The sequence below is a fragment of the Physcomitrium patens genome, chromosome 9, assembly GCF_059467195.1.
Source record: "Physcomitrium patens ecotype Gransden chromosome 9, ASM5946719v1, whole genome shotgun sequence".
NCBI classification, from domain to species: domain Eukaryota; kingdom Viridiplantae; phylum Streptophyta; class Bryopsida; order Funariales; family Funariaceae; genus Physcomitrium; species Physcomitrium patens.
The window spans coordinates 1702533-1774621 of record NC_143418.1 but is presented as its reverse complement, the minus strand read 5'-3'; the positions used below and the strand labels follow the sequence as shown (position 1 = coordinate 1774621).

The 72089-nt window shown below is 34.6% G+C and overlaps 4 protein-coding genes and 1 long non-coding RNA gene across 12 annotated transcripts; 3 read left to right on the top strand and 2 right to left on the bottom strand.

The window, feature by feature from the left end:
- Positions 1-16856: 16856 nt before the first annotated feature.
- Positions 16857-20321, top strand: LOC112286325 (uncharacterized). Of its 5 annotated transcripts, XM_090252885.1 has the most exons (8): positions 17047-17188; positions 17426-17636; positions 17733-17991; positions 18200-18236; positions 18480-18585; positions 18763-18873; positions 19036-19231; positions 19408-19735. In XM_090252885.1, exons 2-7 carry the CDS (start codon positions 17490-17492, stop codon positions 19186-19188), a joined length of 813 nt encoding a protein of 270 aa, XP_090109011.1. In that variant the 5' UTR covers positions 17047-17188; positions 17426-17489; the 3' UTR covers positions 19189-19231; positions 19408-19735. The 5 variants fall into 5 exon arrangements, with proteins under 5 accessions (XP_024383867.1, XP_090109011.1, XP_024383864.1 ...); XM_024528099.3 differs by having other exon boundaries at positions 16857-17188; positions 19036-19735; XM_024528097.3 differs by lacking the exons at positions 17047-17188; positions 19408-19735 and adding an exon at positions 20044-20321 and having other exon boundaries at positions 17274-17636.
- A 17403-nt stretch (positions 20322-37724) lies between these two features.
- LOC112286523 (uncharacterized) lies at positions 37725-44290 on the top strand. The gene is made up of 12 exons (XM_024528472.3): positions 37725-38153; positions 38873-39597; positions 39757-39828; positions 40281-40381; positions 40558-40723; positions 40900-41086; positions 41197-41280; positions 41433-41618; positions 41844-42072; positions 42268-42615; positions 42736-42814; positions 43061-44290. The coding sequence occupies exons 2-12, from the start codon at positions 38979-38981 to the stop codon at positions 43861-43863; spliced, it is 2874 nt and encodes a 957-aa protein (XP_024384240.1). The 5' UTR covers positions 37725-38153; positions 38873-38978; the 3' UTR covers positions 43864-44290.
- On the bottom strand, positions 44262-47842 carry LOC112286524 (pyruvate dehydrogenase (acetyl-transferring) kinase, mitochondrial). Its single transcript, XM_024528473.3, has 6 exons — positions 47135-47842; positions 46355-46613; positions 45911-46091; positions 45438-45585; positions 44963-45173; positions 44262-44731 (listed from the first exon to the last, which is right to left on the bottom strand). Exons 1-6 carry the CDS (start codon positions 47393-47395, stop codon positions 44673-44675), a joined length of 1119 nt encoding a protein of 372 aa, XP_024384241.1. The 5' UTR covers positions 47396-47842; the 3' UTR covers positions 44262-44672.
- A 9910-nt stretch (positions 47843-57752) lies between these two features.
- LOC149988326 (uncharacterized) lies at positions 57753-58677 on the bottom strand. The gene is made up of 2 exons (XR_016504651.1): positions 58435-58677; positions 57753-58003 (listed from the first exon to the last, which is right to left on the bottom strand). It is a non-coding gene; the product is annotated as an uncharacterized LOC149988326 (long non-coding RNA).
- A 4-nt stretch (positions 58678-58681) lies between these two features.
- On the top strand, positions 58682-68359 carry LOC112286646 (chloride channel protein CLC-d). Of its 4 annotated transcripts, XM_090252881.1 has the most exons (26): positions 59006-59146; positions 59596-59670; positions 60450-60505; positions 60624-60808; positions 61036-61094; positions 61289-61341; positions 61567-61707; positions 61890-61964; positions 62137-62175; positions 62488-62649; positions 62904-62959; positions 63141-63219; positions 63470-63534; positions 63859-63907; positions 64061-64194; positions 64458-64550; positions 64822-64933; positions 65065-65214; positions 65389-65444; positions 65634-65715; positions 65901-66033; positions 66229-66323; positions 66562-66909; positions 67088-67258; positions 67375-67463; positions 67637-68359. In XM_090252881.1, exons 3-26 carry the CDS (start codon positions 60461-60463, stop codon positions 67791-67793), a joined length of 2628 nt encoding a protein of 875 aa, XP_090109007.1. In that variant the 5' UTR covers positions 59006-59146; positions 59596-59670; positions 60450-60460; the 3' UTR covers positions 67794-68359. The 4 variants fall into 4 exon arrangements, with proteins under 4 accessions (XP_090109008.1, XP_090109007.1, XP_090109009.1 ...); XM_090252883.1 differs by lacking the exon at positions 60450-60505; XM_024528729.3 differs by lacking the exon at positions 59006-59146 and having other exon boundaries at positions 59484-59670; positions 60425-60505.
- Positions 68360-72089: the final 3730 nt, after the last annotated feature.

The window sequence follows — 72089 nt, the reverse complement described above, 5'->3', positions numbered from 1 at the left end:
CTTTCTACTAGTCCTCTTATTTTTTACTAGCAAAATCAATATTTTTGTATTTTTGACTTCACCAAGGTATTTAAAAATATTCAATTAGCCTAGGATCCTTATGTGGCCTTAAAATCTTGTTCCATTTTTTCATAATGGCTCCTAAGGTGGTAAAACTCATTTTTATCAAAGTCTTAAAAATTGCTCTAAAAATTCCTAAAAAATTCCAAATAAATTCTAAATAAATTATAATTTTTTTTATAATTTTTCTTTAATATCAAAATTAATTTGAAGCTATAATTTCATAATTTAGTAATTTTTTATAATAATAAAATTAATTTAAATCAACTATAAATTCTATTTTTTATATAACTAATTAAAAAGATATGAGATTCTTTCTCATGCTTCTTCTAACTATTAACTAAAATTTATAATTTTTTTATAATTAATATATATAAATATAAGGCCAATGTAAATATTGATCTTAATAAATAATACTTGATATTAAATAATAAATAAAAATACTAAATCAACTAAGATAATTACCTTTAAGACTTATTAAGACTTCATTTGTACAAATATCATTCTAATTTATCTATTTATTTAAAGATTTCTACATTACTCACTATATATTGTAATTTTAAGCATTCTAAATGCATCTTTTTAAACTAAAACAACTAATGAATCAATTTGATGATTCACAATTTACTTTCCACAAGCGTTTGACTTAGACACATTGCCTAAATCTAAAACCACCAAAGATACATAATGGTTCATTGATATTAGAGCCACACACCACTTGACACATGATAAAAATTAATTTATTAATTTCAAACCATTCCTATATGGTGACAACAAGATCTATCTTGGCAATGATATAATATTATCCATCTATGGCAAGGAAAAAGTAGAAATTTTAATAATTAATGGATTTTTTTTTTCTTTCTAACACATTATATGTACCAAATTTAAATAAAAATTTATTCTCGATATGTAACTATGATCTTGAAGGAGAGATTATTTTAATCAAAAATCAAATGTATTTTTTTTTTGCACAAGATAACACAATCTTTGTTTTATGCTATCTTTGACCTAATATATATTTACATGGATCAAAAAATTACAATAGCAGAGAATAGAGGCTTATACTAATTCTTTATTAGGAGCTTTATTGTCTCTACCACAATTGCCTTCCATGCCCTTTCAAAGTTCCTTACTAAGAACTTACTACTTCTTATAGCTGAAATTACATGGGCTCAAATCACATCTTAATGTGACTACCACCTTTTTAATGGCATAGCCACAACATGTGGGCCATCACCAATATTGTTCTTTACTCAATCTAAGTTTTTGGCAATTATATGCAATGGTACAGGAGTAATCAAGCAACCTTCTATAGTAGCGCTTCCTACGACTATATGCAATAATGAGTGCCAAACAATTGACCTAATTCTTTCTTCTATACAAAACAATTCAAATCTTCATATATTCTTTCTTGTTTCAATACTTGTTATTCTTTCCTCTATTGCATATGAGCTACATCTTTAATTTAACATCTTGACTTATTTGCATTATATCAATCAATTTAGTCACCATGAACTTATTCCATGGCCGACCTTATTGATCGCTTTTTCAATCCTTTCCACCTAGCCTAAACTACCTCCATGTGATCATATATTGACTCCACTTTGATGCTATAACTTTATATAATTGTCATCTTTTTAAGCTAGTAATTATCCTTGTGGCATCCTCAGCTTAATTATCATAGCGATGATTGCTTTAAGTAGTTTGTCAATACATCAATCATCATTGGATTATATCTCAAAACAATATGGAATCATATTTGCTTAACATACCTCTATGACAAACATGTAGTGACAAAGTTCTCCAAACAAGCTACTACGTGAGTAACTTAGTCTCTTAAACTAATCCATTTTAATTTGAGCCACTATATAGCTACATCAATATTTTTGGCTATAAATACTATATTATATTTATAGATAATTTTTCAAGATATAGAATGCTTTGACTCCTAAGAAAAAAAGTGAATGCCTATATATGTTTCAAATCTTTTATACATGGGCTAAAAATCAAATAAGCTATAAGTTTACATCCTCCATTTTAATTAACAAAGAAGGCACTTTTTATTTGAATTTAATCAATACTTAAAAATATATAAAATCTACCATCAACTTACCATAATTTATACACTATGCCAAAATGGTATTGCTAAAAGAAAGAATAGAACTCTTTCCAATACAACCAAGTGCATGCTCCATAAGGTTCATCACTTCAAGCTGTATTGAGATGAAGCAATCACTCGTGTTGCTTATCTTCAAAATCAACTTCAAACAAAGATTATTTCTCCTCACACCACCCCATTTGAACTATGGTATAAGAAAAAATCTAATCTAGTACACATTCATGTATTTGAAAGTAGATGTTTTACAAAGATCTTTGATCTACTTTATGTCAAGTTTGATGTAAAAATTGAAGCTTACATTTTTCTTAGATATAGTTCAATTAGCAAGGGCTACAAGGTTCAACAAATTATAATCAAAGCCACCTTTGTATCTCTAGATGTTCTCTTTTAGAAAGAGCTTACTCTTTATTCAATTTATGTTTTGTTTAATCATCTATCTAATATAATCCTCAAAGCTAATCCTATATTTTATCACCTCAGTAAGTCTTTTTTAATTATTACTCAATACTAGAGTATTATGGTTGTTCAACATCCAATTACTCATGTAGTTGAATAGTTTTGGCCTACCTATTATATTTCTTTCATGTTATATTTCTTTTCACCAACTCTATGTCAAAATAGTAGCCTTATTTTAACCATAGTTGCTCCTACCTTTGATTTGGCCACCCTCTATATTGTACTTCCTCTCAATTTAGAGTCTATACTTGTGAATTCACATCATGAGCCAATGTCTCTTCCATTGGACATATTTTATACAGCCTCATCCAAAGCAAATACTCCATTACAGTTTCTACTCTTTCTATGACATATTATAATGTCCCTCATCAACCTAGCTTTCAAACCATACTTGATTTATCATATTTATGTTTATAATTTTGACCATAATACTTCTATATTTGATTCGTCATTGGCCAATTTTTCTCCAATTCCAATACGTCAATTCGTCCACATTAATAAGAGTGTACCACCTCTTTAAGACTCCTTCAAGAACCATGACATAAATTCTCTTCATTCATAGTGTCTTTTCACTTATCTTTCTTATAAAAAGCATGCCCTTCTCACTATTGCTCCTATATCCTTAGAACTTACATCTTATCCAAGGCAATGTAGTCTTTTGAGAGCCATTACTAGCAGTCTGCTATTGTATTACGTGAAGCCTTTCTTAAGAATGCATAGAGCACTTGGTTGTGAAAGATAGAAAAAAAATTGCAACAATAAGATTCTAAATTTTATAGAATCTTAAATAATTCTAATTAAACCTTAACAATTTTAATCAAGTTTTAATCAAATCCAAAGAAAACTCAAAGAAATTACAAAAGAAATATGAAGAAATTCTAAAAAAATTCAAAGAACATATTAGAATAAAATTCTAAATATATCTCAAATAAAAAAATCTTAATTTGATCCTAATTAAAATCCTTATAGCCCTTATTTAAATCCTAAGTCAAACCTTAATTAAATCCTAAAAAAACCCTAATTCCTAATTAATTTCTAAATCCTAAACCAAATCTTAATCAAATTAATCTAATCCTAGGGCAATTTAGAACCTCAATATCTATCAATTATACCATTGATTTTGCTTAAGATTTTACATAACTCTCAAAAACTAAGTTGGAAAAAATTACAAAAAATTTGAAGATCAAACTTACCAAATAGAAGATCAAATCTAAATTCTATTCAAGTGTTGGTTGGCCTCCTACTCCAATCTAAATGTTGAACTTCCAATGTCAATATTTCCTTCTTGAATCATTAAATTGTCTTTAAAATACATCTAAACTATTGAAAATCAAGTCTATTCTTTACATAAAAAAAATCACTTCAATCCAATCAATAAATTGCTAAAGATCTTAAAAATACTCATTGACTCTCAAATTCCAATTTTTGAGACTTTAGCCCACAAAAACCTTTACTTACTTCAATCTAACTATTTGATTGACTTCAAAATTTGCATACAGAGTAACAACTAGAATACCAAGACATTTTCCAAAATTCACTTATAAACACACCTCAAAACTCAAGAAACCTTCAATTTTGGAAACATAATTTTATTTTTTAGAATCTAATCCAACTAAGAATATTACTAATTTTGAAAATCTTCCAAAAACTGAATATTAATTCAATTGACATAAAATCAATGTTCAAAATTTTCTTTAGAAGTTTATTCTGAAATTCCACTCTCTGATCTATCAAAGAATCCTAGAATTGCTATAAGTACATGGTTTTGTACCTTGGAGTTTAATTTCAACTTAGATTGATGACCAATTCTCTTTGGGTATTAATATTTGATAATTTGAAGTAATTTTTGCTTGAATCTATTGATAACTCCCTTCTAAACATGTTTATATTAATTACTTATCTCATTTACTTTGATTTGAGGCATTTATATCCTTACAAAGAAAATAGAAGTTCATTTTCTAAAAGACAGTATTAAGACTAAATATTTTATTACCTTCCTATCATTTATCTTTCTTTTTGAATATATCTTTTTACTAGGCTCTTCTATAATAACATCTATGTTTTTATTTTTTACCATATAATTGTATTACTATATAATACTGCTATAGCCAAAGAATTGAATTCACATGCAATTAATAGAACCTAGACTTTTGTAGATCTTTTTGCATATTACAAATCAATCAAATGTAAGTGGATCTTTAAATTAAAACTAAATAGCTACAATGATGTCAATTGTTAGAATATGCATCTTATGGCCTATAGATTCAATGAAATCCTAAGCATGGATTACTACAAGACCTTTTTAATTGTGCGGATTCAATTGATCTGACTTATTTTTATTTCTACCATTCAATTGAATCTCCACATCCATCAAATAGATATGAAGATTATTTTTTTTAATGGAGTCTTGCATAAAAAAAAATCTATATGTAGATGCCAAAGGGTGTGTTTTCTTCTTGCCTCAATATGATGTGTAGACTCTGCAAAATAAATAGTTCAAAATTATTAATCAATTTCTACTTACTTTTGGCTTCACTAATTCGGCCATGGATAGAAATATTTTTTATTTACAATAAGATTCAACTTTTCTAGTGCTAAATCTTAATTTTGATGTTATCCTATTTACAGCTAGCAATTTTTCATTGCTTCATATAATCAAGGCTCAATTTCATGTGTAATTCATGCTTTTCAACCTTGGTGAGGTTTATCATCTCTTGAGCTTACAAGTTACTTATAATCTCAATTGTAGCTAGCTATGCAATAGTTAGATACTCTATATTGAAGAAAAATTATAAAATTTGGATTCTTAGATTCAAAATCCATCTCAATTCTAATGGCTCTCGAGACACATCACTCTTGTAAATTGCCTCTCTATTCCTACCAAAAAAATCTACATTATATTTTCTTATACAAATGTAATTGGCTTTCTAAACTAAGCAAGTTTGTATACTTGCTTGGACATCTCATTCTCAATCAATGTCCTAATTTAATACATACATAATTCTAAAAATATTCATATATATGCTTTTAAACATACATTTTATTACCTATTTAGTAGTATTGGATTATGCTTGGAATATTACAAGTCCTCTACTATTCTACATTCCTTTCGTGTATCAACAATGTCAACTAGGTAAACGAGACTAATGAATGCCAATCCACTTTTAGTTATGTGTTCCTACTATCCTATGGTGCTATCAAGTAGAACTTCACATGCCAAAATTCCACCATCTTGTATACATGCCAAAAATTTTATCTATTGTTTTGACCATTATGGATGAGTTGGTTATTTTGCTATAGTTGTAGCAGCATTTGAGTTTATGTGGCTTTGACTGTTGTTCTACAATCTTTATTGAATTGAAATCCTAAAACAACCTATTTTTGTTAACTATGATAATTAATAAGTGTTAAGATTAGTAGACATAACTAAGTTCTATTCTAAAATGAAACACATTTCAATTTGCTACTACTTCATACAACAATTCACATTTTATAGCAAGGTTGTATTTCAATATTGTCCAATTCACATTATGTGTATCTATATTCTTACAAAATCACTCTTTGGACCAAAGCTTACCTAGCACTTACCTTTATTTAGCATGCTTTGAAGAGAAACTTTACTTTTGCAATGATTTGGTTAAGCAGCCATATTAGAATTAAGATTAGAAATAACCAACTCATCCATAATGGTCAAAACAGAGTGAAACAATGCACCTTGTCAAGAAGTCATGACCTTTTCAAACACTCCTTTCTTGATATGATAAACAATATACATACAATATTATCATCAATTAATTTACATATTTTTTGTAACTCTCAGATTTGCCTAATTCTAATAGTATTTGTTTTTTAGAATATGAGAAACTATTCTCTGCTTTGTCCATGATTTTTTTAAAAGATTCATAAACCTTTTCAAAGGTGTTATGAGATTTGGCTAGCAAATGAGATTACATTAGTTGTAAATTTTTTGCAAGATCATAGTTAAGGCATAACATTAATATAAAAAATAAAAATAAAATCATTTGTAGTAAATATGGCCACTTGGTAGAAGCAAAGCAAATATACAACAAATCAAAAGTTTAAGTGTAGAGATGAGAAGATCCTTTCTCATTTTTAATAGAAATAATAGAATTGGGTTTATCATATGAAAGATGCACAAAAACATTAGATATTTCTTACATATTGTCAAGTCCTTAGTAGTAAGGGGACTTACCAACAAGTATTATTTAAATCACTTTATTCTAAGAATTAATTTATTTTGTAACATTACTTTTTTTTTAATTAAAAAATTATTTTGTCATATAATATAAAGTAACAATGGATCATTAATACCATTTGGATTTTTTAAATTAACACACATCATATTTTTTAGGTTTATTTGGAAAACAAATCAAGTATTCTCTTTTTAAATAAAAATCTTTCAAAGCACAAAAGAAATAAGAAGATTAAGATAATAATTTAGAGTAAAATTAGAATATTACTATTTTATAATATATTTAAGTACATATGGTAAAATATTAATAATAGATATTTTATTTATAAATAAAAGAATTCTAATAAATTACTTTATAAGTCTTTATAATCTTTGATTTTAAGACATAAAAATATAAGAATTAGTCTATTTACAAAGAAAAGCTTCTTCAAAAAATAGAAATAAAAAATTAAAAAAAAATCTATTTATTTATGCTTTGATTTAATTGATATATAAATATATATATATATATATATATATATATATATATATATTTAGCTTTTAATGATTTTAAAATATTTTTATATACACAATATTCTTACTTCTTGTGATTTAAATATATTATTATTAGATATTGACATTATTCTAATAAATAATTTTACCATATAAAATCATAAATTTTGTTACAAGTCCTTCATTTTAAATTTTTATTTCATTCATAAATTTTGTATAAAACTATTTAAAATAATAAAAAAATTTAGATAAACTTATTATTATAGTAGCATTGTAAAGTACTTAACAAAGTGAAAAACTTAATTTATTTTTATAAATAATTTTGTATTTAGATCAATATATTTTGATATTGATATTCAATCTAAAATTATTTTTAATATTATTTTAGTTTAATTAAACTTTAAAATAATTATAACATGTAAAAGAGTTTTATAATTTTCTTATTTAGTCTTCCATAGAGGCAAAAAAAACTTTTAAAATCTGTAAAATGCAAACTCTACATTCTTTTTCAAAACCAAAGTCACTCAAATCTGATAGTGACTTTGCATTGCTCTTCTAAAGTCATTGCAAATTCAAAACCTTCCAAAACAATGGTTATGTAAAGCTTTGGGATCTGGTTTTAACCATTATTTATAACAAGGCTTTTGCAAGTATTAAACTAAGGCTTTTTTAGATAATTTTTTCTAAGATCTATTCTTTACTTTTATCTAAAGATAATTCTAATATATATATATATATTTAAACTAATTTATTTTGCCTTTTTTATAATAATAAAAAAATAAGTAAAATTCTCTTTATCAAAAAAAAATAAATATATATATAATATAAATTAATTATAAATAATAAAATTTCTACTATCTTTTCATTTTTTAACTATAATTTCTTAAGTAATTTTATATTATATTTTTAATAAAATATATTTATATTAGTCTTTATAAATTCTTTTATTTGATAGTAATATTATACTACATTATTCATAATCTTCTAACCACATGTATCTTTTGATATGTACCAATTATTTTTCTTTAAATTAATATAAGATGTTCTTCATCTTGGTTAAATTCTTGGTGTTCACACTACTTATTTATAAACATATTCAAATCACTTACCAAACTTTGTTATTTATTAGAATAATTGTTTATAATTCTTTATCTAAACAACTTAATTTGTTGGCCTACTATTTATACCTTCAATATTGTACTATCAATAACTTGTAATAAGTATATTGCATTGTCATAGATTTTTTTTTTTAACATATGGTTTAAACTAATGTTAATTTTTATTTTTTTAAAAGTATTATATTGATTATATAAAATATTTTTATAAAAAAAGATTCAATTATTTATTTCAATTGCCTTAACTTGTAGTTAATGTTTTTTTATTAAACCTTTCTTTTACATTTTTTCTTGCTACTTTCAACTTCTCTATTGTTGCTTCAATATCAATAAGATTTTTTTTTTAATTATTGAATTTGTAATGCTAAAAACTATTCTTTATTAAAATCATTTTTTTAAGGTAGTATATTCCATGTAGGTATTATTTTTTTTATTAGCATGAGCTTTTCTCTATATATTAATTTAACATGTATATAACTTCTAATAATACTATAAATTATGTAGTTTATTATTAAAAATATATATATATATATATATATATATATTTAATTACCTAGTTAAGAAGTATAAGATAGTAGATAAATGCAAGTAGATTTGATAATATCTAGTGGCCAAGCTTCTTAAAAGCTTCATAGATACAGATTTGACTTTATATATATTTGTAGTTGATTGATAGGTTCAAAACTTGGCTAATAAGTTAGCCAAGTGTCACACATGTTGATAGCTTGTGGTATAAGCTAATCATGTAGCATACATATATGAAGCCTATCTTATAAGTTGAATATGAGTCTTATAAGTTGGACATATGTTGGAAGTCCTATAGAATGTCACCATGTAGTTCTTAATTATATAGAAAATCAAAGGAAGTATGAAGTCTTCTTCACTCTTGTCAAAGCATTTTTTATTCTTAGTCTTGTTTTAAGAGACTCTAATTTTATTGTCTTTCGCAATAGCTATTCTAGTTCAATATTATTCCATCTTTGACTATTTTTTTATTCTTTTTAAATGGGATAAGAGTATGTTGATTCTTTGGTTCTTTGAGATTCATATCCTTGACATCTATTTATAATACAAATGTTAGTATTCTAGGCTACCTATATACATTGTTATTGGAGATTTTTATTAATGTCTTAAAAATATGTAAATGCATATATTCATTCTTTCTATTTCTTTCTTGATTTTTTTTGAAAAGCTTAATTTTTTATTTTTTAAAAAAATTCTTGTGTTTTTTTTACATCTTAGTTACTCCTACATATGGTGATTTTTCCAATACAACATTAGCAAAAAAATAACATTTTCTTAGAAAATCAGCATATGTCTTTGGTACTTTTATTTTGAATGCTTGACTTTCAACCATATTTAATAAATCTTCTTGTACAAGTATCAAATCCTTTATTTTCTTAAGTCTTATAAATATTGTTATTAAATCCACCGTCTACTTGTAATATAGTGCTAAAAGATATGTTGGATGTCATTCATGTCAATGCCAAATATTAGTATAAAATTGATCAATTTTACATATTGCTACTAATTTAGCTACATCTTTATAAATAATTTATTATTAATATATATTTTTAATTTAATTAAATTTTCTTTAAAATTTTATATTTTATCTACCAATTTTCAAAGAATTTTTTTACTAATATTTTTTGAGCTTTTAAACCATATAATACCCATTATGATACTTCTTTCTTCTTCTTTGGATGCTTCCATAAATATCCATAAAGTAAAAAGTATCCATAATCTTTTTTACAAAAAAAATTGAATTCTTGATATATCCAATTATTTCATTGTTTCAATGTATTTAGGTACATTCTAATATCTATCTATTCAACTTAATATAAATGTCTTAAACATAATTCCAATTATGTGTTAAATTTTTCACCTTCACTTTTTAATAATATATTAGAATAAAAACATGCATCTACACCATCTTTTAGATCAATTATATCTTTTTTACCATACTATATTACTTTTAATAACATATTTATAATTAAATTATCTTTTCTTGCACTATGCTTAAACTCTAGAATCATCAATTTCGTATGTGATATCTACCTTGGCATAGTAATATTTGAAATAGAGCAACTTATTATCATATCCAATAGCTATTAGTGCATCAATTAAATATTCTTTTTTTATTCTCTATAGCTATTATTATATTCTAAATTTTTTTAAACTTATGCATGTATCTTTTTATAAGCATAATAAAAATTAATATTTATATTATAAATTTTAAAAATAATATTAATTAAATAAAAATACATAAAAAAAATTAATTTCATAATATCTTGGTGAAAAGATTCTTAGAAGCTATATTGATGTAGAGTTGACTTTACAAGTGTTTATTGGTAAATGATAGATTGAAAACTAGACCAACAAATTTGCCACACATTATGCATATCGACCACTTGTTTTACAAGTTTGTTACATGTTGAACATGTTGGCTACTTGTGGTATAAATTGGCTATGTCACCTACATGTTTAAAACTTCATTTATAAATTAGACTTATATTTGGCAAGTTGGACAAATATTGGATGCATTATAAAATATCAACACATGATTCTTTGGTCAAATAGTATATATAGAAGCAAGAATGAGATTTGTCTTTATTATTATCAAGTACTTTTCTTACTTCTAGTCTACTTTCAAGAATCTCTGATTTTTATTTCTTTAAGAATTAACATTCAAGTTCTTTCTTTAATATACATCTTTTTTATATTTATTTATTTTATCTTTATTTAATATACATCTTATTCTATTTATTTATATTCTTCAAATTCTTATCTTTGATACTAGCATTTAAAATCTTTGCTCCAAAGCTTACTACATATATGTTCTTATATTCACCAATATATATACATTCTTACTAAACTCAATAGAATTGTCATAGTGGTTAAATCTCTATTTTTTTAATACCAATTGAATTTGATGATATTATTAGTAAAGATTAAATATAAACTAGATTTTTCTTTCAATAATTATTTTTAAAAATTCATTCCTAATTAGACTTAAATCCGTATTTTTTATAGTTATCTTATTAATAAATTACATATCTTAATTAAATCTCATTGTTCTATTCTACTTTGATATTATGAATTGCTTATTATAATCAAAAGCTATTGATTAGTCTTTTTTAAAAATAGCTAACATTTTCATATTTTTATAGCTAATAAATCATTATTTAATTATTTATATGATTATTCAAGTATTTCAATCCAACACGCTACTCTTTATATATGCTCAAATGTATTAGGAATTATAATATATTAGTTTTATATCTTAAAATATATTTTGCATTGAAAAAGGCAACTAATTACTTATACTTGTAATATTAAAGACAACTACATAATCAAAAAGTGAATTTATCACATACATAAATTTCTATAAAACTTGCAATCTATTCATCTTTATGCTGACACAAGCATGAGATACCATTAACACCTAATTTATACAAAATAAAGACATTAGAAATATTAGCTTATTTTTTTCTAGTGATATGAAGCCTTGTACAATATCATATAAATAAAAAGTGATAATATTTAGAATATAAAAAAATTTGATTGCTAATATGAGCTATTGCTAAGAAGTTATTTTTCCAAGAAAAGATTAGGAATATTAAAAAGGAATTCAAAGAATTAAAAACATAAATCAATAAGTGGTTGAAGCATTATAAGAGCTGATCCATTAGAGGTGTGAAAAAGATCTAAACTTCTTAATACTTGGTCAAATCAATCAAGCATGGATTATTGGTCCTAAATACTAGATTAAATTAGCAAAATAATGTGTATAAAGATGTAGAAATTTACTAATAGATTTGGATTACAATATCTAATATGAAAAATTTAATAACACTTATAATATTATATTCTTTAAATAGCAATAATTCATCTTATTCTTCTCTCAATAGTAGATTTACTTTAAATTATAGAACATTCAATGCCTCTAAGTCTTTATAATCTGGCTTTTACAAAATAATTAGATGCATATAATTTAAAAACATTTATCCATATTATAGATTTTACCAATTAGTCACGATTTTTTAAAAGAATTTTACCAAAATCAACAAAATATATATATATATATATATATATATATAGTACAAAGAAAAAAATTGAATCCAACTTTATCTTACAAAATAAATATAATTATTCTAAAACCAAGATAATAATATATTTTGACAAAAATAAGAAAGAACCTAAAAACTCCATCTTGAAAGAGAAGTTCATCCAAGGAATTTTCTAAGTAAGAGTTTTGGTTAGTAAGAAATTTTTAGCAAAATGTGAATTAGATGTAGCTAGAACTTTGAATTTTGAAGTAGTATAAAGTGTTAGTCCTTCCAAGACACTTAATAATTGTAAAATCAAGATACAATAAGCAATCATTAGCAAATGATATAACTTGTTAGCGAATAGAAAAATGATTAGTAATAATGCAAACAGGGATACAATCATGTGCTCTAAACTATCTTCAAATTAAGCTATTTTTAATAGAAATTAAAAGAAAAAATTACTTCAAGAGTTATAACTAGAGAAGATTTATAAAAATAATAAATAAATAAATAAATATAAATAAATAAAAATAACAACAATAATACACATATACACACACACACAAATACTTTACATGCATGCATGCAAATTAAACAAGTAGAGACAAATGAAAAAGATGAACTATTACCTTTCAAAGAATATATCATTGATTATACAAAAGTTGATAAATAGAAGAATTTCTATATTTAAAAATATACTATCAAATATTATTATAAGATAAAATCAAGTAAATTAAAATGGTTAGATACAAAGGATTTAGTAACTCCGATAGTAGCAACAAATTTAAGAGTAGAGAGACAAGAAAATATATGTGCAACTTCCATTACAAAATAACTTCTAGAAGATCATGGATACAATAAATCCTAATTCCTAAATGCATGATTAATAATCTCTATTTTTATTATGGTTACATTCATCTACCTATTGCATGACAAATCAATCTTTCAATTATAAAATCTCGCCTTTTTTTTAATTACTAAGCAAAAAAACAAGATTATAAGTTTATAACCTAAAAATAATATCTATTCTAAAAAATTTTATTATATAATCAAGAAATATTAGTTTATTGATATAAATTAAGTAATTTAAATATACTTTGATAAGTTGTAAGAAGTGTTATTAATTTTAAATATTATATAAAATATATCTTTTAATACATATTAAAATTTTAAATATTTTTTATTATTTTAAATTATGATTTAGATATTTATTATAAAACCATAATAAGAAATGATAAATCTTGTATGTCCATAGTTATCAAATTTAGTTTTTTCTTGATTGTTAACAAGATTTGTTTTACTTATTTATGATATGCAATAAGTATTATTAATACAAAGAATTTTAAACTATATGAAAACTAATAAATTTATTATAGAATATTTTTGTAATTATTAAATCTAATCTTAAAGATTTATTTCTATACCACTTATTGTATTAGAAGTGCCAAAGGAAATTCTTTTAGATTCTTTTTTCAGAAAACTTTGTATTGATAATCCTATAAAGCATAGAAAGGATGTTATTTTAAAAATAGTATTGTATTTAACATAATTATTATTATTAAGAAACATTTGTAGTTGTGTAACAAAAATGATCAACAAATGTTGATGTATATATTTAGAGTTTATTTATTCAATTCAAATACCAACTTGCAATGATTCTTCATGATATTGTACAATCTAATTAAGAGTATATCTACCATACTTGAGTTGGTATGAATCTAATCACTATATCTAAGTCAATCATAACTATCGACATTTCTATTTTTTATCTAATTTTTTTTATTATAGTAATAAATAAGTTTAGTGGCATATTTTATAATACCAACTTAAATTTATTTTACGTCTTATAGTCTGAAACAAATCTCATTGCAAGAATTAATAACATGTTATAAGAAGTTTTTTCAATTTCTTAAATCTTTATGTATGAACTAATCATACTATTGTTAAAAAAATTCAAATCTAACAAAAAAAAAAAAAAAAAAAAACTTAGTTCTTGACATATAGATTGGTGTGTCTACACAAGTGATTTTTTCTCATTTTGCATCTATTTATATTTTTATATTAATTTAGATGATTATTTGAGAGTTAAATATCTATAGATTCTATTTGAAAATGGTCTTTTTAAGTTCAACCTTAACAAAAAAGAATTTATGGAAACACCAATACGTGAACTGGAATCAATCATGTGAATCTTCAACAACATTAAATTTGTAGTTTATTATCTGAATAATTTTAATATTTTTTATTTTATTTGATTTTATAAATAAATGATAAATTCTTTTTTGTTAAGGTTGTATGTTGCTGGTACTTTTTTTTATTATTTGAACTTACAAAAAAATAATAATATGTTGCTAAAGTTTTTTTTTTTTTAAATTATTTGTCAATATACATGTAAAAATCTAAAATTATGCATTATAATATCTATAAATATTTTTGTTAGAATCTTAGAAGCAATCAAAGTTATAATTTTTTTTTATTAAAATAATTTAACAAATACTCTCCAAAATAGATTGGTTAAAACTACTAAACATTAATATTCATATTTAGAATATTTTTATACTATTTATTATTTTATTTATTTTAAATTTAAAAAAATAGAATTTTAGTTGCAAATATATTTAGCTAATAGTAATGTTTTTATTTTTATCTTTTGCATAGACATAAAATGGTTCAGTTTTTTATTTTTATTTTTTAATTGTATAGTTTGTAAAAGAGTAAAAAATATTGAAAAGATAGAAAATGTTGTACTAATATTTTAAGACAGATATAATAATCATCCATGTTGTTTTGAGATTAGAGTAATTCTACTTCATGATTACTTGGCTTTAAAGTCATATTTGACAGTATTAAAAAAAATATAATTAACTAAAAACAAGTAATAATCAATATTTTCTATTTTTAATTTTTTTCTATAATAAATTAAAAATTAAAATGAATACAAGTTTACCAATATAATTACAAAAAAATTTAGACCTTGTCAAGTTTTATGGAACTTCATTTTTCATTTAGTATAAAAACTAAGATAAATAGACTTGAATTTAAATATTATTACTTAACAAGATCTCAAATCAATTTATTACCAACATGGCTAATTCTAAGTTATTTTTAACTTTACTCTATAAAAAAGGACATCAAATTGATAGGTTAAAATGATGTATAAAGAATTGGTTTTAAAATATATAGAAGAATAGGTCTAATTTATTTAAATCATATTTATTTATAATGAATATATATATATATATATATATATATATATATTATCATGTAAAATAACAACCCAAAACATGTATATTTTTAAAGAAGACAATTGATAAAAATATCTTAAGGTATGTCATTTATAATATTTATAATATTTGTAGTATTGTACTGTGAATTAAATTTTAAAATACTATTAAATTTATTTTTTATAATTATTCTATCTTACTGTTTTATAAAATTCTGTTATTTATTTAAAACCTCTATTATAGTAACAGAACCGGGATTTTTGTATGTATCATTGTATCTGTATGTTTCGTTTGTGAAGCAACTGAGAAATAATATTTATAAAGATTTCTTTTTTATTAGACACTAAATAGTGTTAGTTAAACCAAAATTTGTAAATTAACGTGTCTATAATTTGAACATTTATAAAACAACCATAAGAATCATGAACATATGTAAAATGACCTAAAACCTCTACATGACACGGAGTGAAATTTTAACAGATAACAACTAAGAATGCCAAAGGTACAAATCTGCACTCTGACTACAAAACTCCCACTTGCATGGGCCAAACTAGTAAATGGAGTAGTACTACCACCATAAATAAATAAATAAGTAAATAAATAAATAATATATATATATATATAATAAGTGAATAAAAAATAACGACATATCAGAAAATCCATAAACAGTGAAACAATCAAACCGCCAATAGCTCTCATTCTAATAAATATCTACCAGAACACCCAAACCACACCAAATAATCGTGCACTGAACATCAATGCCTTTCCTCACTATCTGTTTCAAAAAAAACAGAACAAAGTAAAAAGAAAAAAACAAAGCTTATCTAGAGGGGCATGGCGATAAGAGGGACACTGCAACAGTTCAATGACAAAACGTGCAATACATTTGCAAACAATACAGTAGCCCATGCATGGTTAAAAATTTACTAAGAAAAGCTTCTAAAGCGTCCCAACAGCTGCTCAGCCTCAGTCCTCGCTGAGCCACATGTGGCGCCGCCCCATTGATTGACGTCAGATAACAATTGATCAGAGGATCGAATCTCTTAATCATCCACCCTCACATGCTACAGATATATTGTCTAGCCAACGGATTGCGTACAAGAACGATGTGCGAATCGATTCCCCATTGACTCGCTTTGTCACATACGGAGCTGCGTAGTAAATTATCAAATCAAGTACGTCACATGCTGCGACACTATGTATGCGTCGCGAGTCCGAAGACTTTGATGCGATTGCTTGAAGTTTTGCTTGCCTGACGTCGGAGCATTCACATTTAGATTGCAAGATTCTTCGAGCATCCCCTGGAGAACCCAATTTTGGCAAGCGGCGGGAACGTGCATCGCTGCGGTTCGGATTCGTGCTCGGAAAGTCGCTCTGATCAAGTGGCAGTCGATGTCCGAGTTGGGCTAGAACTTGGGACCGATTAGGCCGCGTGGGTTTGAATTGTGGTGCAGGCAGGCGACGTCTACTTTTCTCTGTGGAGCTTCGATAGTGCTCGTTGTTTGGATACTTGACAGCATTTGTTTATTTGAATTTTTCTTTCTTTACTTTATTTTATTTTATTTTTTATATCGTTGTGTGTTCTGGGTCTGTGTATTGAGCTTCTTGAACATGGTCGTGAGTTTAGCTGTGGAGCGTGGTGGTTTGTGTTCGTGATGTCTTGTGGCGTGTTTATGGTGCTGGTTGTGCAGATTTTGTGTCGGAGGTGATGCATGCTTGTTAAGTAATTGGTCATGGTTGCAAAGGGATTAGGAGATGACTGGAGCTGAGAAGATGGAGGAAGGTGTTGGCCATGGCCAGAATGGAGGTCACGAAGTTGTAGGGGTGGGGCGAGATGGGATGGAAATTGAGGTGTTGAAGCAAATGCGGGCGATGCTAGCCAAAGTTGACCCTACATCCAAGGTTAGCACTACTCGGGGAAATATTTGAGTGCAATGAGTGTGGGTGTTGAGGTTTGAATTGGAACTCGGAGATTGACATTCCCGCTGATGTGATCAGGACACCGACGACGCAACTTTGCTTCGCTTCCTCCGGGCAAGGTCCATGTGCGTTCCGAAAGCTTGCAAAATGTTCGCCGAACACCAGAAATGGCGACGGGAATACTTCCCTCAGGGTCATGCTCAAGAAGACGAGATTAAGGATGAGCTCACTGCAGGGAAGTTTTTCATGCAAGGTCATGACAGAAAGGGTCGCCCCATAGCCCTGCTCCTAGGAGCGAAACACGTTAGTAGCAAAAAGACCATCGAAAGGCAGAAACGTAGGTTACCTGCTGTGAGCCGCTCCAATGAATCTAATGTTGCTTCCATTTCGTTGGTCAGTCATTCGATTTACGCCTGCTCAATGGATTGAATAAACCAAAATTACCAAGTCTAAGCTCTATTCTCAGTCTCCTGATTTGGTGTTCTCGTATCCTTAGTTTAACAGGCGTATATATGTAAGCTGGACGTTCTGTGTTGATCTTGCAGAGGCCCTCTCTTATTTAATGGACAAACTTATTTGCAGGTAAGTCAGCTGCCATATCCAGTTCATACAAAGTCAGTTTTGTTCATTTATTTATTCTTTACTTTTGGGATGAACATATAGTGAGAGGCTGAAACTCATGACTTCTCCAGTAGCTGCATTTCGATCCGTTTGTGTCCTAATCAGACAACTCAGAAACATGTCTTGTTTTCCAGTGTGCAAGTGATGTAACATTGTCAAAATATCAAGTGATGTTACAACATCGTTAATTGTTGTAACTTGCAGTATGCCACCTGGGGAGGAGAAATTCATTGTTATATCTGATCTCAAGGATCTGAAACTTAAGAATCTAGATTTTCGGGGATTCATCTCTGCATTCAATTTCATGCAGGTGAAGTGAATCAACTTCATCTTAACCCTTCCAATCCCATCTTAGGAAAAATAAAATCGGTTCTAGACTTCCCACTCTCTTCCCTGGTAACGTGTGATATTTGTAGTTCTTGCGAGAGAATCGGTATATGTGGCAGTTCTTATTTCCATGTTCCACTTAAGGGATCCCGACTTGCAGGCTTATTATCCAGAGCGATTGGGAAAGGTATATGCGTTGCACATCCCTCAATTATTTTGGGCCTTCTGGAAATTGGTTCACCCCTTCCTAGACGACGTCACAAAAGCCAAGGTAATGGTCTCTGACAAGTCTGCCCTATCCTTGTTTCAGTTCACCATGTTTACTTCAAACAAATAGAATGTGGACTTGCTGACGACCGTGGCAGCTAACTCGTCTGTTCCTTTCTCATGAACTTCGACAGTTCAAAGACTTATGTGGGTTAATGGTTTCCAGATTTCGTTTGTGGAAGATGATAAAATAGAAGAAACTTTGCTGAAAGACATCAGTTTGGAGGAGATTCCGACTTTGTATGGAGGTTCGAAGGAGTTGGTACCGCTTGAACTTGCGCAACCACCCGGTTGGCCTCAATTCAAGCCTGTCACCTGATCGATTTTGTGGAAGCCACTACGTTGTGTGGCATTATTTTTAGGTACATTGCCGTAACCGTAACCAGACAATTGATTCCTGAATCACTCGTCGAGTAAGACATTGTTATTCTTAATTCGGTCAATTTTTCTCCACATTCTGAAAGTACAATCAGAGAAAGACAGGCCCAGATCTCCAGCCACGCGGCTGAGTGACTAAGGTGGTTGTCAAATTGAACAGGTGTCTATGAAAATTAGATATGTTGATCGATCCCGTTATCTAACTACCTTAAACATTCAATGAAGACTTCCAGCAAGAGGCTTCCCGTTCAGCTGCACATCGCCCATTTACTATACCTTGTGCATTGTGAGTCATCCGTTAGTCATGATTCATGAGTCACAAATGGCGGCTGTATTTCAATACCTTAAAATTATAGGCATGTAGCCAAATTCCGCTGTGTCTGCTGCTCCAGATCACTAGGAAGCTTCAGAGACACCTATTTCATGAATTCCATGCTTGGAACCTTTCGAAGTATATTCAATCAGACGTTCAATTACAATAGCAAGAACTTGGGTACTGCCCAGAGTCTTCTCAGTCGAGCGTTTGAGATGGGTCCTTGACATTCTGCTGTTTCTTCGTTGAATATGTTTCGTCCTCCGCTTGACTGTCGGTTTTTCCAGAATAGGATTCTTCCAAAAGCTGACACTGGACTAATGGTAGTGTTTTTGGTCGTTGAATCAACATTCTTGGAGTCCTAAGACTGGATTCATTCAAAGGTTCCCTCTGTTGACGGATACCCCATTACTTCAACTGTTAGACTGTGAAAGACTTTGACGATGCATCATTCCTCATGACTTGCATCAATTGGGTTCACAGGGTCGTTGTGGAATAACGCTGGATTCAGGTGTGATCAGTCGGATTATGTGCGAAAACGGTTTTCAGGAATTCTTCACTTCGGGATTCTGTATAGAAGCATATTGTGTTATATGGAAGGGTGTGATCTGGAGCAGTAGACACAGCGGAATATGCTCGCATAAAAAAAAAAATGATATTAAAAAAATAAAAAAATAAATGATATTCATGAAGAGAAAGAGAGTAGTAGAAAAATTGCAACATCAATATTAGGTTAGGTTAGAAATACACCACACTTACACCTGAAATATCCTTTTTAAATTATAATAATTATTATAACGATAACAGTTTTATCCCTAACAACAAAGTCACAAACCTGTTCATTGTAATGACATGAATGAAGGAATCTATTCATACTGCAATGTTTGTACGTTCATAAATAGACTTCCTCTGACGTTTGAGTATTATTTGTATCAGCACATGGAACTTGATCAAGCTCATGAACAGGGACAATTTGTGGATGAACCTATTTTGTAATTAAATTTTGTTGAGACCTAAAACTTAGTTGATATACCAAGTAAAATTGTATTTTTATTTTACAAATATTTATAAAAAATATGTATATCATAAGAAAAAAAATTACTTAAAATCCCAATTTACGAAGACATTTTGAAAACCTTACAAAAACATCTTATAAAAGAAACATTGTCTTTCATAAGTCTTGATCTTTGAAGATAGTGTAAATAGAGAGAAGGTCATAAAATAGACCAAATTATAATTTTTATTTTAAGTATAAATTACACAATCTTATATTTTTAAAATAATTTTAAATAATTTTAAAAATAATTATAGTTTTTTAATAGTTGTTTTTGGTATATTTTCATACAACTTCTCTTGAATTTTGGTAAAAAACCATTTCTTTGAGATTGGGCTATTGCAAATCCCAAGAGACAATACTAGATATGTTATTTAAGAGAAGAGTTTTATGCCACCTTATCTTTTCATTAAATATACTTTGGGATAATTTTTTCAATGTATAAAGCTAATAAACTGTGGCTTTGTAATTTCAACCAATGAAAGAAATTAAAAGTTGTGACCTTTTACCTTGGTTTTTTTAATATAAAAAATTCTCCTAGAAATATTTGAATTCTCCAAAAATCACATTTAAAATTGATTTAACCAATCATTTGATTATTTATTTAAATAAATTTATTTTTGAAAGTAATTTTTAAAAAAATAAAAAAAATTATTAAATATCTTTTTTTAATCCAATAATATCAAAAAAAAATACCATACAATGTAAGAAATTTTTTATAAAAGACAATAAAATTTTAACTAATCTTGTCGAACATTTCAAAAAAATCTGATACTTCAATTATGGATAATTTTTTTTATACAAGTAGACATAAAAATTTACAACAAGAGATAAGTATATTAATGATTATGCCAAACAACAAGAAGCATGCAAACCACAAAAGAAACAAAATTTCAAAATTTGAAGATGGTTTTACTCTTATTTTTGTTTGTAGTATTTCTTAAGCTAAAACTTGTTATACAAGCTTGTAGTGTTTTTTTTTTTCCAAAAATATTAGAAGAAGTCCTTTAAAAAATAATATTTTTTAAAATGTAAATCTATTTTTTAAAAAATATTAAGATATTCTATCTACACATGCAAAATCAATCAAATAAAGTGAAAGAATTAAAAATAACACTCGCAAATGAGCATGGTTATCTTTGCAAAACTAGAGTGTTATTTTGTATCCAAGTAAAGGAAGACCATCCTCGATCATTGCCCATATTCATGGCATATTACACAACCCTTTTTGGACAGCTATATATATATATATATATATATATATATATATTTATTGTAATTTTTCATCCATCCACAATGCATAACTCATGGCCTCTCAACGCCAAGCTTAGCTTTGCTTTATTCAGTTTCTTAGCCCCATCAATTGAAATGTCAAATACATTGCTGGGTCCTCACAGTTCCACGTGGATCCTGGCATCCACCTGGCATCCACCTGGTGGCTCATGTCAGCTGTCCAAGCCTTAAAGAGCCTGAACCCTAATTGTAGCCAATGGAATCACGAGGATATCCACGTGGGCACATAGTCTCAAGTGTGGATACAAGAATATTAAAAATAAAAAATAAAAAAGTTTCAAGTCTTGAAAACATTATCAGATGATTTATTAATTTCTTTCTTTTTCTATTTTTATTTTTTGTCATTGGAACTCGAGTTAGGAGCAGATATGAGCAGATAAAGAATAATGTGATGTCTTTGTGTCATGCCTATTAAGGCTTTTTCTTAAGTTTTTATATTTGTCTTATTAGGATTTTCAAAATTCTATTCCAATGGATATAAGTGACATTATAAGATAAGATGTTCACAAGTATTCATGGCACATCATATTATGACGTTGATGTAGAGCGTGCAAAAGACACACATAGTTTAGTTCACCATAAAGAATAGATAGTATCAGAACTTAATAATAATAATTATTACTATTATTGTTATTTTTCTTATCAATTTATAACATTTATTTCTTTTGATTTTCCTCTTCTTTTAAATTAATTTACTTACACATTTTGAAGAAAATCCTTAATATATTGACATGATTATTGGTCTAAGTAATTTTATGCCAATGTAACCTATCCTTATTTTTTTACTTTCTGGGTTCTTTTAAGGCTTTCATACCATCAATAACATGTTACTCATAGTTTTAGCTTAGAACATCTTGTCCATACTAATATTGTTTCAATGTTGGTTTGTTTGTTTGTTCGTTTTGTTTTGTTCTTTTTGTTCTTTTGGAATTAATATAGGCATAACATTGCCTGTTTTTGCAATTGGTTTTAGGATTTATATATTTTGCAACCATCTAAATCATAGAGATGAAACTAACTGAATACTCAAACTTGGTGCCAAATATGCAATTTAATTTGCTTCTTAATTTTGTACACATCGCAAAATGTTTCAATTCTTTATTTTACTAAATTCAAATTTACAAGCCTACATATACAAAAATGTGAGTACATCACACACATTGTTGAACTGTGGTGAAAAAAATTAAGAAAAATACTAGCCAAGTTATTGATGTAAATTTCTGGAGCATTTGCTTACAAGAATATTTTTTATGTATTAAAAAAGAATCAAAATCATAATCAAACAAATAGTAAATTAAAAGATAAAAAGAAAGAGAACAAAAAAGAATGATGTATTCAAATGCATATAGAATGGATGTTTGACATGTAAAACATTTGTGCACATTTTTGTTGCTTTTTGTTTTTTGTGAAGCTTAATCATCTACAACTTTTGCAGTACATGGTTCACAGAAGTCATTGTTTTCAAATAAATTATCAGGACAAACATATTTTGAATTGAATCCTAAATAAAAAAATTTTCATCATCATCATCTTTACTATTTTTAATCATAAACTATAATATGCTCAAAATACACCTACAAATACTTAGACTATGTATGACACTTGTGAATCTTGCTCATATTCTTATTTTAATTCATGATTTTATAAATGTCTAAAATTGTATTATAACTGTGAAGTGTTTAATATACTTGTAGGATTCTTTCTTGAATAATAGAATATGTAAATATATATGTATGTATATCTATAGAAGAATGTTAAATATATCCATCCTTTTAATGAATCGATCCATCCTATTGTTACTATTATTAGAAAATAGATCATCTCCACAAACCATCCTTACAATCATGGCTCTCATCTCCACCTCCCTTGTTCCCAGCCTTTGCTCCCTCTATTCTCAAATTTCATCTCAACCATCCTTATTTCCAACTCTTACTCTATTTGTTCCCAGTTCTTATGTCAACCCCCCTTGCTCCTTGTTGAGAATGTTTTAGAAAGACACAAGAGTAATAGTAAGTCATATACATACATAAGAGTAGTAGTAAGTCATACACATACATAAGAGTAGTAGTAAGTCATACACATAAGAGGGTTTCTAAGGAGAGAGAGCTTCATACATAAAATTCTATTGATTTGGTTGTGTCTCATATACAAGAAGAGAAAAGGAGAGAGGATAAACAGTACTTCTCCACTAGACTCTAAATATTGTAGCTATGGTATTTACTATAGTCTACAATAAATATTATAGAGAGCGCCGACTATATTTAATGATCTCAACACTCCTCCTCGCTCATCATAATATTTACATAATATAAAATTTTTATAGAATTATGATCTATACTTTTCTGTGATCTTGGAAGATCAACAATTGTTGCCTCATTAAAACCTTATCTAGGAAAACCTTATTGTATTTAAGGATAAAACCATAGATGAAGGAAAAAGAGTACAACATCATTTTCTTTAATTATTTAAAGAGCTCATTAACTTTCTTATTCAAGAAAAGCAAGTCACCGCATACCAATGCCATAAGTAAGTCGACGATGGTTGCACAATGGGAGAGCTTTGGTGAAGAGATCAACAAGATTATTTATAGATTCAATTTTCTTAATTATAAGTACTTGATCAGTAATCAAGTCATGGATATAACTAAAATACTTTGGATCAATATGCTTTGTCCTGTCATCTTTAATGAAACCAACTTGTATCTGTGTAATACAAGTATTGTTATCTTCATGCAAGATAGTTGGAGAATCATCATATAAAAATTCACATGTTGTATGAATGAATTTATCAATTGATCACAACCAAATACATTCTCGAGATGCTTCATGTAAGGCAATAATTTCTACATGGTTGGATGAAGTTGCAGTTATTGTTTGTTTCACTGATTTCCATGATATTGCAGCTCCATGTCTTAAAAATACATATCCTGTTTGAGATTTAGCTGTTGCAGTATGAGATTTATATCCTGCATCACAATATCCAACTAATTTTGGATTTGCGGATTGTGTGTAGTATAATCCCAAGTCTTTAGTACATCTTAAATAACATAATAAATGTTTGATGCCATTCATATGTCATAGTATTGGACATGAACTATGTCTTGTAAGAACACTAACTGCAAATGCAATATCTGGTCTTGTAGATGTAGCTAAATACAAAAGTGCTCCAACCGTTGCGAGGTATGGATATTGATCTTCCAATATTTCTTCCTCCTCTATGCATGGATAGTATGGATCATGACCATCTTATATTCCATAGGGCGAGATGTAAGAGTGTCTACAATTGGACCAAAGATTTTTCTCTTACGCAAAGAGGCATACTCCTCCTCAATAACAATTTTTTATTTTGACCAATTAGAGCCACACATCACTTCTTCGATGGTTTGAGGTTCAAAATCGTCTTCCTCGTAAGAAAGGGCTTCTATAATCAAATATGCAAATGATTCATCTACTATAATAGATGATCTGTCCCAAATATCATCTGTAGCACAATACAAAATAGATAATTCTTTACTCAACTTATTCTTATTCCTTCCAAATCTAAGATTGTTTTTCATAAGAATTAAAGGTATAATATGGATGGATATATTATCATGAATTGGTAGTTCTGCAAGATGAGTGGCAATTTCTTGAGAAATAATACCAAGATTAGTCAATTTTATAGCTTTCTTCTTACATGGTTGCTTATGTGGTCCATGAATTCTTTTAGTTATTGTTGTTATAACTTGACGTATTATAGTCAATGGCACTAAAATTTGAGTAAGTGCATTCTGAGCCTCATTAATAGGAACTCTTATAATTCTAGGTGCATCATTGTGTCAAGGACAAAGACTCGATAAGGGAAAATATACACCAAAAGGCTATCTCGATATAATAAGTCAAAATATAAACAAGTAGGTATATTAAAAGGAAATTGGAATGGCTATTGCCACAAGACAAGAAACTAAAGACTCTTGAACCTGGACTAGAAGCAAGAAAGGAGTTGACAAGAGTGAAGAAGCCTTCACTCTTGTCTCTATATATACTATCTAACTAGGGGCTACGTGGCGACATTCTATAGGACCTCCAATATGTGTTGACTTTGTAGGACACATGCCTTGACTTACAAGGCAAGTTTTTCTACGTGTGGGCCACATAGTTAGCTTGATCTTCAAGCAAACAACATGTGTGGCACATGGCCAACTTGTTGACTACGTTTCTAATCCAAAAAGTCAATTAAAGACACCTATGAAGTCAAAGCAGCGTCTAAGAAGTTTCTAGGAAGCTTCTATATTAAATATTATAGAATTAACTTACTTTTATCTACTTTTACTTACTTCTACCTATTTCTATATGTAATTATTAGCTTACATGATTATGGCCGTGACATTACCCCCCCTTCTAGAGACGAGTTCCACGAGGAGCGCTCATCATATGTTGAGGAAATCTATGATGCGACGAATTGTATTCGCCACATACTCTGATCTCTGTTCTCTTTGAAGATGATTGATAGGGCCTCTTAACCATCGGTAGTGTCCCATACCAGGGCGGGAAGACCACCCAGTTATTTGATCATTATTGAGGCCTTCATAACTTCATTCGAATAGAATATTCGGAACACCATCAGGAGTTGTTCCTACCTCTAGCAAAATCACCAAACATCGGGAGTCCCTTCCCAAATCGTGATACCAAACGCGTTGTATCTCACCATATGTTCGAGGAAGAACATGTCGTTCTTGAAGATCTTCATCTCGATTACGTCGTCTTGAAGGTTGTGACAATCGTAATGTCTCGTTCGGCACGTCAGCAAACGAAGGTTCTTGAGTTGAATCCGCTGGTTGTTGGCTCTCCATCTAATTAGCGTCACAAATGTAAAGAAGTTACAAACAAGGATAGGAAATTGAATGTTATCTTGCCTCAATCTTGTCTCTTTTATAAGAGAGATTTTCATCTTGGTTTTGATGGATGACGTTGATGAAAAACTTTGACTTTAGCTGATGCATTTGCTAGATTCCTGGATGGCTCCCATGTGCGTTCACTAATATCATATCCGCGCCAATGAACAAGATATTCTAGCTTATTTCGGCGCCGCCTTGAGTCTAATATCTCTTCTACCTCAAATTCTTCATTATTATCTACTTCTATAGGAGGCGGTGGCATTTGTCTTCTTCCTTCTATATCCACTGTCTTATATGGTTCAAGAAGAGATACGTGGAATACAGGATGGATCTTCATTGACTCCGGTAGATGTAACCGATATGCAACTGGGTTGATCTGTTCAGAAACAGAAAAGGGGCCAAGCCTACGATAGTCCAACTTATCACAAGGTCGAGTAGTCTTGATATTGCGACAAAGTAGCCATACCTTATCACCCACGTTGATTTGTGGTTGCTCCTTACGATATAGATCTGCGTTTATCTTTTGTCGTTCTTGACCTTCCTTCAATTGTGTCTTCATTATTGCATGTAACTCTGACAACCGATTTGCCATATCTTCTGCTGCAGGATTATCAACTTTTGAAAAATCAAAAGTATCAAGTCGTGGATGATAGCCATAATTGGCAAAGAAAGGTGTTTGTTGCGTGGAAGAATGTACCGTATTATTATAAGCAAACTCTGCCAATGGTAGAAGGGTTGTCCAATCATCTTGTTGGTAGTTGATAGTACACCTTAAATATTGCTCCAAGTCTTGGTTTACGCGCTCTGTTTGTCCATCAGTTTGAGGATGGAAAGCCGAAGATAGCTTTATGTCCACTTTTAAAATCTTGAAAAGGGTCCTCCAAAATCTTGACACAAATTGAGTTCTCCTATCCGATATGATATCTTTAGGTAATCCATGATAGCGATAGATATTATCAATGAAAAGCTTAGCTGTTTCTTCACCTGTGATAGATTTTGTACATGGCACAAAATGTGCCATCTTGGTGAAACAATCTACTATCACAAATATAGAATCATAAGATCTTGAGCTTGGAAGATCTGTGATGAAATCCATAGAAACAGAAGACCATGGTTGTTCTGGTATAGGTAATGGCTAAAGAAGTCCGTAAGGTCGATGACGAGGAATTTTTGATCTTGAACAAATATCACATGATTGTACAAAGTCTTTGACTGACTTCCACATTTGTGGCCACCAAAAATCTCTTGATATGAGTTCCAAAGTCTTATTATATCCAAAGTGCCTTGCTGCTGGAAAGTCATGACGTGCTTGAAGAACACGTAAACGTGCTTCTCCTTTGGACTGGATTTGCTTGAGAAAAGTTGAATCAACAGTCAATGTTGATTTCATTGCTCGGAGATGAAATTGCTCCGGTTTCAAGAGGACCGTTCTTTGTTGCTCAAAAGCTGCATCTCCTTCTTTTGGTGCAAAATAAGAACGTCTAGATAGGGCATCGGATAAACCTTGTTGTTTTCCTGGCCGATAAGTGATAATGAACTCGAATCTTGACAAAGACATACTCCAACGAGCTTGACGACGATTCAACACGCGTGCTGACATGAAATACTCGAGGTTCTTGTGATCTGTATACACAGTGACTGGACTAGAAGCGCCTTCTAGATAATGATGCCATTCTTGAAAGGAATCCACGATCGCAAGAAGTTCTTTATCGTGGATCTCATAATTGATCTCGGCTGCTGAGAATTTTCTTGAATGAAAAGCTATCGGATGAAGTTTGTCATTTGTTCCCATTTGTGATAAAACTGCACCCAAGGCAAAATCTGATGCATCTGTTTCCATAAAAAATGCCTTGGAAAAGTCAACACGATATAAGACTGGTGCAGAGACAAACGATGTCTTCAAGGCTTCAAATGCTGCTTCCGCTTCTTGATTCCATTGAAATTTATCTTTACTAGTCAAGCGTGTAAGTGGAGCTGCAACTCGTGAGAAATCTTTGATGAAGATCCGATAGTAATTGGCAAATCCCAAGAAACATTGGACATCTCTTACCGTCCTTGGAATCTTCCAATCCATGATTGTTTGGACTTTCTTAGAATCCATCATGAGACCATCATTTGAAATGATGTATCCTAAAAAGTCAACTTGAGTAGTGTGAAATACACACTTTTCCATCTTGGCATACAATCCTGCATCTCTAAGTTTTTGTAATACTTGACGAACATGTATTTCATGTTCTTCGACGTTCTTAGAATAGATCAGGATATCGTCTAGATAGCAGACGACAAAATTGTCTAAGAATTCACGAAATACATCATTCATGAGATGTTAAAAAGCAGCTGGTGCATTCGTGAGTCCAAAGGGCATGACATTATATTCGAAATGTCCATACCTGGTTCGAAACGCAGTCTTCCATTCATCTCCTTCTTTGATCCGTACTAGATTATATGCTCCTCTTAGATCTATTTTTGTATAGATCTTAGCTTGATTCAACTGGTCAAGGAGTCCTGATATCAAAGGTAATGGATACCTGTTCTTGATTGTGATCTTGTTGAGTCCTCGATAATCAACACACATTCGTAAAGATCCATCTTTTTTCTTTATGAATAGAATTGGAGCTCCTGCTGGAGATTTTGAATGGCGTATGAAATTCTTCGCTAAATTCTCGTCAATATATGTCTTGAGTTCAGCCATCTCATCTTGCGATAAACTGTAAATTGGTCCAAATGGTGGCTGAGTTCCTTCCTTGAGGTCGATTGAATAATCATATGGACGATGCTCAGGAAGAATATCTACATTCTTTTTCTCAAAAACGTCTTGATACTCCTGATATTGACTTGGAATGCCACTTGAAGTCTTTACGTTTTCAGAAATAGGTGCAGCATAAATAGCAAAAGTTGATCCTTCTTTTGCTGCGTGTATAAATGCTTTTGCACCTATCAGTACGGGTTTTACTGTACTAGACTTATAATTTTTTACTTGGTTCGTAGAACTATTAATAACGCTTTTGGAAAAGTCAAGTTTACGTGAATTCCAATCTATTCGAGGGTTATATTTTTCTAGCCAGGATAAACCTAAAATAACTGGATTTGACGGGGATTTAATTATGTTAAAAGCTATGTAGCTATCATGACCGTCTATTGTTACTTTTATAGGATGAGTTTCATGAGTGACATCTCCAGAAGATAAGGGACGACCATCTATGACTTCTACATGTACTGGTTTAGGTTTCTGTACAAAGGGTATTTTACGACTTTTAACAAATTGTTCATCTAAAAAACATGCTGAGGCTCCCGAATCTAATAAAGCAAAGGCTTTGTAATTCTTAGGTCCTAAATATAAGTCTATTATAAAACAAGGAGAGGGTTCTAAGGAAAGGATAGGACCTTCATTAGGAATTGTACAAGGTTCCAGCTGCACGGTCCCTATTGTAGCTGGACGAATCCGTTTTCCGACATGTTGTCTTCTTTGACCGTCGTACCCCTCATTTTATAGTTGCGTCGTTTCTTTGGACAATGTTGAGCAGTGTGCTTAGGTTCTCCGCAATATAAACATAATCCTTCTTGACGACGACGAATCTTTTCTTGCTCAGTTAGAGGTTTAAAACGTACCGCGTCAATTTGCATGTCTTCTACTTCCGAATGTACGTTTGGCAAAGATGTTGATGTTGCCATTGAGTAATAACGTTGAGGTTCCCGTGAATGATTCTCAGATCAAAATTCAAAAAGTCGATTATCACATTTTACCGCAAAATCGATTGCTTGACTCAAAGTTTGAGGATCAGGTAAGTTGAGCATCAATTTCTTTACTTCGTATTGCAATCCATAAAGAAATTGACTGATGAGTGCAGCATCATCCCACTTGATGTCAATTGCAAGTTGTCGAAATTGTGAAGCATATACTGTTATTGAGCGATTTCTTTGTCGCAGAATTCGGATCTTATTTGTTGCAACACGAGTTGCATCGTGTTCACCATACATAGATCGAAACTCCGCCAAAAAAGCTTCCAAATTGTCCAATATTAGATTTCGTTGTTCAAGAAAGGACGAAAACCACGATAATGCAGAACCAGAAAGTAGAGTGCCAATAAACCTGACTTGTGATCCTGGAGTTGGATAGCTTTGCGGTTGAAGTTCAATTGCCAATTGTACTTGATTGATGAACCCTCGAAACTTTGATCTCGTACCATCAAATTTCTCGGGTAAGGCAATTCTTGGTTCTCTAGTGCTTACACGATGTTGTACAATTGGAGAAGGAACGTGATTTGTTGTAGATGTTGAAGCAGCTCCGATCATCTCTATATCCCCACTTTCTGCCATTCTTGTTCTTTCCTGTGTTGGTGAATTGAGTTGATGCATCGCAAGCATTAACTCCCTCATTTGCTCTTGCATTTGTGCCATTTCATTCTTCATTTCAACAAGCTCTGCCATAATAACACTAAGAAGAAAAATTTGTTTGATACTGCTCAAGACAAAAGAAAAGAAAGACTTGATAACAAAGAAGATACTAAGAACAATATCAGTTTAGAAGTGGGTAATCCGTAAACTTCCAATACGCTTATGTCTTGTCAAGAGAAAGGGGTAATCCACTCTTACTCAAGAAAAAACAAAGCTCTGATATTGTAAGTGTACTCTTGTCAATCTGTCAAGGACAAAGACTCGATAAGGGAAAATATACACCAAAAGGCTATCTCGATATAATAAGTCAAAATATAAACAAGTAGGTATATTAAAAGGAAACTGGAATGGCTATTGCCACAAGACAAGAAACTAAAGACTCTTGAACCTGGACTAGAAGCAAGAAAGGAGTTGACAAGAGTGAAGAAGCCTTCACTCTTGTCTCTATATATACTATCTAACTAGGGGCTACGTGGCGACGTTCTATAGGACCTCCAATATGTTTTGACTTTGTAGGACACATGCCTTGACTTACAAGGTAAGTTTTTCTACGTGTGGGCCACATAGTTAGCTTGATCTTCAAGCAAACAACATGTGTGGCACATGGCCAACTTGTTGACTACGTTTCTAATCCAAAAAGTCAATTAAAGACACCTATGAAGTCAAAGCAGCGTCTAAGAAGTTTCTAGGAAGCTTCTATATTAAATATTATAGAATTAACTTACTTTTATCTACTTTTACTTACTTCTACCTATTTCTATATGTAATTATTAGCTTACATGATTATGGCCGTGACACATTGAAGCCATCAGGTGTTTCATCCGCGATCCGTTTTAGATGCAAAATCTTAGCAACTTCAGTTTCTGCCAAAAATGTTCTAGGATCAGGATTCATTGTAAACGTTTCTGGTACTTCAAATATGAGTACTTTATTTCTTTGTTGATTGGATACTCCTCCTTGAAGAGATGAGAATATATTTTCTTCAAAATGACAATTTTGCAAATGTGCATGTAATAATGTGCCAGTTGATGGATCAACAATACGAATAATGTTGAGTGAATCAAAACCAACATATATGCCTTCTTATCGATGAGCTCCAATCGTATGTCCTTGAGGTTCTGGTACTGGAATCCAAGCACGGCAACCAAATATTCGTAAGTAAGATACATTTGGAACATGGCCTGAAATGAGTTCATGTAGTGAAACAATTTCAAGAGAAGAAGGGCAGAGGCATATTAATAGTGCAGCATGTAAAACTGCATGACCCCACATAGATGCAGGTAAATTTGCGTGAAGGAGGAGTGGCTGGGTAATGAGTTGTATATGCTTTATAAATGACTCTGCAAGTCCATTTTGAGCATGTTTATATGGAACACAACATATCAACTCAATTCTTGTTACAGTACAATAGTCTTTAAAAGACTTTGATGCAAATTCTTTTACATTATTTATACGCAATATTTTTATGGAATAATCATGAAAATGTGCCAAAAAATGAATAAGCATAGATATAAGATTGGCAAATACCATGTTTCGAATTGATAATAATGAAACATGTGTTTGTTTACCTAATGCATCAACAACGACCAAAAAATAACGAAATGGTCTTGATATTGGATTAATAGGACCACAAATATCACCATGCAATCTTTCAAGCATTGGTGGTAATTCTTATAGAAGTTTTCAAATTGAAAGCCGAGTAATCATTTTACCTTGCATGTATGCACGACATAATTCCATAGAATCTACATCCGCATGCTTTAAATTATGTCTAGCTATACATGGAATGAACTTTCTAAATAATGTGGATCTTGGATGTTCCAATCGTCCATGCCAGAGAGAAACATGACTCTCTGTGATAGATGATGCAAAATTAAATATAATGGGAGACCGAATCATAATTCGATATAAACCATTTCTTATAGCAAAAGCTTTTTCAACAATTTTATGGTTCTTTGCAAGAACCAAAATCTCTTTTCTATTTAAAATGGTGGTCGAGAGGTGATAACCATTAATACGCATATCTCGGTAGCTGATCAGACTCCAAGGTGCTGAAGGTGCAAACATCACATGTTTACATTTTATGATGGAATCCGTAGGTAATTTTACCATCACTATGCCCTCTTGGAAACAAAACGCATTTGTTCCAACCATAGTCATCATATTTTTAGTTTGCTAAGTTGAAGGTTTTTCAATAAAAAATCGTCTATCTCACAAGATAGTATGTGTTATTGCAGAATCAATGAACGCATCATTTGATTCATTATTAAAGGTTTTGTCATTCATATAAGCCTCTAAGTCATCAATACCAATTGAATCCATTGATGCATCCATGGTATGAACTTCATGAGCCTCAACTTGTAGTTTCTTATTTTCTTGGAATATTTTAATAAAATATTCTAAAATACAGCAAGAATGTGCTAAATGTCCAATCATTCCACACTTATGGCAAGAATGCATCTTTGATTTTTTTTTCTACTATAATTAATAGTAGAACGTTTATTCTTTCCATATGGGTAGAAATAGTCATGACTATGACTACCCTGATACATATGAGCATGTTTCCCATGTTTATATAATTTCTTCTTAGACTTTGAAATATTAAATATATCAGATTTTGGAATTGTAGTTCCAATAGGACGAGCTTTTGCATTGCACAAGAGTAGCTCATTTTTCTTCTCCGTAAGAAGTAGATAGGATATGAGATCAAAATGACTCTGAAATTTCATGTTCTTGTATTGTTGTACAAGCACAGCAGATACAGGAGGAAATATACATAGAGTTTTCTCAATCATTTCTTCTTCAAAAATACTTTGTCTACATAATCGTAATTGTGAGACAATACTATACATTTCACTATTGAAAGCATTTAAATTTGAAAAATCCAAGACACATAAATGTGTCCAATTATGACATGCACGTAGAAGAAAAATGGTCTTTTGATGATCAAACCTAGATTTAAGATTCTTCCATAGTTCTACAGAATCTTCCATTTCCAAATATTAATGTTGTAATGTAAGTACAAGATGACAATGAAGGAGAAGAAGTGCTTTCCAACGAATAGCAGGAGGTATAGAAATACTTATTGTAGGAGATTCTTCAAACATAACGACATCCAAAAGTTATTCTGTAAATAAATTTGTTTTTGCCATTTTTGTCCATAATAGATAATTGTTTCCATCCTCAGTCAATGGTTGAAATAAAAGAGCTTGAAAATATTGGGATGTACTAGTTATAGTTGAAACCATAGTAGAAGCAGTTGAAGATGTTGAAGCACTCATTATAAATAAATCTATAAAAAAAATACAAGATCAAGTAGAAAAGTTGAGTAAAATATACCTTAAAATATAAAATCAAATAAAATAATAAACTTGAATTTGAAAAATAAAAATATTATTATTTATTTATTTATTTATTTATTTATTTTTAAAGAGGTTGTAGATTAAGACAGCAGAACAGTAATAAGATGGCACCAGTAGGTAGCGGTAGGGTGGCAGGGTGGTAGCGATGGGTGGCGGCAATAGATAGCGAAGGGCAGCAGGTAGCAACATCAGTGGCAACAGGGTGGCAACGGCAAGTTTGGTGGCACTTTGGAGCATAGCAAGGAGCAAGCTGGGATGGAGCTAGGTTGGATCAAGTATTCTAAGCAAGTAGGGCAGAGAGTGGAACAAGTGCTCTAAGCAAGCAGCTAATGTATGAGGGGCCAGCAAGAAGAGCAACAAGATCATGAAGCAAACACTGAGCAAGAGTAGCAACAGGTTTGAAGAGTCAAGACTAGAGCAAAAAAAATTATAATAGTATGTAGAAGAAAGTCGTGCTGATAACGTATTGAGAATGTTTTAGAAAGACACAAGAGTAATAGTAAGTTATACACATATACAAGAGTAGTAGTAAGTCATACACATAAGAGGGTTTCTAAGGAGAGAGAGCTTCACACATAAAATTCTATTGATTTGGTTGTGTCTCGTATACAAGAAGAGAAAAGGGGAGATGATAAACAACACTTCTCCACTAGACTCTAAATATTGTAGCTATGGTATTTACTGTAGTCTACAATAAATATTATGGAGAGCACCGGCTACATTTAATGATCTCAACATTCCCAATGCTTGCTCCTTTTGTTCCTCGCTCTTATCTTGACTACCGTCATTTCCACCTCAAGATCCTTTTGTTTTTAGCCTTAATTCTAGCCCTCTTATGCTTGGCCCTTGCTCTTGCTTCCTTTGTTCTTGGCTCTCATCCTAACCCCCTTCATTTCTAGCCTCTTCTTCCAATAAAAATGTAAGAATTAATCAAGTAGATTTTTTTTATTATATTCAAATTAGCTCCATCAGTGCTCGATGGATTCTGCAATTATATTTTTTTATAGTTGAGGTCTATATATAATTCAGGTAAATACTTAGATTAGTATTATAATATGTATTCCAATGGCATAGATTGGTTCCGAGATGGCATTGTGTGTGTTTTGTTGTTCAAAATTTGTGTCAATATGAAGCAAGTTGGATTAGCCATGAAATTAGAATGTATTTGAAGCATGTTATGACACAAATGTTGATGTAGTTGGCGAGTAATTTTGTTTCAATAAGAATATTTGCCTTTTTGTAAAAGCTTGGAAGAGCTTTTTAAGAGCTTAAAGATAAGAGCCTATAATTATCAGAATTTACTTGAAAATAAGTGGATAATTATTTTTTGTTTTTGTTTTTGTTTTCTTTTAATTAGAATGAAGTTGTGGTTTTAATTATGAATACTACCAATTTGTAGTTTTGAGCTACTATATTTTATATAATTCAAAGTTTTCATCAATCTTTTGTTGTGATTTGATACTAATTAGGTATGGTGATAGAAGATGGTAGCACCCTTTAAAAAGCTCTTTTTCAAACTTCTAAGTAACTAACAATGCCAAATCTTTTTATTGGCAATAAACACATCAATTGCAACGATGCCATCAAAGCATTACATAATAAGGGTGAATTTGTTATTAAGATGAAAAAAACAAGAGTGCTCAAGGTCAAAGACAAAGAAAAACTACATCCTAATGACATGGTGAGGAAGGCCAAAGGAAAATTTGCCCAAAAACAATCTCTAAAAGAAGATGGTGCAACAAATTTTGTGGTTAAAATTAACTACCAGTTTTATAGATGTTGGTTTATTTTGAATAGGACAAGGATTTGTAAAGCCTGAGATTATATTTGTCAATTGATAGTTTGTATTTGGCCTACAAATAGACCATATCCTATTGTATGATACATAATAGAATTAATTCCAAATGATTGTCTAATTATGATATGTACTTGGTTGATTAATCTAAGTCAATTCTAAATTGAGTGCTTCATGTAAACAACTTGTGGATTTCATTGATTCCCATCTTTCTCCTACTAAAACAAAGTGTTGTAATCACATATGTTCTACCAAAGAAAATAGAACACATGCTTCATGCAATACTAAGAGCTGAAAATGCTAGGACTAGAAACAAGGGAGGTAGAAACAAGGGAGGTTGAGATGAGAGCTAGGAATGAAGGAGGTCAAAATGAAAGATGGAAATGGAGGGGGGGGCTCAAAACGAGAGAGGTGGGGATGAGGGCTATGAAGGTTAAGATGGTTTCTGGAGATAGTACATTTTTCTAATGATGGTTACAATAGGGTGGATCTATTTAGTAAAACAATGGATCATTTTAACATTCTCCTATATATATATATATATATATATATATATAAACTTGAGGCTTCTACACATTGTAACTTCTTTTTATTGTAAATTCTATAATCCAGAAATTTCACAACAATTTATATAATAAATACTTTGGACTTTCGGTTGTCTGATCGAGTACCAATGTTAAGAAAGCAGCGAACATTGACCAACAACGCATGCATCTGAGGGAGCCAGCTTACAACCGGATTCACACCCGAGCGCTCCAAAATTCTGTCATCTAGCCCCGCAGCGTCGACGAAGCGTGAGGCAGAGGCCTTCCACTGATCAAGAGAGAAAGAGAGACAGACAGTCCGAAGCCAAGGGGGATCGTAAGACTCAGCGCAGCAGTTGTGATTCGCAACCCGACCGGGTGGTGGGGCGAAGTCGCATCAGGGAGGGCCTTTTGACGATTTCAAAGGGAAAGATTGCAGAGATGGGATGGGGCGGCACCGGCCACGCAGCGGCAGTACGTCTGGTGGGGGCACCAAATGAGAAAATCAGGTGTTGAATTGAGTCTTTTACAGGCCCAGCAGCAGCAGCAACCCAGTCACTCAATGGAGTCGCTCATCGCGATGCGAAGCTTTCTTCAGATGGTTCTGGACTCTTCTGGACGTCGGAGGCCTAAACTGGAGGAGGGGGTGGGCGGTAGGCTTCGGAGCTATCGATCACCGTGGCTGCGGTGTGAATGGGACAACTCCGTACCCGTCCCTATACCCGCGGAATTAGCTTTTTAATTTTTGGATTTTGTGCGGAGACCAGGTCCATTTCCACACTTGCCTCCCGCCTACGCGTAGACCCTCCAGGCTACTGCCCCTGCTAAAGTTCGTCTTGTGGTGCTCGCGCTCACTCCCGCCCCCGCCGGCCTTCCGTTCTTCACCTCCCACCCCGGGCTCCAGCTGCTCCCCTTGTTTTATCGCTTCGCCTCATTGGACCTTCTGCTCTCGATTTTGTTTTAACTTCCTTCAGTCAATTCTTGCTTCTAGTTAGCTTTGCGAAATTTCAGCGTGCGCCTCTTTCGGTATTATTTCTTAATTTAGCTTTCGTTGGAGGTCTTTGCAAGCTGTTGCAAGCGCTTGTGGCTGGCGCGGTGGAGCGGTGGAGCGGTTTTTTAATAGGGACGAAGTGATTTCCAGCTTTGTTCGATTTTGTTGAAGAATTTTGTGGCATTAGGCGTTTTAAGCTTCCATTGAGGATTTTTTTTGTGCGCCAAGCTTGTTATTGGAACGATTTACACGTTGGGATTGGAGTTCTTTTAGTTCCGGTGCAGCTGCGTCTCCATGTTCCAGGTGCGTGAGCTATCGATAGCCATCCGTATAGTTGCGTGTAGTTCGGCTGTTCAGCTATGGTGAGATCGGATAGAGTGAGAATCGATTGTTGAATGCGTAATGGACGAGTTCCGATTGTGAATTACTTTTATCAATGATGAACGGCGCATTGTGGATTGGAAGGCTGGTATCTTAACCTTCTTTTAACTCGGGCGTTACATTCCCTGGAGCTGAACACACAAGCTGATCATCGATGCTCTTGATTTTCCTCCGACGCAGCTGCTTAGAAATTTGTTGTGATTGTCGATGACGGAAGTAGTGTGCACTGTGACTCAGGTAGTCGTAGCGAGTGAGATCGTAACCTCCTCGCAAGCAATGCATTTGGTACGCCAGACGGCCAGCTAGCTATGATGAAAACTGAGCGGATCCACTGATTCTGAGTCATGGACTAAAGAAACAAATTGAGGCCCTTTAATAAGTTGGTTCCTTTGCGAGACTGCGTTACACCAGTTCTAAGTGTTCATCGCGAGAGATACATTTTCCCGATGCCAGTCTCGTCAGGATCCGAAACTTCAGTCACACATCTAAATTAGACAAAGTATATTATCTGTTAAGGTTGTGCGATAGAAACTTGAATAACGGCGTACGGTTTTTACTCTGCTTTAAAATTTGTAAGGACTTGCTTTCGAATGTCTAGAGAGGAGTTGGTGCGTGATTTGAGCGACTCAATTGTTATGCAGGTACAGAGGTGTGTCCACTGGGTAGGAGGCTCGTGAACGTGACGGGAGACCAATCCAACACATGCATTGTTGATCGCGCATTGAAGTTTGATAAGAGTTCGAGAAAATGTGGTTCGTTCCCGAATTTCCGAGACTCTTCTCGCGCGCTGACTACTATCAGCGCAGCAAGAGTGTGTGGGAACATACAGGATCATGGGGTCCTTCGCTCCCGGTGGCAATGGTCATGGGCTTGTTTTGTGCTTACGTGTGGGCAAAGCTTAAGCCATGGCTGTCGTCTAACCAGGTGGACAGAAAGGAATATATCCTACAAGATTTGTCCAATGCAAAAACGTTTTTGACGAGTCTTCACGACAGTTTGTGGAATTCGAGATCGCCTCCACAGAACACTGAGACGATATCGAAAGCTGGAGAGGACGTCCTCTTGCAAAGAACCGCTTCGCGCAAGAAGGATGGAACTAGGAAAACTTCTGAGTCGATTACAGGCACATTGACAATCGGAACGAGTGTGGAGAAAAGTGAGGTTTCAAGATTAAGGCGTAAGCTTCGTCGTGTAGCGCAAAAGGAGCATGTGCATGAAATTTTGGAAGGTTCTGTACTCTTGCAAACGCGCCTTCCAATCACGTCTAGCCTTTTGAGCGAGGCGTTCGATTTAGCTCGCCAAGCTATCGCCCTCGACCCACAGAGCACTCTGCAGCTGGGGGGCTGGGGTGTTATAATGCAGTCAGGTGATTCAATTTGAAAGCGACCCTCTTCATGATACTAGATTTCCTTGATTACAACTGGATCGTTACATTCTCTTACAGTCCCCAGTTTACTTAAATTTGAATAATTTTGTGATTTTCCCTAAGCTATTGGTGCGATAATTCATTTACTTTGAGATGCAGAGGGCGAGATTAAGCTTCTACGACTTGAGGATGGTGATGCACCTGTTCTGTTTGATTCATTTCGTGAAGAAGGTATCTTTGATTCGCATTTATCTCTTGTAGGCTGAATAACTTTACTGCAGAATGTTTGTAGCAACGTAATCAGTCGACAAACCCTTCTTCAAAATAGCAGCTGATGATGAATAACGATGTTCTATGCATCCTCAAACCATATCGTATTGCTTTTCAAGTGTGATCTAACTTGTACCAACTGGAACCTCGTCTCATTCAGTTTTCATTCCTCTTTTTCTGACTAACTTCTGTAAATCCTTGAGGCATCACTGAGTTCGAATGCTCTCATTAACGCCAAGAATACAATGCGTTCGTGTACATTTATTTACACCAAGTTGTGGAGTTCAATTACACGGCCCCACTAGGAGAATTCTGAGATGAGCAGCGATTTTAAAACGAAGCTCAAGTTTATTGTCTGTCTTTCCGTTTAATCAACTTGGTCTGCTTATTTGTGGAATTGTCGTGTTGAGCAGACCTAGATTTGAGGGTCGAGGGACTTTTTCTTCGAGGAGTACAGATCAGGGCAATCACAAGTGAAACTAGTACTGTACTCAGAAGCAAAACTCTTCTTAAGGTAGCCGTATGTTGGTGCTAATCGGAAGCTATCTTGGATGATGATTCCGCCTCAGCAGACACTTCAGAGCTTGAAGACCTGGTGCATGTTTAGTTGCTTTGTAAGGACCAAAAATTTCATGTCAGTATTGTGCACAGAAGCAAGATGTGCGGAAGATTAACTAGGTACCATCGCAGGACGAAGCAGGATGGATCGATGTGCTCATAGTGTGGCCGCCTTTTGTGACGCTGAGCAAATCTTCACTCCTCTACGCGACCAAAATCGTCGAGTTTAAAGGCGTGGTTGTTACATTACGGAGTAATCTTATTCCAGTTTCCTTCAAACCGAAACCTAAAGATGAAGGTAAGTTTCTCCATGCTCCAGGACATTAGATTCGCCATCTACAATTTGAAGAAGTTTGCTCTGGAAATTTCGCATTTTGAGAATTACATTTGAGAAGAGGTAGTGATCCTTGATTCAGCAATTCTGGATCAAAGTGGTACTTCAAGCTTGATGGACATTGAACATTTATGTGGCAGACCACACAGGCTTGTACCTCGCAGCTGCACTGGCGTTTGTGGTGGCCCTTCTACCGAGTTCCTTCTGGTTGCCAATCCTCGGCCAGATTGGTGTGATGTTTCTTCCAGTGTTTCAAATGGCAGCTATAATCCTTGGTTGGAACTTAGGTCACTTTTTCCTGCTTGGAGAGTGGCCCAGTACAGGAGGGTAAGCAAATGGCACAGGCCTAACATCATTTCGATAGGCTACAATCAATGGGCAGGTACTTTTATACCGTCTTTCTCATTTTGTATAACAATTCTTGATTCTTTGCACAGCGATCGCGAAGTGAAATTGGATTCAGAAGACGAGTTGAAGGAATTCGGCGACAACCTCTACAAATACATCAGTCCATGGGACAGGTAGACATGTAGGCTCATATTGCAAGACCAATTTCAAGGTTGCGTCAATCAGTGTATGACAACAGCCAGGTGATTGGATTTATCTGTAGCTCATGATGAGTACTGCTAGAGGTAGACTGACATTGTGAAACGTTGAATGCTAACTACCGAAGTGCGGTGAGGATGGAAATGAGCGATCTCCAAAGCCATCTCGCGAAAAAGTTGGAGTCGCAACCAAGTGTAAGCAACGCAGGGATTTATGCTCAACAGGCAGATTATCGCACGGAATTTTGGAGAAAAGGTCTTGGGGAAATGGACCTGGCCATTGAGATTGACCCGAAAAGAGAGCTACCTTACAGGTTCGTTGCAATCTTCAGAATATCTAGCCATGTTTTCCCCCACGAAATACTGATTCGAGACTTCTTATTGTGAGACGAGTCTTCATAATATTAGTGCAGTATGGTTGAGTTGTGCAAGTCTTATTCAATCAGTAACCTCGAAACTTTTCCCCAACTTTACATGTTATTTCCACATGTGGAGCCCGGTGATACCCATTGTTAACATGTATGAATTGAAAATGCCAGGATTCGAGGTTGCATCAAAGGATTAGCAGGAGATTATGAAGGAGCCTTAGAAGATCTGGATCAAGCGCTTAAATTGAAAACCGACGACGTCTTGGCACTCGTTGATCGAGGTGTATTCAAATTCTTGGGAGCTGACTTCGCTGGCGCCCTGGCTGATTTAGACCAAGCAATCAAGCACGATCCTGCTCAACCTGCAAATATTTTGAAGCTCCGAGACACGATTGCCAAGGTTGGTACATTGCAGATAATTATTTTGGGAATATACCCCCCCCATTTGCACCAGTAATCCTCGAACAATGTGAGTATGTGGCAAAGGTGGTCTGCACGTAGTCTTAAATCATCTGTGATTGCTACTCGATTACTAACATTGATTGATGCCAATCTCATCAGCAGGCTAACTTAGAGTACGTTATACTGTTCGTAGATTTTGGCTGACCGAGAGGAGCTTGCCAAGCTACGAGAAGAAAACCCAAGACTTAAAGCTGAATTGGAAGCTCTGCGCGCTAAATCTGAAGCTGATCTGAAGGCGGCTCAAGACAAAGCTGCCGCTGATCTCGAAGCAGCTCAAGCCAAGGCTGCCTCTGATCTCGCAGCAGCTCAAGCCAAGGCTGCCGCCGATCTCGAAGCAGCTCAAGCCAAAGCTGCAGCCGACTTAGCGGCTTTGCGTACCAAGGCTGAAGCAGAGGCTGAGGAACTGCGTTCCAAAGTCCAGAAACTCCAGAAAGATCTCAAAACCGCCCGAGATACTTTGAGCAAAGTGCCATCAAATCAAGTATGGCCATGATCTCGCACATTCTTGCATAACTTTTCATTGGCAGTGATTCAGGGCATCCTTCGAGTAGCTTTGTACACTCATTGACCTTGCATTTTACCATACTTTGCTGGGGTGCAGACATTGGAGTTTAAGTACAACAATCTCTGCTGCGAGAAGTGCGTCCGAGATATTAAGGCTGCTCTATCGAAGGTTCCTGGTGTGTACTCGTTACAAACTGTATATTGATCTCAATTTAGCCCACTTGGAAATACACCTGCAATGCCAACTATCATACATGGGGACAGTATTGATTCGCTGGGTATTTGGGGCTTCAATCTCTCTGCCATTTCACAAGATGTGGTTACCGAAAATCTTGACAATTTGGTCTGTCTTTTCTCCTTAAGACTTGTCATTACTGATGATTGAGTGCTGAGTTTGGTGTGATTTGTGCGTGCTTGTATAGGGGTAGAGTCAGTTACTGAGGAATTCATGGAAAACAAGGTGATCGTAACGGGCTTCATATCGGCCTCCGTTGTCCTATCAGTCTTGAGGAAAACTTCGCCCAAGAAAGTCATCTACATTGTTGGCGAAAACGTGCCTGAAGATCCTAGTTCCTTCGACCCAGAATCAACACCAAGGGACATGCATGATGCTGAACATGAAGCAGCATCCGAGGCACAACCTGAAGCTGCACCGGAATCCGCCCCTGCCCCTGAGCCTGCTGCTGAACCAACTCCTGAACCAGCTCCGAAGTCTACAACAGAGCCTGCAGCCGAACCAGCAGCAGCAGCAGCAGTACCCGACCCTACACCAGACCCGGCGGTCGAACCTGCACCAGAAACGAAACTGGATGTCCAACCGGAGGCTAGCGGCACAGCAGGACCTGCAAAAACGTCTGAACCTGCGCCAGAAGCGGAGACTGAACCTGCAACCGAAGCCAAATCGGTTGCTGAACCGGAGACCAATAGTACCACCAAACCTGCAGCAGAAACCAAACCGGATGCTGAACCGGAGACCTATGGTACCACTGAACCTGCAGCAGAAACCAAACCGGATGCTAAACCGGAGACTAATGGTACCACTGAACCTGCAGCAGAAACCAAACCGGATGCTAAACCGGAGACTAATGGTACCACTGAACCTGCAGCAGAAACCAAACCGGATGCTAAACCGGAGACTAATGGTACCACTGAACCTGCAGCAGAAACCAAACCGGATGCTGAACCAGAGGCTAATGGTACCACTGAATCTGCAGCAGAAACCTAATCGGACGCTGAACCAGAGGCTAATGGTACCACCGAACTTGAAAAAACGTCTCAATCTGCGAGCAAATCATAGATGCCAGCAGAGAAACTCCAGGAAAACAGCGGGGTTCAAGCGAGAAACGCGAAGTGAAACAAAAACTGGGCTAGCTGAAACGTTGATTGAATTGTTGCGACGACATGCGATGCAGTTGTAAAGATGCTTAGAGGTGGCGGATTGTGTAAATTTATCACAATGGAAATGAGAAACATGAACAACCACAAAATTATGCCTAGTACACTGGAAGGTAGTATATTTATTACTTCAGGTCAGGGCAGGAAGAGATGAGCCACAGACGCCACATTCGGTGGATAAGATGCACTCAAGATTTTGTTACTTAGATTGTGTCATTCAGACCTAAATTGGAGAAAATAGGTTAATATTATAAGTATGAAGGAGTGACCAACCATCGGGTGGCAATTGAATCTGTGCATGTCGGTGAAACATGGCTGAGCCGATAAAACTATCCACAACTATACACATCCAGGATCAGCGTAAGAACTACCAATGCTACGATAGTGAAGGGAAATGTACACTAGAGCAATCAGAAAGCTCGTGGGAGAAGGGGGAGGGGTGAAAAATCCCTTTCATTTTCAATGATACGCAATCGTTGAACGTGAAATCTATCGCCCACATGGATGGACGTGGGTCGCAGCCAAGCTCTATCCATCAAGCTTGAAATCAAAGGTTTATGCGAGAAAAGACAGCTTGTAATAACAATCTCCTGAAAGCTACCAAACATCCATGTCTTCGAACTCGATCTCATTCGTAGACTAGGGTAAAGGCTCTTGTACATTTCCAAGTCTGTTGAGGTGTAAGTAAGCATCAGTACCTGCGAGAAAATCGGCACCATTTTCCATTAAACTTGCTAAATTGCAATGGAGATCACACATACAAACTACACGTCAAGTCTACTTAAATGTAAAGAACAACAATGTAGGTTGATTAAACGGTTGAGACAAATTGAACGGGAGTCAACACTCGTATTGATACTTCCCACACAAGGAAGAATAATGGTAGGAGCCTCTAAAGACAAGTGTTTAGTGGAGGCGGGAAAACTAACCATATCCTTCCATGGAAATCACTTGAAGATCGCCTCCAAAATAACGCGCATACAGTCGGCTGATGGGTAAACCATAACCATATCCGGCCATAACGTTAGGCAACTCATGATCTTGCCTACCAAGTACCACGGGATTCTTCGCTGTACTGTACAAATACGTCCAGATTTTTGGTAGCCCACTCCTGGGAATGCCACCTCCTTCATCCGAAATCTGTCACAATTCAAATCCAACAGTCAAAACATGTCCTGCGATACACGTTCATTTTTTTGGTAACGAATGTAAATACAGCTTCAACAAAGTTTCCCGAAATACGGCGATAAACTTTCATGTTTTAACAACAGGTGCAGAGGTCTGTCGATATTCGAAATTTATAAAGCAAGACTCGCAAGCTACAACAGAGAAATAATTTGTCGCTAGTGCCTTCAAAAGCTCAAGATCTACACGTATTCGCCATAATAAATTCAAGAGCTGCACCTTAATTGTAACGTCTTCAATACCATCAGCTACTACAACACGAATCGGAGGACACTCGTGATCGGCATCTTGGAAACGCTCTTGAACAGCACGTAGAGAGTTTTTTATCAACTCAAACAGCATTTGGTGAAGGTGCGTAGGCACGTAACTACAAAACCACGAGTCATAACTTCACGTCAGCTTGTGCGAGGTTCTCATGTATACTTCTCAGAACCAATATCATATAGACGACATAGAAAGCTGTTATTCTATATGACCCATCTATATGATTACTTAGCCAATGACCAGGTCAATGGAGGTTGGGAGCATTGATCATAGATCATCCCTCTTTTCGTAGTCTGCCTATAAGAAGATTGGAGGGCAATAAAGACTTGAGAGCTAAATTTAGATGAGCATACTCCGACAACTCGGAAGAATCCTCTTTCCGGTCCCAAAAAAATAATAAAGAGAATGCTGGGTTAAACAATACTTACGGAAATACAAAATGTGGATCTCCGTAGACATGTACTTCAGGTGCACTCCCATATGTACGCATACATGCAGATCGAGCATCATCTATAGCATTTTGGGCAACTTCTACAGGAGAAACCTTTGTGCAAATAAGTCCGATCTGGTTAGGAGAGGGAGGAGAATTGTGCAATGCAACATGCTGCCCTGTAATAAACAATGGAAAAAGTTTAAAAGCATAGAATAATTGATTTTTCCCAGATCAATACTGGACAGTTCATATAACAAATCGAGAGTCCTCGTAGCTAATTGCAGGTGTATCAACATACTCTAGCAGGAACCATTTGATCGCCATTGAGTGTTCGATTGCAAGAATCATACGCGAAGTGGACAGGTATCACCGTATCATTTACATTTCTAATTTAAAAAACTGAAGCAAATATGGCACAACCGAAAAGAAAATATCTTACCAATGAGCATTCGGATACCAATTCGTGACAAGTAAAATCGGTCAAGGAACTGATGGATTTCAGGAATCTCGTTTAGGCCGACATTCCGACCCAAATCTTCCTTCAGTTGCTGAATCCCCATCGCCATAGTTGGCATAACATCATTATGCCGCATTTTAACCCTCGTTATAAGGTTGGTAAATCTTGCCACGTCTCCCACATTTTGAATTTCCGGGAAACTTCGAAGGTCCGTAAAAGAATCCACGTACCAATCACGAACCTGCAGAAAATTCCAGCGCATAGATAAGACTTCATTCTGTTCAAGAGCAAAGATTGGTGTGCTGGTAATTCCGCTTCAAGTTCCTAACCTTGTTCTATCCGCTACTAAATTAAGACATGATCATGATGCTTCCAACTAAAAAAACAAGATTAGCGAGCTAAGAAAAAAAAATCATTGGCAAAAAGAAGAATACTACTCAGTATCGTACGAACACAGAAAATAAATCTCAGCGGCAAAAATGATACTTTCTCTGATCAGGGCAACCTAAACATTAGGTCATGCTTCAAAACAAGCGACAGAACGAGATGTCCATAACAGTACTGTGGTGCCTGATCAGAACAAAAAGTTAAAACAAATCCCATAATTAAGAAGGCTAGCTACATCATCTGTATTCAACTGCTGATCTCGTCATTTACGGACAAGAAAAACATTCAAAATCAAGAATTATTATCGACACTACTAAATTAAAACTAGGAAACAATTCACACTAGTTTGAATACTCAAAAGTCGAGGAAACTTACTTTCAAGACAGGGGCTTTGGAAGAAAGTCCATGAGGTAGGTTCTCAAGCTCGGCCACTCGATGCGCTAAGCGAACAGGAAGCTCATTGTGCAGAAATTGTGACGACAATAATAGGTTCCTCTTCGACGGATAGGAGCCGAAATCCATCATGTACTTGAGACTCACCCCTGTTTGTTTCATAAAGCTGTATCTGTAGATGTCCTCTAAAACATCTCTAGTAACAGTATCCGCCAATCTCCGCACAGCAGCTCTAGCCGCCATGGAGAATAGTTTGAACTATTGAGGCGGACGGACAACTACAAGCTTGTGCGTTCAGCTTAGATAATCAGATTGAGAAAAGAATTGTGACTCCGACCACAAGGGAAAAGTTGATTAAAGGCCACAATTTTTTTGGCCTTCGCGCCGCTCTGGGTGTTCATACTACACAAGCTAAAGGTGAACACAAGAAACCTAAGAAGAATTTGAAAACAAAAGTATGCGATTCCGTAACAGTTACAAAGAATGTAACTACAAATGTCATGTATGAGACGCTATGAAAATTGAGACGCGACGGTCGTGGCTACGATGTTCGATGTGAGAAGCTCCGAAATCCCTCCAATAGTTCCGTAGAGCAATATGATGAAGACGGTCCTAACAAATATGAACTGCACCTCCACAATCGTCTCATCCTTGACTTCCAAAATGGAGCTACAAGCCGCTGTGTCCTGACTGCAAACACGAGGTGATGATCATTTCCTGAAACAATAATCCGTATGAAGATAACGGAGCTAATAGCGCGAATAATCTCCGCCAACTCTCTCACTCTCTCTGGCTGGAGAATTACAACATCGAACACAAAGTAACTTGATTACCAGCCAACGAGCTAATCACTGACCAATTCTGGCTGTAGCATTCTAAATAGCGCTATCATAGTGGACAAGTGCTTCTCCTCCACACAATCAAAAACAGCCAAACAAGACGACTCTGACAGAGCACAGAACAAGTACTATTACTACTAATAAAAGTCCTCCCCGGCCTACTATAAATTCGGTCTCAAGAATACTCAACGCTCACAGCATACAGAAAAAAAAAAAAAAAAAAAAAAAAAAAAAAAAAATCAAGTGAGGCACGCCTACAACTGCACTAAATTAGGTTCCACACTCTTGGAGCCGCCAAGTTCCACCTCGCCTACATTCTTTCCTCGTCCCCTGCGCATGTGCACAATCGTGTTCCGCTCGTATCGCTCCCCTTTTCTACCACTCCTCCCCCACTCTCGTTCTCTACATCAGCCAATGTTACCTCCCTCCACGAACGCAACTATCCTGATTCAATGGCCAGCATGCGCTGATCAAATCCTAACTCACTCCATGACTTGCAAAGGTACTAACCATATCCAAGCACCGAGGCTCGCCGTATGTGCAGCGACTCCTTCCTTTCACCGCGATTTCCCGTCGCTAAACTACAGAGACGCAAATCCGCTGCATCGAAGCAGTAGAAGTCCGCCTTCACGCAGAAAATTTCCTTCCGCAACAGGCAGCGCAACAGGATACGAGAAAAATGGACGGGGTAAGCGAGGCCAAAATGCGCAGGTCGACGACAGGGAGTGAGTGATGGCGCCGCAGAGTCGTGCTCCTCAATGAGGACGAAGCAAAGGGACGGGCGATGGCGGAGATGTGTAAGCAACGCGAACAACTCGGCTTCGCTGACGGTGCGTCTACGTCCATCAACGAGCTCGGGGATCACGCCATCGTTGGCGGCTATCCACGAACTGTCGGTCCCAATCTGTCCCTTTCTCCGTCGTGTCCAACGAACGAGACCGCGGCGGACTAACGAATCGTTCGTGGAGCCTGGACGTCTAGTTTGGACGTTAACTCCCACTTTTCGTTGTTTTCCGAATGAACCCTCTCGTCCGTTCAGTGGGTTTGTGTGTCAATGCACCAAGTGAAGTCTTTCACTTCACGTACTCAAACTTTGTCTTTGTATCGATATATTCAGCTATATATGCATAGTAATTTAATTGATTTATCTCACTTGAAAAAATAATTTAGGAAAAAAATATTACTAATAATAATGCGTGATTCATTTGGTCCTTCAATATCCAAATCACCCACCACTGAAAGGAATACATGGAAAGATCCTTCCATTCAAAACTACTACTTGGTGGGTGGCTCAGACTTATTCATGGTTTTTGAAACCTTTGATCCATGCTTAACATACTCATCTTAAATTGTGTGTGAAGTTTGGGCACATCATGAAAGGAACCCTTGTGGCCCCATTTCTGCAGTTGTCCTAAAGCATGGAAGATTTCATTCAAGTGGGTAGCAAGGAAGAAGACAAACAACTTTTTTAGACCCACATGGACCTCTTCACACCATGTATCCAAGTCAAAGTGGGACCATGCTTTGATAATATATATATATATATATATATATATTAAACTGAGGATTTATTTGCTATTGTGTGGTTCATCAAGCATTCCCATTGCATAAAGTGTTGCGTGAGGGGTTTTCTTCACACGATGGGCTACAATCTCAAGTGCATTACAGGTGGATAAGGTTGACATACAATTCATTTTAAAATATATAAAAATTATGAGGTATGTGCACACATTCTTCTCAGTAGACAGGATTTTTTTAAAGAGAAAATGCATGTTGGGCATAGGACTGTTACAGATTTTAGTTGTTATGGCTTACCAAAGTGTAACTTTGAATAAATTACATGGTTTGGGAGAGTATACCATAATACTTGAATTTTGAATGTTTGGTTGTGCTTTGTGGTTGAAGATTACACTACTATGCACTATTTATAAATCCACAAGATATGTTCTCCATTTGTATCCATCAAAAAATGTACTCTAGTGTATGAAATATGGATTTTGTAAACAGCTGCTTGCCTCCACAAAAGTGTTGATTAATATGTGCTCATTATGTGTATCATAGTTGATAATAATAATAATAATAATAATCAAATGTGTGCATATGACATGTTGCATGAAAGAAAGACTGGGATATGGGATCTCAGTAGAATTTCATTCTTAAGTATATATATCGTTTATTTTGACAATAAAAGATGTGCCATTTTAAAACACACAAGTAGGAATCAAAACATTGGCAATAAAAAGAGTCTCTAAAGCAATGTTCAGTACATATTTCTTCCTTGTGGTATTTTTGTAATTTGAGGTATTCAAACCTAGTTATTTATTTCTTAAAAGTAGTTTGTTACAAGAGATAACAAAAAAAATATTAGTTTCCTGATAGTTATACCTTAAACCACATCTGAAAATTCTAAGCATGTTGTACATGTAATCTTTGTTCCTGCCATCATAATCCTTTTGCCCCCCCCCCCTGGACCTTTGCATACATTTTTAGTTAATGACCTACAGTTACTGTAACTGACTATTTAAATTATTCTCTGAAAGAGTTATTCATACACTGGTTATGAATAATTAACATACAAACAAACTTAATAACTTAATATATACATACAACTCATTGCTTTTATAAAACAGGTATGGCTCCATTTATGGATTTTAAACCAATATAATAAATGGTTGTAATTTGATGGCAAATTTTATTGTCCAATGTGCCAACACAACAGTCAATTGAAGAAAATAAATTCCTTTCACCTCTAAATATGTTACAGTTAATTACTGATGAAAGAGAATCTATGTGAATTTGATTCATATGGATTTTTTTTGAATAAACACCCAAGAAATATAGTTCTCAACAATGTTACAAAAGTGAATATATATATATATATATATATATATATATATATTAAAATGTTACTATAGCAGTTAGTATTTTTCTCTCTAGTTTACACACACCAATTGATTTACTTGTTTATACAATCATTTGCTTGAAACTGCTTTGATCAGTTTTCTCTACCACTACCGCCCATTAGAAAAAACACAACATTATTTTATGCAAACTACATGTTTAGTTTACCATGCAGATTCTACATACAAGTCCTAAATTCCAAGTTCTTAATATTAATTTTAAAATATAACTCATAAATTCTAAGTGTATGTATACATTTGCAAGTGTTGCAAGTGTTACTATTTGTTTTGTTTGATTATATAGTATATATATATATATATATATATATATATAAATAATTCGTGTCATTGGGCACAAAAAAGGTGGCCAAGAGCAAATATTTGTTAGTTTATTTATTTGTTGGGAGCTTCCAAACTCCATGCCTTAGTGATCTTGTAGTGCTACTCTTTGCAATCTACGGCAAGAGCATGTAGATTTTGATCTCAAATTCATCAAAAGTTAAGGTATTGCTTTACTTTTGTTTCACTTTTGATAAAAACAATGTGATATGCAACCAATCAAAGATGGATTTTTGTCTCCTCTTGTTTATCATGTTGATTTATCTCCTCTAGTTTATATATATACATATATAATTGTGGCTTTCACATATCTACACTCATCAAGCCATTTATCATTTATTAATTTTCATTTCCATTTCTACACCACACTCTTGTTCCTCTCTCATTTTGCCCCTATCTTTCCACCTTTGCTAGTTATTCATTCAAATTAAGCCACAATATTTTGTTTTTTTGTTTTGTTTTGTTTTCTTTCTTTGTAGAAAGCATCACTAAACACGAAGAAAGAATAGAAATACAAAAATATCAAGCCAGAATAGCATACAATTCTCCTGAATTTCGTCTTCATAAATATCATTCCAACGAAAACCAACAAACATGAATGTTCTTTCAACAAAAGTAAAAGACAAAAGTAAAGCAAAACGAAAAAAGACAAAAAGGAAAAGTTCCCGTGTCGTAGACTCTTGGGCGGTGTCGGCACGCCGCTTGCTCTCGCGCGGCGTCGTTGGCCGTTGGCTCCAGCACCGCCTCCGATCCCCGGCGTTGCCGTTGCATCCACATCTATCTCGAACCCTCCTTCAATGGACTTCATCGTCCCCCCCCTCCCCCTTTCGGTTGCGGAATTGCGTGCCCCTGTCCAGAATCAGACCTCACAAATCGTCCTCTCCAATGATTGCGGTGCTGCGTCGCTGTGTGTGCGTGTTTCGATTGCGTAGCGCCTTCTGCCCTCCTTTACTGTCTCGATGTCATGGCACGCCGAAGTGCCCGATCGCACTGTAGATGATCGCCCGTGAGTCAGTTGCCGCCATCCGACCGTTGGGTTTCTTGAGAAGCCCATCGATGACGCGAACTGCAGTTGCTGGCGTTGGAAAGACTCTGGCGTTTGCTAGGAACTCAAGCAGGAGTGAGCGGCTTGGTTTTGGTTCATGCCTTGTGTGTTTGAGTGGACTCTCACTCGGCAGAATTTTCCAACGTTCGTTGGTTTGCTTTCCTTTACGTGCTGCTTCGACCCACTGTAAGCCTGTCGGTGTGTTCACGGCGGTGCTCCGAGGAAACTTGATCAGTCACTAAATCAGCTTCTCATGGCTGAATCTGTCGGACACAAGTTGAAAACCATTCACTTGATGAAGTCTTATTTATTTGAATGCCGTTAATGAAGCAAACTGCACAGACTGTCAACGGAGAGGATTGTGCGTTCGACTGGAGCCCGAGCAGCAGCAGTCGCAGCAGCGAGAGTCATGGATTAGTTCAGGAAGTGAGGAATGATTTGGACGATCAGTAGAACCAGAGCTGCTTTGAGTTCACGATCTAATTCAATCCGAACCAAGCTTCCTGATTCTAGAGGTCTGGATGTAGCACAGCTGCGGGATCTACTGATTGAAGGCAGCATGGCTCCCCGGTATTACCTTGTGGAATTGGTCCCTATTTACGTTCTTAATGTTTGAGGACAGCAATTTTCTGTTGAGTTCAGGTAGATAAATATATACGTACATATTTATATATATACAACTTTGAAAACGTGAACAGTGTTTCTGTTTTTGATTGTTTTTGTTTTTGTTTGTTTGTCTTTCTTTTTTTTCTTTTTTTCTTTTTAGTTTTTAGTTCTTACTTTTTTTTCTCATTCTTAAAGAATAATTCATAAACACTGAAACTGAACTCAGAGTTTAGAAAGTCTGTCAAATCGCTCAAAGTTAACAATATAGGCAAAGTTTACCTTCTTCAAAACAAATTCAAATTTTAGATTAATCTATTGCTTGAATCCAACATTTTTCTCATCCATCTAACTCTAAAATGTTATTGTTAGTGTGTTTATGTATGCACAACATTTACAAATTTGCTTTAACTATACTTGTGAAACTTATTTTTTTTAATGAAGCGTAATCAGTATGATTAAGTAATAAGTAATATATATATATATATATATATATATATATATCCAAAAAAATCAGCATATTAATCAGTCAAAATAATTGTTAGAGTAAATGCCGAAAAAGGTAATTTTAACAGAATTTTAGATTAAATTTGACACATGTTTTAAATTTATATTCATTTTCTAAAGGGTGTTTGTTTTTTGCTGAATTAATAACTATGTTTGATACATTAATCATTTATACTTCATTTTTATACTCAATGTATTTTTCAGTTTGAAACTCCTACATCAAAACTTCAAAAGATAGAAATCCTTTCTCATTCACTTTAATCCCGTAATTGCAACATCTTATGTCTTGTTTGTATTTATAAACTTTGCATGCAAGATATGTACTTTGATTTTGTTTTTTTTGTAAAGTAGTTTACATATCCAAATAGAAAAATTATTATTATAGTTATCAGCATTAAATCTAAATTTGAATTTCAACTTTTAGTATTTCTGTTGACACTAGCAAGTCTAAAAATCATGCATGTCATGCACATTCTTATGACATTTACTAGTTAAATGATCATTAAATCTCAAAAGCTTCAAACAACCAGTATTTTTTTTCAAAATTACTACGTATGTTAATTCTGTGCTTCAATTTAATAATTAAAAATAACCTCTCAGTACCAGTGTAATAATAATAATTAACATTCTAATTGACACAAGTATTGAAATATTGGTATATCATTTTATCATTAGTTTTTCTCTTTGTATAACTAGTCCAACATATTTTGATATTTTTGTAAAATATTCTCACCACATTAATGTTTAAATTAGAATAATTTTCAATTCTGCTTACATCACAATGTTTTTGAAGCAACTGATTAAGATTATATTAATTTCTCTCTTTGGAAGATACTCGCATATTGATATTGTATTTATATTCATTTGCACATGATATTTTTATATTCGAAAGTAGATAAGTGAATTCAGTCTTAAATGTATTGAGTTTTACTTTTCAATATTTCACAAATTAAGTCAAATTTTAATTCATTGCATTATAATGAAAAATCAACGGTAAAATCTATTTAACTATTTATTAGGAATCTTATATATATGTATTCGAATTTAATTTACATGTACTTGTTATTTTTCTTTCTCATGTCAAAGTATACTCATCCGTGGTGGATGAGAATTAAAAAAAACGAACAATTAAATGGATCTCATAAATAAAATAAAATAAAACAAACTAAAGTAACAACGGCTATAATTAATTGGCGTCATTAATCATTTATAATAATAATAATAATAATAAACTACACTGTACTGACTAAACATATCATTTAAAATATTCGACCACCATTTTGAGACTGTTGTTTAATACAGTTGCCACAGAGCCCTTTAAATAAGTCATTCATATAAAATTTGTGTGAGTCCGTTGCCTTTGGTTAATCATGAAAAGTGAAAAAACACAGGAAAAAATGCTTGTGGAACAAATTGCCAACATATGTGTTGGTATTTAGAAATGTTTATTGAAGAAAGGTCCTCTGATTGTAAAATGAATACTCAGTTTTAAAACTTGCATCAACTACACTTTCTAAGAATTTTGAGAGACCTTGGATGTGCTTTGTTTCTTTTGTCTTCTGCTTTATATCAAAATTTAATATTGAATGAAAAGAAGATTTAGAGACTACCTGAGATTTCTATGTCACAAGAATTGACATGGGTGTCAAACTTTCAAATACTTTGAGTAATTTCTCTATTCATTTATATTTCAATTAGTCAACTGGATAAACAACCTTTATTCATACATGCTACATAAATCCACCACTCAACACCCATCACTATCATTTCTACGTAATACATTTCTTGCTTCATTCACACAAATCATATTTACTTTTCATCATGTTTGAACAAATCAGATCGTAAATCTGCATACATTCACAATATTTTGAATGTTTTTATTCTCTTCTCTTAAATACTAGGTCTGGGAAGGGAGTAGATTGTAGTTATTACTGGAACCATATTACACTTCTGTACAACAAAAAGTAGAATAACAACAAAGAAAAAAGAAACAATAACAACCCTTAAAAAGTATTATTGAAAATATACGTACATTGTATGTGGATAACTTCATTATATAAACACCTACACTTGTATCCACTAATGATCATGGAGACCATATTTTGATTACTATCTAAATAATGCTATTTATTTATAATAATAATAAACCAGACCTAATCATCATTGTATTGTACATATATATATATATATATATATATACATGAAATAAACAACAAAAACATCATAACCTAGCAAAAGGTAATGATTAAGAGTGAATAGTTCTAGTTGTGATTATAGTTCTAATTATGATTGTAAATCTCTTGGAGATAGTACCTGAGAACAATAGAAATATTTCACATTTTCATTTTAATCATATATTGAAAAACATTCTTTATCAAGTTTGCAATTGGTTCCTCTAGAAATAGGAAACGCTTAAATCACCTTTCACGTCAAAAACTTCCTTCAAACATGAAAATTATATTTTCTCTCTTTCAGTATACTCTTCTAAATATATGTATCAAAATTTCTCTCTCTCTCTCTATATATATATATATGACATTGATCTGAGTTGCTTCACATTGTTTTGAAGATATGATTTTCTAGAGAAAGTTGATGTACAAAAGACTTATTTTGTGTTGTTCTTTACACTTGTATGATTGGTTAAATCATTCAGTAATTGGTATTGGCCATTTAATTGTTTGTGGGAATACTACAATTAGGTTGTCAGTCCAGTTTACAACTGTTTTTTCTAGTATATTCATGGATAACCATAGTCCACAATGCCATCAAATGTCAAATTGCACACACACATATATATATATACATATATATTATCATCTTGTTTGGAACAAGACTATTGAAGATTGACAATGTTTGCCAAAAACATTATAGAATGTGAAGAAGAATACACAGTTGAAGGGGATTATTGACTCAAGTAACCAAAACAATATATTGTTCACACTATTAAAAAAAACCATGTTTATGACATTAAACAATCTAATGGGTTTATCATAAATAAGTAAGTAATATTCTTAAACTTGAAAAAAAAAAAAAAAAAAAAAAATCAATTAGCCGAAAAAAAAATCTATTGTATTTTTTTGATAAGTAATAATAATAAACATATGATGTTAAAAAAAACTATAAATAAAGTTATTGAAAAATAAAAAGTATATAATCCTAATATTATATATATATATATATATATTTATCCTACTATATTATCCTAATTAATATTACCCAAAAACATCCAATAATTATATGCGCATTCATGCAAGTGTGATGAGGAGCTGACGTGGACGAGCCACGTCAGCAGAAGGCCCCAGCAAGCAGAGAATCAGGGTTCTGAAGTTGTGTTGTGCGGGCTTCCTAGTTTGGCCGGAAAAGTTGGAACATTCATGTGCCACGTGGGTTTCTGGATCCACTCCGACTGATGACTAGGTCCCACCTTGCCAGCTTGGCACATTAACAACGCCATCTGGAGAAAGTGTCAGGGGACCTGGTCAAGTGGAATCTGTTGGTCCTGGTCAGTTTGTCGTTGAATGCTTTGTGTAGTTGAGCAGACCCCCAACCATCTTTCTCTTATTTTTCTTTATCTCCTTCATTCCTTTATCGCCTTCTTCAGCTCCGTTCCTTCTCTTTCTTTTTCTTTTTCTTGTCTTCCGTTCCCTATTTGCTTTCATCCTTTTCCATCTCAATCTTCCTTGTTTGGTATGGAGATCAAACAGGGTTAAAACAATTCACTGTCCGAATCCATGTGCAAGTGGGCTTTGCTTTCAGGTACTTTCTGTGGTGGAATCAGGTGGGTGTGATGTGGCAGTTCGTGCACCCATTACCGTCTCACAGCTCCCCCCTTGTTTCAATTTGCTGCACTAAATCAATGGGTTCTATTTATATTATGGTATAATCAATGAACGAAGTGGAATGTTCTATTCTAGGGTATATAGATATGTTGGAATTGAACAATTCATTTCGAAAACGAAAAAAATAAATAAATCAAAAAGAAAAGGAAAAGACTCCCCTTTTAACAGCTTCAGATGGTTCAGATGAATGCCTTGAGAACCTTTTTGGTCATTTGTGGTGTATAAACATGTCCCTCGAACCTATTCCTTTGACATCTATGCATTAAACATATCAATCGTTGGGTGAAATAGAGAGAATGCAACACAATATATTTTGCTACAATCTAAGTGTGTGTATTATATATTGAGTGTTTCTTACTTGCAATTGTTAGGCATTAAGAGAATTTGAAATTAATAAATAAAATTTGAATTGGTATTTTTTTGATTTCAATCAATAAACAATCACATATTAATAATATTTAATTGAGTGTTTCATGATATCATGATGTCATGGCAATTGGCATTGCATTGGTGATATATACAAACAAGTGTGTACTGATGTGATTTTATTACATGTAATCTACAATTGTTTGCAATATCCCAAGTCTTTGTGCAAAATCAAAACAAAAAAAAATACAAAAAAAACTGATTTATTTGTTGATAAATTGGGTGCATGTGAACAGCATGCTGATCACTCAAGCTTGCAAAGCTCATGAGCATGGAAGAGCTTTGGGGATCAACAAGCATTTCATGCTTATGTTATAGAAGCTGCCACCTTTATAATGTAAGAGCTGTGCAACCTGTGCCCTAAGCCCACCACACCCCCCCTTTTCTGTTATTAGATCCATTCTCAAGTCCAAAATACCTAAAATCTAAGGTCTCATGGAATCACTCACACACATGGTTTTAGGGTTCAATATGCCTAGGATTATAGAATAGAGTAGGCATGAATCTTGTGAAGCATTCTAGAATCTTCCAGAAGGAATGTGGCAGCCATTTCTAACTTCCAAGTTACATGACCTTCTAATGCTAACATTGATGTGGAAACTCATCAAGCTCAAAATAACTAATAAATACTTGGGAACCAAAACTTACTACTCCTTAATCTATTTGTTAACAAGGAATGAGTTCTGATTAGCCCCACACATGAGAATCATGTTACGAATGTGAATAAGAAATGAATGAGCATAAAAGAAAAAGAAGGAACTGTAAAGAAAAATACATTCCTCACCTGACAGCTGGCGAAAATGTGTCCAGCTAAGCCAAGCCAGGCCACGTCGCAACTAATGACGGCTGGTGGAGAGTAGGAGTGTGAACGGAACCCACTGAATCGCGGGGTGGGCGACATGGGACAGGGCAGCAGCAGGGGGGTCTCTCGCGTGGCGACTGGCGCGCTCCAAGGCCAGGGAACGCAAGTGACAGAGGGCTGCTGTTTCTAGAGGGATCTGAATCTTTCGATTTCGTTGCGTCGGAGTCGTGGCTTCCGACGATTGTGTGTTGCATCGCGTTAGCTGCAAATTATGCCAAACGATGGGGAGTAATTTCGTCCTTTTTGGTGCAGAATCGACCGAGATCTCACGAATTGAAGTCATTGCGCCGCAACGGAGGACATTAGTTTACGCTTGCGCGGATGAGTACAGTATTTCCTACATCGATGATGCGTTTGTTGATCGGAACCGTGCGGGCGACCAGCTGCTGCGAGAGTTTGTCTTTTACATTTCCTAATTTTGGCAGCTTGCTAGCTTGGTTGGAGGTTTTGCGGTTGTAGGCCGGTGCCGGCTAGGTTGTTTACTGGACAGCGGAATTGTGGCTTGAGTAAAGATTTTTATTGCGCACATGCACGGTTTGTGCTTGCGCTTGAAGGCTCCTGGGAGTTGACGTTGTTGCGTGCAGTCGGGTTGGAATCGATTTGCAAATTCGTCACCTGGGTTTGGTCCCACCAGGCGAGAATTTCACCAACTCTTGGGAGGTTTTGAATCTCGGTCGTAGTTATTCGCTGTGAATAGTACTGCCTTTGCGGTGCAGAGTTGGGTGTCGCTCGAGTCGAGATTTAGGTGTTTGTCTGTCCGTGCAATCTTTGTTTCCATCCGATCGCTGCACTTGCACCTGCCTACTCTCTGCGAAAAATTTAGGTGGGGTTTTTCTTTATCGGATCGAAGCTGGGAAGTTCTTTTTCCTCCTCTCCCGTCTTTCTGGCCTACTTCGAATTCGTGTTTTGCTTGAGTATTATAAGGCCCTTGTTCCTTTCTGCCCTGTGTCTGTCTGTCTGTCTCGTGGGGGAGATTTTGCAAGCTATGATGTGTCGTCGTCAGGCGGCCTCCAAGAACCTGGCTCTGGGTAACCGCACAGAGCGCTTCTGTTCGCGTTCTTACATTTGACGTCTGAATTTCAGTAGAGGGAGCGAGTCAATAGCCTCCATTTGAGATCTGGTGGTGAAGGTGCTGAATCAATCCAACTGCCAGTGAAGGTAAGCTGGGTTCGTACTTTGAGAGACTTGTGTGTGCACGAGGCTTTCCCTCCCACTCGTGTAGGATTCATCAAAGCTTTCCCTCCCGCGAACGTTTCTACTGAACTTCCAGTCTTCCATGTACAATCTGAGAGATAGAAGACCTTACACACCCTATCTGTAACTCCCGGTATTTGTGACAAGCGGGAGACCTAATGTGGAGTAACGCTTGATTAGTCGACTTCGAAGTGCACGGTTTTGAGCAGGGAGAGAGCTGGAACTATTGATTTTACCGATCTCCTGCTCCGTTGTATCTGGTTGCGCCGAGACTAGTTTAGCTTAATCAAGCTTGGCATTTCCTATGAATCCTTTGAAATCATTCGCCGAACCCATTTTTTTCATTTTCAAACGTTTGATTCGTTTATTGGGAAAGGATTGAAATTTTCGTAGCATCTAAATCTATGTTGGATTACTGCAGCTATCAGTAATCGTCCGATCACTGCAAAATTAATTCAGGAGAGTCAATCGATATCCTAACCGGGTGAAGTCCTTGTTTTCCTACGTAACATTCGTGTCCCGCGTGATCATTCTCTGGTCAACCGGTGTATAACATAATATTTAGTAGGCATTTACTCGCGTCGCACTCGGTGTCCTTTTCCACCATTGAAATGCCGCTGTGCATGTAATCTTCATTCATTTATATATATATATATATATATATATATATATATTGGGTTCTGAACGGTTAGAAGGGTGTCGTCGTTCTCAATTCTAGCATTCTCAAATATTTATCCCATCAGCAGCAAGCCTCATGTGGGGCCGCAACCATCAACCGCACGTAGCTTTATTACAAGAGGTGAGGCACACAGCATAACTATATGGTAGTGTTTCCAAGTTCGTCATAGATGTATTCGATGGCAATTTATTTAACCTATCATAGCTTGTTTCACTGACCGATTTCTCGTGGAACCTAGATGGCAGATATGGAACCGGAGAATCGGGTTCCTTTGTTAGTCGGCCAACTCGAGGAAGCCCGCTCTTACCGCGAGGAAGAACTTAAGGGGGACGAAGTAGGTGTGGAAAGTCTCGACTATGAACCAATACATAGTTTGGTTTATGCACAGACGAAAAAAGGAAGCCAACAGCGCCACTTCTATGGGTACGATACTCTATCCATCCTGCATTTTGAATTCTACGATCCAAGGCATTGCTCAGTAATGTTCATGGATGTTAACTTCCGTCTCCCTCAGAATTCATAGACTTATTCCCGAAATTCTTAAGGTTAGAGTTTTGGCATTCAGGCATTGCTAAGTTGGTGGTCTACTCTTAAATACGCGGGAGATCCAGTGAGTTAAAGTTTATATGTCGATGTTTTCCTTTTTGCAGATATACTGGTCTTACATTTGCCAAGTGGCTCATCACAATTTTGATTGGTCTCCTTGTTGGTGAGTAGTGTTGGGGCTTGTTTACATTATGTCGCTAGCCAATCATCCTCAACTGCTGAAATTCAGTTCCTCAAAGATGTAGTGTTTCGAATTGACTCTTGTCTCATTTGCAGAAGTTTTCGATGAACGTTTTCAGTAGTAAATTTTGCATATGATTTGTGTGTTAACCTTGACCGAGAATGCGGATTTTACAGGCGTGGTTGCGTATATTGTGGAATCGTCACAAGAAGTCTTCATTATGAAGAAGGTGGGAACACCATTGCATTTTTTCCCTTCATTTTGAACTAATGCACTTATTCTTGTGATAAGAACTTTTCCTGTTCTGTGCGCCTTACTGAGACCAATAATATTGCGGTTTGGCTTTTAGGGAGCGACGTATATCCAATCTAACTTTGTGCTTTTGTGGAAGTTTAAGAGCACTACTTTTAGGTCATGCACTGGAAATTTCTTACTTGCTGAATTGTATCTGCAGAGGGACTGGACACAAGAGACGATTGATGAAGGGCTCAAACTACCATTTGTCTTCCTTGGATACGCTGCTTTTGGTATAGCTTTAGTTTTATTGTCCAGCTGCTTAGTTCTTCTTTGGGCTCCTGCAGCAGCGGGTGGAGGAGTAAGCAAAACGAAACTTTTATCTATTAAATTTGTATTTCTCCGCACTAGGATATAATCATTTGACTTCATTTCTTCTATTTGCTATCTCTGTCGACAAATCTGAGGATGCCTTCACTCCGTGCGGAGCACTTGAGACTTTGACAGTGAGACATTTCAAAGAGACCGTTTCTGTGATTGCAGGTTACGTTAGTTATGGCCTATCTAAATGGAATTGATATACCAAGTTTTTTCGAATTTCGGACTCTTGTTACCAAGGTACATTGTATTTCAGCAGGTTCTTTCCTGTAGCGTATGGCGGCATGCTTGCCGCATCCGTTTTGAAAATGTTGTGCGTTTCAAAAGATGAGTTTGGGAACGAAACCTTGATCTCTTTAGGACCGGAAGTTGCTCGTTTAATGAGCATGCCAATTTGTTTGTCTGATTGCAGATTGTTGGAACAATATGCACAATTTCTTCAGGGCTACCGGTCAGTCTCCGAATCCTTTTCCTTTGTTTTCTTCCATGTAATAAGTATCCAAAGTTAGTTTCTGAGGGTTTTGTTCGTCTACCCTTGGAGTTTTGAACTCTCTTTCCCACGATACAAGGATGGTATCAGTCTTGGGTTTGGTAGAAGATTTATGGCTTAGTTCTGCATTGGGATTTGCGATTACTTCTGCCTTTATTTTTAGTGTCTTTTCTATTCTCACGGGAAGGACCTCCTAGCTGGAATTTTTAGAGGTACATTTTTCTTTAGTTTCACGCAAGCCTTCTGAGTGTGAGATGTCTTGCTGTGGAGCAGATTGGGCAAGAAGGACCGATGGTGCATATTGGTGCTGCCATTGCTTCCTCGCTCACTTGGATGCATGGTCGCTTCCCAACCCATAGGAAAGATGGTTCTCGACGTTATGCGAGTCCCTACCTGCAGACCATCAGCAAATTCACGCAAAAAGCTTGGCCATTTGTAAGTTATGTTTCACAACTAGATTCTGATTATCTTTTGTTAGTTCACTTACGAATGGTGTTTGATTGATTTAAGTGCATGGGCCACTAGATCACTTGTTCCTTCGTTGTTTTATCTTTCATTTAGTTGTGCTACGTATGCGAGAAGTACATTAAATGATTATTGGACATATATATATTTTTTCATAGTATAGATTTATAAATGATCCCATTTGGAACTTCATAGTCTCTTATGTCGTGGTGTCTAAACTTCAGGACTTCCACAATGATAAAGATCGGAGAGAATTCATCTCAGCTGGTACAGCGGCAGGGTAAGCTGATTGAGTATACGCACGGAAATCATCACCTCACATTCCTGGAAACAGTCTCTTAGTTTACTGTCTGTATTATTTTGATTAAGTTGTGACTATGGGAGGTTGCGCCTGCAATTGTCTTGAGGAAGTTGCAACACAGATGTTTAAGTAATTTATAAGTGATCATTTATTGCCACAGATTGGCTGCTGCCTTTGGTGCCCCAATTGGTGGGGTACTGTTTTCTTTGGAAGAAGCCTCAAGCTTCTGGTCGAGAAAGGTACATTATTTTGAATTCACGCAACGTTGAAAAAGTTCAGCCAGTTTCTCATGGCGTATCTTCCTCAACATTATGTTCAATGCACTACTGCTGCCTTTCGGATTGCTCTTTTAATGGGTTTATTTTCCAGCTTGTCTTGTTTTATTTCCTACTTAGACTTGTTTGAAAATAGTGTCCCAAGGAGAGTGGGGCTGTTGAGCTTCTCAATCTACTCGTTTAATAACTTCACGAATATCACTTTTTGTCACAGGTGATGTGGCGATCACTTTTGTGTACAACAATGGCAACAATGATACTTGCATGGTTGAATGATAGGTGCGTTTTGGACCAGAAATTCTAAGTGAAAAGTTTTTGTCAGATTTCGTACCTTTGTTGGCATTACTACTCAAGCCCCACTGTCCTACTTACATTTACCAGGATGTTGGTGAGTGAGTGTATAGAGAATCTACTCATATCTATGTCTTCTGCTGTTTTCATGCTGTAGAAGACCTTGATCTGTATGTGCATTTTTTCTTTATGTAGATTCTCTTCCTACTCGTTATTGGATTACCTCCTCTTTGTTGGCCTGAGATGACTTCGAGAGACCTAAGATTTCACTTCTCCAATGAGTTGTTCTGAAGTCGTAAGTGTATATTGCAGGGACTTTACATTGTCATTACCGGGAGGTCTGGCGTTTCATGGTGCTTCGGTAGGAACTTTGCCTAATCTTCTCAGTTTGTTTCCATCTTGCATCCTAGTTTGTGTACTCACAGTAGGAGATTTCTAAGTTATGTTATTGATTTCAAGGCCAGTGTTATTGTATATAGTATACTTTTGATGGCAGATTCTGTTTGGTATGTAGGTCGAAGTTGATTTGAATGCTGTGCCGCTGATTATGGTGACCGCTGGATCATTGGGTGTGTTGGGTGCGTTGCTCAACACAACTCATGGTTGGTTATCTCCGCTCAGAGCTCCATCCAAACAAGGTCTTTTAAGGTTCGTTATTGCCATCTTCTTTATATCTTTTCTTAAGACAAATACAGGTTTTAGTCAATCAGAGTGGATTGAGTTCGATTCAATCACTGTTCAGAGACGAAAAGGCTGTTAAAAGCTTGAAATGAGCTTTTACTTTATAGGGCGTTGGTGTCCTATTTGTCGTAATCATTAAATTACTCGCGTTGTTGCTTTCGCAAATACTGGCGTTCAATTCCTTAATCGATTTCTGTAAGTGTAAAACAGACGGTGTTGGATGTTTGCAGGGTTTTGGAGGCGTGCTGCATTACATTCATTGCCGTGGGCACTATGTTCCTGTTGTCCCATTTCTTTGGTCGCTGCTTACCTATCCAGCACGGGTTAGTAATTTATTGGTGTTCGCTTTAACTTTCAGTTTCAGAATTGTTTCATGCATTTTATTCTTGTGCACTGCCTAACATCGAAATCTTTTATCATAGTTTTCCTACAATTAAATAGTTCTTGGTTTTTGTGTTGTCTGGTTGCTCATTCTTCGTCTGCATTGCTGTTGTGGGCAATTCTGATGATTCTCAAAAACCGAGTCCTTGGCCTCTTTCGAAAGTCACACTACAGCAATTTATTTGATCAATAATCTCTTTGGTCTTCTTGTAGGCAACAAGGGGAGGAGTATTGGTTTAGGTATACCTGTCCGAAAACTGATCCCAATACTGGGATTTCTTACTACAACGATCTTGCCACGTTGTATTTTGGGGTTCCTCACGAGGTGATGTCCTTACTGACATGCATGCCTTTGTGTCGGTAGAAACTTGTGGTGTTATAAAGGTACTCATTATTTTCTTGAAAACTTGCGGCACATTTCTGTTACTGACTGCCTGATCTCCATGTTTGGAACAGACTATCAAGCAGTTGTTCGCGATGGGATACGAACTTGACACTTATTTCAGTATGCGTAGCCTAATTCTACATTCGATGTCATTTTTTGTTCTTTTCAATCTTGCATATGGTGTTGCAACTCCAGGAGGCATTTTTATGCCATCCATCATGGTACGATTTGTAATACCTTTTGTTAAAAGGTCGCATTGCTTTCAGCTTTTAGGAATTTGAGAAGTGCAGTTTTCTGCTGTAGTGGAGAAAGTCATCAAATGTTCTCTAAAGTACTGCCAATATTCCTCTCCTTGTCCTCTGCTGAATGTAATATTTCCCCCGTAATTTTTGCAGGTCGGAGCCTCTTTTGGTGCATTTCTCGGAAGAGTGTTTCAGTTGTACTTTCCAGAGTAAGTAGCTAATGATATCAATATTTGAATGAATACCTGAATTTACCATTCAGCATTTAACTCAAATTTCTTGCAAGCAATGGAACTTCTGCAGATTCCTAAACCCTGAATCCTAAAACCTGATCTTTATGAGCATGCCAGCAAATGTTTTTACACTTTGTTATCAGAAACTGATGAATGGTCTCTCAGGGAGAATATTCAACCTGGTCTTCATGCGCTAGTTGGAGCCACAGCTATGCTTGGGGGTGTATTCCGATCATCCTTATCTTTGGTATAAATCTACTGCATTTTGTTTACTTTTATGAAACAGTTTTGAAACTGCATAATTTTACGTGTCTGTCAGCTTCTTTGAATTTCAAGTGACAAGCTCATTCTAAAAGTCTCTCATTTGAGTCCTGCTACCACTTTGTTCTTGGTAGAAGTTGTTACTGAATGCACTTATTTTTCTATCTGCAGGTGGTTATTATGATGGAGGGTACCGGCGGACTTCAATATCTTTTACCGGCTATTATTGCCATATATGTTGGCAATTGGGTGGCACATCATATTCACCATGAAGGTGCATATGAAGCTGATTTGGAACGTTTGGGTATGCTTTCACCACACTCACCCTGCATATTTTACTGTGAAATGCAATTACTGCTCTCTGCGTTTTGTGATAAATCACGTCCAACATTCGTTACGTTTTGATACTTAACTTGGACTTTAAAGTACTCATCTCCGTGGATCTCCCCTTTGTTTTGCCTGGGCGGTTTTGCTTACAGTGTCGTGATGATGTGTGCAGGAGATGTTCGTTTTCTGCAGAGTGAACCCCCACGACACCTCATCCCAGTGACAGCAGCTGAGATGATGGCACCCAATGTCATCACTTTAACAGAGGTAACACAGTGGTCGAAACTTTTCTTTCAGGGGGTGCATGTGCACAATTAACAGTTCCTGTTTTAGATTCATTATTTTCTGAATTTTACAATGCCAATAAGGTCGTCTTTTGTCCAGAATGCCGTCAGAATATCTGGTGTTTCTCTTTGATAAGCCGCTGAAACGATTGGAATGCTAGGAGTGTTTCTAGTTTTTTTCCCAGAATTCCTTATGTCGATGATATATCTCGCTTTCACAGATCATATCCGTTTCTGACGTTGTCAAGATTCTGAAGAACACAACACACAATGGATTCCCAGTCATTAGACACACAGAAGCTAATGATGATGGCCAGCTTGTTGGTTTGATATTGCGGCATCAACTTCTGCTTCTTCTGGAACAGCGGGCCTTGATTGAAGTGGACTCCGAGATTCTTCGTCTGCCACTTCCTGAGAGGTTTACTTCCCGCGACCCTAGAGTGACAAAAGAACATGTTTACTTGGAACATGCCATGCGTGTTTATCATCACTGCCATAATCCTCACCGACGGTACTTGTCCTCTCGTCCTGGAGCTGTGGACGAATTAGAACTGGATGACATATTGCAGGTATACTGGAAAAGTTAAATGTAGATTCCAATTTCCTGGCATAATGCGTATAGATTTCAATTTCTTGTTTGAATTGGGCGTGTGTTTCTCTGTTATGAATTGTGTAAGGGTATGCTTCTGAAGGTACGGAGAGTTGAACTTTGATTATATTCTGAATAAAAATCCGTGAGGCGTACAGGAACATCCAACGACCAATGGAGTGCATGAAGCTAGCAACGGAACTAATGATTCGAAAAATAAAGAAATACAAGAAAGTAGTGAATCCACGAAGCCTGAGCATCAAGTTTCTGTTCACAAAAGAGAACTGGCTCTAGATCTCCGATACTACATGAATCGTGCCCCTGTCACGGTAAAATTTTCTTTTTCTTTTTCTTTCATCTTCTTTGGGTCATGGAATTTTTGCTTGACCCTCGTTTGATAAACTCTCTGGTTTTGAGAGCCAATGATTGTTTTGGTTGTGCACAGGTTCGTGCTGAGTGTTCAGCACAGCGCGCATACATAATATTCCGAACTTTGGGCCTAAGACACTTGTGTGTCACAGACTCCAGCAATAGGTTTGCATCAGCTCATTATTCCTTCATGGTTCTTGAGATTTGGATTGCAAGCGAACGGATTTAACTTGAGCTTATTGACGAATTTAGCTTGAGCTTACTTTCCAATTTACTAAATATAATTATTTTCCATGTAGCATTCTACTGAAACCTGAACGTGGTTGTTGCCTCCTCAGCGTTATAGGTATGATTACAAGAAAAGATATAGCGCAGAGCGCTCATCATCAAGCAGAGCACTCCGTCTCCAAGATTGCATTGGAACGGCAGGAGTCAGATGGCAGCTCGTACTTCGGTGACCGAGCAACTAAAGACATACTATTTTCTCTTCCTTAAATTCTGACAGGTGTTCCTGCATTTCACCATCTTGGCTGAGGTAGGTGACACATATGAGTCCATCAAGGCTTTCCAAGAGTTGAAAGTTTATGAAATGTGTCATCTGCCTGGTGGTCTGTAAGCGCTCAAGGGGTGTTTTGGGTGGGAAAGATGAAATAGCTACGACGACATAATATTTCTCACCGCCTTATCGATAGCGGAACAGCTGCGGCAACAAAAGATATCTTCGATATTTGCCTGTGTGCCAAGTCAAGTGCACTGCTTTAGACCGTTCCAATGAGGTCTCTAAATTTTTGCTAGCTAGATTTGGTAAGCAAGTTGAATTACCATTGAGTTCGTGCACCATCAAGCCGAAATTTTAATATTGTAGATTCGTCAGTGTCCAATAATTTTTGGGGAATTTACTAATAGGGGGACGGTTATTTTTGCTTGCTGTACAGTAGCTTAGCAAAAGATTCGACACCTCTTTTTCAACCTTAACAGTCTTTTTTTTAGTTCCACAACTATATTTGATACATCATGTCTGCAAAAGAAACATTTTTAAGAGCTGCCAATTTCAAACTTGATATAGTTACTATTGTACAGAACCATCATACAAAAATGATGTGCAATTTCGTTTTTCACAAATGAATCACTATGAAGGAAAAGTTTTCTATAATGACCATAACTCTGTCATATTAAGAGCGACTTTTATCATCAGCAGTGGCTATTGTACATACTGTCAACAGATAAAGCCAGCAAAAAAAATCGTTCCCCTATTCGTGATTATTTTGATTTTGTTCCCCTATTTGTAAATACTTTCAGGTTTGTTCCTCTATTTGTGAATTCCCCATAATTTTTCTCGTTACTGCGCCACTTTTGACTGCTGACTTAAAACCTTATCTCAACCCAAAATTGGCTATAGCTGCCCGCCTTCATACCGTTGGTGAATGGTGCATTTAGTTTCGTTTCCTAAAACTTTTCTGCTCCCAGTCCTTCGTTTCTTTGTTGCACAACATTTTTCCACCAGTTGAAACCACCACTTCGTGTGAAAGAGAAACAGGCATGTACCAGAAGGGGTTGCGGATACCAAGTGCAGTGCTGTGCACAACTTTGGATTAAGTCACGTCAACGCAGAATCTGAAGCTGTTCATCAGCCACAGTTAATTCACCACCTTGAGCCCCTGTTAACCAAGCCAAATCAATGGCACTTCCATGGTTTACACAAAAAACATCAGAGCCAACATCAATCGACCATGTATGGACATGAAGTCGGCCGAAGCAGCATTTTCTTCACTTATATTGTAAATCCGAATCAGAAACGATGACTGGGTGGTGATAAGAAAATAAGAATCAGAACTACAGTTACATCTATCCTTCTACACCAACAACATTTGACCACCTACTTGTCGCAACATCGAAGCAGATTCCATTCCGTTGTGTTGTGCAGAACCTTGCTCGCTGGAGATTCCGGTTGATTCTTGCGGCCAATACGACAATTGCCACTGATTTGCATGCCCATGTGCTTTTTACTTTCACGAGGTTCGTGCGTGGACTAATCACTTGCACAGGAATAGATGGGGTGCATTCCCTAGAAAAACGTATCTTTCGGCTCTCGGTGTCGATCAGAAACGCAGGACCCACAAACATGTTAAGAAACGATTCTACCTGGAGAAGAGGACTTGGATTTTACTTTTATAACTGGATTTGTGGGTGTCAGAAGAGGCAAGCTTTGTGTAAGAAATTCATTATCCAGCAATGCAAGTGTACCAATAGGAATGTAGTGATTGATACACACAATGCTATGGCTACATTCTTATTGGCACACTTTGCTTCATTTGGGAGAGTGCAAAGGTGAGATTTTTCTCCTAGAATTTGCAACCTTGGGGGGAAATGGTCCACTTTGGACATACACAACTTATTTTGCACAAACAGTTTTTTTTTGGGATGTTCATTGTGGTTAGTGTATCTTGCTTGCAGAAAAAAGTGGTTGAGTTGTAAAGCAAAACAATCATAGTAGCAATGTGGTTGATCAAACAACAATTCAATTAGTAGGATACATTTCATTTACTATATTTTGGAAGAAGTGAACTAGAAAAGGTGAAGTTCAAAATGAGAGGAGTAATAAAGGAATTTAAATAAATAAAGGATTTAATAAATACTCCAAATTATTATTATTATTATTTTTAAATGATTAATTAGGACATTATAGGATGACTAAATTTGTTGATATGATTTTTTAAAAGTTTCTCTGAGTACTTCATTGCTATTGTACTTTATCAAGTTCAACGTCTATTGGCTTTGTTGTTGACGTCAAAATTTTGAAATATAAGTGTTTGGTTTTGTTCATTTGTTATAGTAGACTGTGTATTTTAAATGATTTAAGCCAATTATCAAGGATTATGGATTGTCAAGATTTTGGTTGTCCAATTGACCACTACAAGGCACTTGAGAGGATCTGCTTTAAGTCACATGATCTTTTGTCTAAATTGAGTATGAGTTTCATGATGTTACAATTCAATATTATTTTTTTTTTATTTCACTCATCCAGATTCAACTTGAAGTTGATATGTGACTTTGAAAAGAATTAATTCATTAAGTTTTAATTCGATAGTAGCTTTGATTGTTCTGCTAAGTTGCAATGACCATCACCATCTCCATGTTCTTGTGCAACTTCAACTTTTTTCTACCATCAGTGCTTCATCAATGGTTGGCAATAGCAGGGGCTATAACAATGGGGTCCAATTCAAGGCCCGCCTGGTGTAAACAAGTGCAACATGTGGTTTGAATCTTGGATTTATCTAAAATAGAAATGAACTTACACCTTATTAAGTTCAAGGGTAGATTGGATATTACAATATAACATCTTAATTTTACAATGAACAGACATTTAGAAATAGTATTAAAAGTATCACATAACTTAATAAATAAATAAGAACATTAAATCAAATCATTCAATTAATGATTTTATTGTTATTTTTTTTCAAATTATCTATTAAAAATACAATTCTATTTCATGGAACTTTCTTAAGTTGAATGTTTTTAGATAAGTAGAGGACTTTTGTGATGTTTCTTTTTATCATATAACTATAGCTATAAATGCATAAAATATTAAACTTACAGAGTTATTAATTAATTATTTATTATACACAATATGTGGTAATAAATGGACATATGAAGGTAGAAACCACATATTTGTATTTGCCAAACTATATACATACATCATATGAGAAATTTGTGAATTAGGTCAAATATTCTCTATTACATCTATACAATGTTACATGAATAGATGATGTTTTATATTTAAAAAAAATAAATATAAACACACAATTTTAAACATTTTTTTTTGTGACATTCCAAAGTATATTTATACTATTGAACATTGTATGCTAAATTACAAAAAATTATGCAAATCATTACCAAATATATTAATATTTGACACTCAAAAATTACAAATATGTATATTCTAAAAGCCAAAGTTCTATAGAATAGTAGAATATATGATCTTATTAAATATCTGTTGTTCATTTTAAATACTGAAATAAATATTTTAAATAAAAAATATAAATTTTTACTACTGCTTTTTAAATTCAAGTTTTAAAAGTTCACAATACAAAAGAATAAAATAACGCACATTTTTCCAGCATTATGTAATACATTATGTAATATTATTTCATGGATACCAGCTTTAATAATATTAAAACACATAAGTATTATTTTATTGATTTTTATAAAGTCTACAATATGAATAAATAATGAATTTCCAGATTATGCATTCTTAAATAAATCATCAACTATTGTCTTTATATTAAATAGAAATATTTGGACTTAATTGTTTTTGTTTGTTTTTTGTTTTTTTTGTTTGTTTTTTTGTCGAATTGCTGTTACAGTAGATCTTTATTAAGTTTTTTTTTTTTTTTTTTTTTTTTTTTTTTCTTTTACAAAAAAAACTAAAATTGTATAATCAAAGAAGCCTCCCATAAATAATAGCACCATATATTAGATTATCAAATATCTTAGGTAGTGGAGACAAAACCCAACCTACCTACTTTTTCCACCCAAGTCTCTGAATAAATTAATGGCTTTGGTGAAAACTTTATTCACTGATTTAATCGAAATATATTTTTTCTTCTTTTTGCTGAAAAATCCTTATACTTTGCTACAAGGCATAGAATTAGGTTGTGTTCAAGTAATGCATAGGAGTTTTCAATTTTTATCCTTCGAATTTACCTTAACACTCTTTTTGTCTTTCCTTGGTGTAGCAAAGTCCATAAACTGTATGATTTCTTGTTCAAAACTAAACTTTTGTCTAAATTT

Bases quoted from the DNA above. Each gene is read 5' to 3' on its own strand.
- LOC112286325 (XM_024528097.3), top strand. From the start codon at position 17,490: ATGACTGGAGCTGAGAAGATGGAGGAAGGTGTTGGCCATGGCCAGAAT. The intron at 17,637-17,732 runs GTTAGCACTACT...TGATGTGATCAG, and splicing joins AAGTTGACCCTACATCCAAG to GACACCGACGACGCAACTTT. The intron at 18,586-18,762 runs GTGAAGTGAATC...CCCGACTTGCAG, and splicing joins CTGCATTCAATTTCATGCAG to GCTTATTATCCAGAGCGATT.
- LOC112286523 (XM_024528472.3), top strand. From the start codon at position 38,979: ATGTGGTTCGTTCCCGAATTTCCGAGACTCTTCTCGCGCGCTGACTAC. The intron at 39,598-39,756 runs GTGATTCAATTT...TTTGAGATGCAG, and splicing joins GGGTGTTATAATGCAGTCAG to AGGGCGAGATTAAGCTTCTA. The intron at 42,815-43,060 runs GTGTGTACTCGT...GTGCTTGTATAG, and splicing joins TGCTCTATCGAAGGTTCCTG to GGGTAGAGTCAGTTACTGAG.
- LOC112286524 (XM_024528473.3), bottom strand. From the start codon at position 47,395: ATGGCGGCTAGAGCTGCTGTGCGGAGATTGGCGGATACTGTTACTAGA. The intron at 46,614-47,134 runs GTAAGTTTCCTC...AATTTTCTGCAG, and splicing joins CCAAAGCCCCTGTCTTGAAA to GTTCGTGATTGGTACGTGGA. The intron at 44,732-44,962 runs GTTAGTTTTCCC...ATTTTCTCGCAG, and splicing joins GATTTCCATGGAAGGATATG to GTACTGATGCTTACTTACAC.
- LOC112286646 (XM_090252881.1), top strand. From the start codon at position 60,461: ATGTGGGGCCGCAACCATCAACCGCACGTAGCTTTATTACAAGAG. The intron at 61,708-61,889 runs GTAAGCAAAACG...CTGTGATTGCAG, and splicing joins CTGCAGCAGCGGGTGGAGGA to GTTACGTTAGTTATGGCCTA. The intron at 66,324-66,561 runs GTAACACAGTGG...TCGCTTTCACAG, and splicing joins ATGTCATCACTTTAACAGAG to ATCATATCCGTTTCTGACGT.